Here is a 72,089-nt window from a genome sequence, read left to right on the forward strand (position 1 = left end):
AGTGACGTCAACCATGAGAGGACCAGTTCCAACTAACCACGATCGTGGTCGTAACAACAACACCGCCTCAGGTTCAAACCGCAACCCACCTCGACCACCACCAACTGGAAGAGTTTTTGTGATGAGACAAGATGAAGCAGATGAGGATGATAATGTTATCACCGGTACCTTTTCTATCCATTCTTTACCTGCCCATGTTCTTTTTGATTCTGGAGCTTCACATTCCTTTATTTCGCCGTTGTTTGCTAAATGTTTAAGTTTGAAACCATGTTGTGACTTTCATGCTATGAGTGTTTCCCTTCCTAGTGGAGAAATAGTGAAATGTAGAACCATGTATAGAGATTGTCCCATTGTAATAGAGAAAGTGGAGTTTCTAGCAGACTTAGTAGCTTTTGACCTCTCTGAATTTGATGTAATCTTGGGAATGAATTGGTTGACTAAGTATGAAGCTAACCTTAATTGTTCGAGGCAAAGTGTGACCCTTAAAACACCAAATGGAGAAAGAATTTCATTCCATAAGTTAGTAAGAAAACCAACGATTCAAATTGTCTATGCTTTGAGAGCACGTAAAATGATTAAGAGTGGTTTATCTGGTTATCTTTGTAGTGTTGTTGACCTAAATACCCCTGCATTTTCCATTACTGACATACCTGTTGTTTGTGAATACCCACATGTTTTTCCAGAAGAAATACCTAGTATGCCCCCACCAAGAGAATTAGATTTCAACATTGAATTAATTCCAGGATCCACCCTTATTTCTAAGGCACCATATAGAATGGCACCAGCTGAGTTACAAGAATTAAAGAAACAATTAGATGAGTTACTTGAAAAATGATATATTCGAGCTAGTGTTTCACCTTGGGGAGCCCCTGTTTTATTTGTAAAGAAAAAGGATGGAACTATGAGGTTATGCATAGATTATAGAGAGTTAAACAAGATCACAATTAAGAACAAGTATCCTTTACCCCGTATTGATGATTTGTTTGACCAACTCCGAGGTGCAAAAGTGTTTTCAAAGATTGACTTGAGGTCTGGATACCATCAACTTCGAATTAAACCTGAGGATATTCCGAAGACAGCCTTTAGAACTAGATATGGTCACTATGAGTTCGCTGTAATGCCTTTTGGGTTAACCAATGCACCAGCCGTATTTATGGATTTGATGAACCGCATTTTTAAACCATACCTCGATAAGTTTGTAGTTGTTTTCATTGATGATATTTTGGTATATTCTAAGAGTACTGAGGAACACGAGGAGCATCTTAGAAAAGTGTTAGACATGCTGATTGAAAACCAGTTATATGCTAAGCTGTCGAAATGTGAATTCTGGCTTAAGGAGATATCATTTTTAGGTCATATTATTTATGAGAAAGGTGTATCTGTTGATCCTGAGAAAATAAAAGCAATTGTGGAATGGCCTAGACCAACCAATGTACCTGAAGCACGGAGTTTTATGGGTTTAGCTGGATATTATCGAAGATTCGTTCAAGACTTTTCTAAGGTTGCCTTACCAATAACCCGATTAGTTAGAAAGAATACCAAATTTGTGTAGAATGATGATTGTGAATGTGCATTTCAAGAACTTAAGAAACGTCTCACCACTGCCCCTATTCTTACCCTTCCATCTGGAACTGAGGGATTTGTGATTTATAGTGATGCTTCTAAGAATGGGTTAGGATGTGTCTTAATGCAAAACGGAAAAGTTATAGCTTATGCTTCACGCCAACTCAAAGTCCATGAACGAAACTACCCTACCCATGACCTTGAACTTGCAGCTGTTGTTTTCGCCCTTAAGATTTGGAGACAGTATTTGTATGGAGTTTCGTGTCAAATTTTCACTGACCATAAGAGTCTTAAGTACATTTTCACCCGGAAAGAACTCAACATGAGACAACGTAGGTGGTTAGAACTTCTTAAAGATTATGACCTTGATATTCAATACCATCCCGGAAAGGCTAACGTTGTTGCAGATGCATTAAGTCGGAAGTCTCACCTAAATTCTATCCTAACTTTTTCTCTAGCCAACCAAGATGATCTACAAAAGATGGAAATTAAGTTTATCCTGAAAGGAAATTCTTGTTTGAATGTGTTGGTAATGAAGCCAACTTTGATTGATGAGATTAAGGAAGCACAATGTAAGGACTTGCAATTAGGAAGAATAAGGAGTGAAGTGGAAAATGGAAAGTCACCTGGTTTTGTCATTCAAGAAGATGGCACGTTAAGGTTTCAGGGAAGATTATGTGTGCCTAATGATGAGAAGTTGAAAAAGAGAATTTTAGAAGAAGCTCATAGTTCACCATACTCGATTCACCCTGGAGGAAATAAGATGTATAAGGATTTGAGGCAAGTGTATTGGTGGAGCAACATGAAGCAAGAAGTGACAGAGTATGTGGCTAAATGTTTGACATGTTAGAGAATCAAGATCGAGCATCAAACACCAGCAGGTTTGTTGCAACCTCTGGATGTGCCAGAGTGGAAATGGGACTCAGTTTCAATGGATTTTATCATAGGTTTACCAAGGTCAACCAAGGGAATGAATGCTATTTGGGTTATTGTGGATCGATTAACAAAGTCAGCACATTTCTTAGCAATGAAGAACAATTCAAGTCTAGATCAACTTGCTGAACTATATGTGAATACTATTGTGCGATTGCATGGAGTGCCTAGTTCGATTATTTCTGATCGTGATACAAGATATCAATCCACCTATTGGAAAGAATTGCAGAAAGCTCTTGGAACAAAACTTAACTCCAGTACTGCATTTCATCCAACGACGGATGGACAAACAGAACGCACTAATCAAATTGTTGAGGATATGTTGAGAGCATGTGTTTTAGATTTTCAAGGAACTTGGGAAAAATTTCTACCTATGGTTGAATTTTCGTACAACAATAGTTATCAGGCCACCATTGGTATGGCACTGTACGAAGCTCTTTATGGAAGGAAATGTCGAACACCGTTGTGTTGGAGTGATATTGATGAAGCACGTGTTATAGGCCCAGAATTGATTCAAGAAACTACTGACAAGATTCGTTTAATCCAATCGAGAATGAAGGCAGCACAAAGTAGGCAAAAGAGTTATGCAGACCAACGAAGGAGACCATTAGAATTTAAAGTTGGAGATCACGTGTTCTTGAAAATTTCACCAACGAAAGGAATAATGAGATTTGGTCAAACTGGAAAGTTGAGCCCAAGATACATCGGGCCATATGAGATATTAGAAAGAATAGGTGAAGTAGCGTATCGGCTTGCTTTACCGACCGACTTGGAAAAGGTGCATAATGTGTTCCACGTGTCGATGTTAAGGAAATATGTTCCTGATCCTAGTCATGTGATTACGCACGAACCCTTGTTATTGCGTAACGATCTTACATATGAGGAAAAACCAATTGAAATTCTTGAACGAAGAGAAAAGCGACTTAGAAGCAAAGTAATTCCAATGGTTAAAGTCTTGTGGGCCAATCACTTGACATCTGAAGCTACATGGGAAGTCGAAGCGCAAATGAGATCGAAATATCCCCAGTTATTCGTTTAGAAACGATAAGACGTATGAATCTTTATTATGTTATATGAATAATTATGTTATATTGTTATTCAATCATATTTGCATAACGAATAAAACGATTAAGTATGACATGTATGATTTCTAAAAATGGCAAGTTCAACTGAGCTCCAGTTTCGAGGACGAAACTTTTTCTAAGGGGGTGAGGATGTAATACCCCGGAATTTCAAAGCTCGATTAATTAAGTTTAATTATTTTTATTCGATTAAACTTCGTTTTAAATCGTAATGTCACATTTTACTAACAAAAGTTTTATTTATAACTTTTAATATTATTTCACGATTCATTTTCTAGATTATAAAATTTAATTTTCGAGAATAATTACGTTTTAATATTTCGTAACTTATAAAAGATTTTAAAATAACGTTTTCGTTAACGACTTATTCGGAAACTAAATTTAATTATTTGCACTTTATAAATATTATTTTCAGAAACTAATTTAGTCAAAATTGTTATTTTAATTTTGGTTATTGGTAATTAAATTATGAAAATTAGCCCAAAAATTTCTAAACTACCCTTATTAGCACCTAAATGAAACAAAGTCAGCTTCTCTTTTCTCTTCTTCTTCCTCACGTCACTTTGGCCATGGGAGTCAAAAGCTCCACTTTCTACTTGTCACCACCTCAAGGCAACTTTATCTACTTGTCACCACCATATTGCAATTCAAATCTTACTCATCAAACCTACTTGAATATCTGGAAATCTAGAACTAGAATAGCTCATCTTATTCATCAATTTCCTTGATTCAATCTCTTCCACTTGTCAATACAATCAAGCTGAGTTGTTGCATCTATGGAGCTCCATAACAACTATAAATAGCTGTTCAATCACCCCCAAATGCAACCCAAATCGGATTAACAATTTCAATTTCAATTTTTAAATTTCTAATTTACCTCCTAAAACCACCACCACCACCGTGACTGCCGCCAGTCGCCACCACCACTGACCGCCTCCACCACAACCCCAAAAACTCAGAACCACCACCACCACCCTTCGCCGTCCCTTCCCTCCGCGCCCAGCCTCCTCTGCTTCCCTCACTTCTGCGCCCAGCTTCCCCAGCCACTCTCTCCTCCACAGCAGCTACAGCTACAGCCAACACCGACGCCCACCTCCGACGTTCTCCCACCGCACAGAACCACCTAGCCGCTGCCCTCCATCTCTTTCCCTCCGCTGCTTCATCCTCCTGCTTCTCTCCTTCGTGCCTGCTCTGCCTTTTGCGTGAAACCAAGTTCCAACTTTGGAACTTTGGTTTGCTTAATAACTCAAAGTAAGCCCAAACTCTCTTGACCCAACTTTCTTTACTAAAAGGGCTTTTTTTTTTTTTTTTATGCTAATGTTGTTTTATGCAAATAAATTGGTTATTATTCAAGATTTAAAATTATAAAAATAAAAATAAAATATGTATTCAATTAAAACTTGAATTTAAATATATGTTTTACTTAATTGCTTTATGAAATTATAAAATAATAACATTATTTAGAAAATATTAATTTTACAATATTTATCGTTTTAATATTAATTCCATAATTAATATTTTGAAAGAATTCGAACTCGGAGCTCAGAAAGAACGAACCAACGACAAAGCTTAACGTAACGCGGAATTAAGGTAACGGCTATTGCTAGTACCCGCAATTCCCTTCTAAATGTGTTTATGAAATCATGACATTATGATTGAATTTATGATCTGAATGCTTTGACATGTTTTATTGAATTGCGGGAAATGAATTATGTTTTGATTGAATAATTTATTATAACATGATTTGATGGAATTATTCCTTATTTTATGATTGATTATAAAATGATATTATGATTGATTGAATTTCTTATAAAATGCTGTTTATAAGAAACCATGAAAGAAAGGATGTTTGATCTTATGATCCAAAGGAAATATGTTACTTCAACTGAAGTAAAAAGGCTAAAATGTAAAATTAAACGAAACATGATAAATGAAAGTGAAAGACCTAGTCCGTTTGGCAGTATATGTTCACAGGTTACGATTCTCGGTCGTGCATGTACCCATGGGGCATCCGCCCATTGAGCCAAGGCTCTCATGTTTTCGGGCCAAGGCCCCATGTTTATGGACAGCGGTCCATCGTGGAAGACGTTCCACCATGTCATACTTGCCACGGCTAGCATGTGCACCCTAGAGTTATGAACGAATTAAATAAAGGACTTTATATGTAATACCCCGAAATTTTAAACATGATTTATTAAAATTAAGAATATTTATTAGCTTAATTTCGTTTTAAATAATTACGAGTAATCGAATTTCGTTAATTTAAACGTTTTACGATTTATTTTTTAAACGATTAATTTATAAACGAAAATTAATTTATTTTTCGTTAACGATAATTTTTGTAAGGAATTATTTTAATTAAACATTTCTATTTTTAGTACTTTCCAAAAATAGCAACAAATTTCAGATATTTTGGTCAAATCTTGTGAAATTACTAAAAAGCCCTTAGAAGAGCCAAAGTCTCATCTCTATTTCCTTGCTCTCCACGTACAAATGGAGTGAAGGAATTTTCCTCCTTCTTCTTTTCCCTAAAATCAGTCCCCATTCAATTGCAAAGCCCAAATTGTCTTCCTTTTCTTCAATTACAAAAACCAGTTTCCATTTCTGAAATGCAACATCAAAAATCAAAACCAAAACCAACAATCAATTTCACTCCCCTTTGTTTTATGTGATTCGAACCACCACCGAGGCAGCCACCTCAACCACCGACTACCACCTCCATCCAGCACCACTCGACCTCCACAAACCCACCGTCGATCACCGTACCTCCCTACCCCTCTTCTTTTCCGTCGCGATCCCCTACCCCTTCCCCTGTCTTTCCCCTGCTCGCTGCACCACCAGTTCCACGCCGCCACCACACCGCAACCACCTCACCCCCTCTGGAGTAAACCCCCGCCTCCACCTTCGCCGTGAACCACCAATCCCTTCCTCCTAGATTCAACCGAAAAACCAACCACAAACTCCCCTGCTTCTCTCTTCTATGTTCGCACCCTTCCCTCTCCCTTTTCGGTTATGCCGTCGCACAACCACCATCATCATCGTCGCCTCCAGGCGCGGTTCACGGTGATGCGCCGCGCAGCCTGGCCACCTTCTTCCTCCCTCCTCTCGTTCCTCCTCCTCGTGCCACCCTCTGCTTCACCCCCTTCCCCTATTCGTTTCCCTTCCCAGTAAACCAAAATTTGGTTTCAATTATGAAACATTGAATTCCAATTTCCTCCAACCCAATTTAAGGTTGGGCCATTTCAGTTTGGGCCTTTTGGTGAGTTAAACCTAAGTTGTAAATTTCAGATTTTGAAACTATGAATTTGCATGTTTTAATAATTTTTAAGATATAATTATTTACTAATAAATTGTTATTATTTTTCAGGTTAATTATTGATTTTACGAAAATAAGTTACTAGTTTTATTTATACAAACGGAATTTAGATAATATTCATAAAAAAAAAAACGATTTATGAAATAAATATATACATATATTTTGATTGAAAATTTGATTAATAATATTTTCATTATATTTCGAAATTATATTTTATTAAAATTCGTTATTTACAAATTCGTTACTTATGAAATTTATGATTTTATAAAATATCGATTTTAAATTATTTATCGATCTAGTACTAATTAAATGATTTATTATTTTGAAAGAAATTGGACTCGGAGCTCAGGACGAACGAACCAAGGGAAAATCCTTAGCAAAATCGTGGAAGTGAGGTAACGGCTATTGCTAGTACCCGCAATTCCCTTATAAATGCGTTTATGAAATTACAATGTTATGATTTATTTATGAATTGAATGTTTTGACATGTTTTATGAATTGCGGGAAATGAAATGTGATTTGATTGGATTATTTATTATATTATGATTGAATGAAATTCTTATAAAACGATCTTTATAAGAAACCATGAATGAAATGATGTTTCTATGATGCCAGGAAAGAAATGATATTTTATTGATCCCAGGATCTAAATGATATTTTATCATGATCTCATGATCTAAAGGAATTATGTTACTTCTACTGAAGTAAAAAGGCTAAAATGTAAAATTAAACGAAACATGATAAATGAAAGTGAAATTCCTAGTCCGTTTGGCAGTATATGTTCACAGGTTATGATTCTCGGTCATGCATGTACCCATGGGGCATCCGCCCATTGAGTCAAGGCTCTCATGTTTTCGGGCCAAGGCCCCATGTTTATGGACAGCGGTCCATCGTGGAAGACGTTCCACCATGTCATACTTGCCACGGCTAGCATGTGCACCCTAAAGTTATGAAAGAATTAAATAAAGGACTTTATAAAATGTTTTACATTATTCTATTCTCCCTGTGTTATTAAATAAAATGAATTGAAATGAATTTACGTTGCTAGAATAGTTCGTTACTGAGTTTTCGGCTCACCGTTTTGTTTTCTGTTTTAGGTATTGCGGGGAACGATGGAAACGATTAGTGGCGAGGAATTTCACTTTGATAATTTCCACCTAGTTTATGTTTTGAGTTTTAATAGTTTAATTAAAGATTTTTAGTAAGTTATGTACTTTGATTTAGGTATTATAAAGGATTATATATATTTTTGGAGTAATTAATAGCTCACGATTGATGTTTGCCTTGTAATTTCCAAAGGGAAGTTACGGCAAGTAATGCCCCGACCGCATTAGGTTAATTCCGCTGCTAATTATGCTTTAAAAATTGAATTAGAGGTCGGGGTGTTATAGTTTGGTATCAGAGCCAAGGTTCTGTACCATAAGTGCTAAACCTTACGGGTTTTCGCACGAATAGAATTCATTAGGCTTCAAGTAAAGAGTTTTAAGTAATGAGTTAAAAAGAATTTTCTAAAATCATGTTACTTAAGTTAAAAGGAAAATGAGTATGAGTGTAGGAACGGGATGAACGGGTTTATTTTCTATGATTTATTTGCTTCCATTTGTTGGGACATGTTATGTTGAATATTGTTTATCGAGGCTACGAATGATGTCCCCAAGGGCTCGCAACGAGCACCATGATAACCACATTATGCACGAGGATTATGCCATATCGATGCAATTATGAGTGTTTTCTTTCCTAGTGATTGTGAATTAGAAATTGTCCTATGATGTTAGAGAAAGTTGAGTTTTAGTATCCTTTGATCTATCTAGATCTGATGTAATTTTGGGAATAAGTTGGTTGAATATGAAGCTAACACTAATTGTTTAAGGCATAGTGTGACCAAAACGCCAAAAGAGGATAGGATTGCATTCCATAAGTTAGTAAGAAAACCAACGATGCAAATTGTCACTGCTTTGAAAGCTCCGGTGGTGAATTTTTCTGGTTATCCTTGCAGTGTTGTCGATCACCACTCACTAACACAACTATCGTTTGTGAATATGTTTCCCTGAAAAGAAACCTAGTATGCCTCCACAGAGAGAATTAAACTTTAGCATAAAAGTAATCACAAGATCCACCCCGATTCCTAAAGCACCTATAGAATGACAGCAACTGAGTTGCAAAGAATTGAAGAAGCAATTAGATGATTACTTGGATAAGGGTATATTCAACTGAGTGATTCACTTTTGGGAGCCATGTCATATTTGTGAGGAAAAATGATGAAACTTTGAGGTTATGCATAAACTATAAAGGGTTAAAGGGGATTACTATTAAGAACAAATATCATTTACCCCTTAGTGATGATTTGTTTGACCAACTTCGAAGTATGAAGTATTTTCAAGGATAGATTTGAGGTCGTGATACCATCAACTTTGCATTAAACCCGCGCGAGGATATTTTAAGGAGAACTAATAACACCAACTATGGTTACCATGAGTTTGTTGTATTACCTTTTGGGTTAACTAATGCACCAGCTGTATTTATGGATTTAATGAATCGCATTTTCAAACCATACCTTGATGAGTTTGTAGTTGTTTCCATTTATGATATTTTGGTACATTCTAAGAGTAATGAGGAACACGAGGAGCATCGGAGGAAAGTGTTAGATATGTTGATTGAAAACCAATTATATGCTAAGTTGTCAAAGTGTAAATTCTGGCTTAAGGAAATATCGTTTTTAGGTCATATTATTTCTGAGAAAGGTGTATCTGTTGATCATGAGAAAGTAAAAGCAATCGTGGAATACCCTAGACCAACCAATGTCCCTGAAGTATGAAATTTTATGGGTTTAGCTGAAGGTTATCGAAAATTTATCTAAGATTTCTCTAAGGTTGCCTTACCCACAATCCGATTGGTTAGAAAGAATATCAAATATATGGGGAATGATGATTGTAAATCTGCAATTTCAGAACTTAAGAGACGTATCATAATTTCCTATATCCTTGCCTTCCATCCGGAACTAAGAGATTCGTTATTTATATTAATACTTCTAAACATGGAATATGATGTGTCGAAATGGAACAGGAAGGTCATAGATGATTCTCTCGCCAACTCCAAGTCCCTGAATAGAACTACCTTACCTATGATCTTGATATACAATACCCTACCAGAAAAGCTAATGTTATTATAGATGCTTGAGTCAAAATCCTACCTAAATTCGATCCTACCTTTCTACGAGCCAACCAAGATGATCTGTAAAACCTAGAAGTTAAGTTGTTAAGAATAAAGGAAATTTTTGTTTAAATGCGTTAAGTCAGTACCGAGACCAACTTTGATTGATGAGACTAAAGAAATATTTGCTATGGAAGTCAAGTTCCTTAAGGATAAAGGAAACGTTTGCTTGAATGCGAGGCCAACTTTGAATTATGAGATTAGGAAAGCACGAATTAAGGATTTGCAATAGGAACAAATGATCGTTGTGGAAGTCATGACCATTAGGTTCGAGATTATTCTGGGCTATCACCATCAGCTACACGTACTAAAAGATTGTCTATTAACCACGACCATAAAACCAATGACATTGTTAGCATGCTTCAGAAACCCATGATTGGAGTAGATTCTATGACAAAACCTCATGAAAAAGGCAGAGATGTTATCAATGGTCCTTGCAATTCTCTTTTCTAATTATTATGTATGATACTCGTTGATATTCCTTCATTTATTATTTGTCATACATGTTTAGAGTTCATACCAAATAGGTTGACGTGAGTAGGATAGTGAGTACTAGGTAATCTGAAAGTTCATGCATATTTAGGGGATGTAATGAAAGGATGATAGGTTGGAGATTATGAAGAATATTGACATTTATGCGTATGAAAGAATAGGAGTAAATTACTCCGATGACTAAGAGACAAAAGATTGAAATTGGAATTAGACAAGTAGGGGAGAGACTGAGATAGAGAAAATTTTAGTTGCCTATAGTAAGTGCCCAAATATATTTCGAGAAGGAACCATGATAGACCTTTAACAAGAGAATAAGATTTTAGTTTTCAACGAGATGAGGAGATTTAATTTGAGGAAATCATTCTAAGAATAATAACGTGAAAATGTCACCTTGGGAACCCCAATCTTAAGTATAAAGAAACAATAGCGTATGAGTATAAGTTATAGAGAATCAAGCCAAATTATGTTCATGTGTCCCGTATCAATGAAACTGGTACAAAGTATTTTGAAGGTTCGTTGAGCTATTAAGAATATACTAGAGGTTGTGAACCAAATACCATAAAGTTACCTGAAGTTATTTTGGGATTATCAATTGTATGTTAGATCTTGATGAATCACAATTAAGACCCGTGCTTTGATACATTTAGTAAACCTGCGTATGGATAGTTTAGGATTCATGGAGAACCCTAAGAAACAAAATTGAGGAAAATACAAGAGTTCGTGAAGTTTTGAAATATGTCAAGTTGGCAAGAAGGTAGTTTCGAAGGCTATGAAATGGCAATCTAAAGTGAACAACCTAGACTAATCTATGCTAAAGTATCTACCGTATATTTTGAGTATATATAGAAATCTCAACCAGGATATGTTAAAGGATCGAGTCACGTAATTTGGGCTGAGCCCTCCATCGTTGAAAGAATTTGACTTAGGAGAGAATATGTTGAACACCATTGTTTTAAAGTGAAATCAAAGAAACGCATGTTGAAGGACTAAAAGATGATTGATATGCCTCTATTAAGGAAGCTAAGAAGTTAAGCAGAAATGTTATGAACCCAACATGAGTTATGATAAAAGACCCATATGAGTTGACACATGGATAAGATCTTGAGGATTCTACCAAAATAAGTTATCAAGAATTAATCTGTCAATAAGGTTGATGATATCAATGAATGTTAGAAATTCGAAAAGAATGATTGAGGATTGCAATGGAATTGAGATTAGAAAATCAACATATGACATTTCTATAGGACCAGGTAATCTGAACTAAGTTTTCTGGAAGCTAGATTGTTTCTGATAAAGGCACGCTTGATGGCTTAGCATTCTTCGAAAAATCCGAGGTTTGTTGACTTAAAATATAAAGGATAAGTAGCAACCTCACATGTCTATCGACGTATTTTTAGTCACGTTATTGGACTCAAACCCCTGCAACAAACGTAGTCAACAAAGTTATTTAACTTAGCAGAAAAGATCGAAGATCGAAATCAAACGAATAAAGTAATGAAACCCAACAACAAGATTCCTGAAGCAAAGAAGCCCAATATCAAATGAAAGCAAAACCTCTTCAAATAGTCACCTAAGAATGAGATGATGTACGAATCTCCATGTTTTCTGTGAATGTGTAATGTATCAACCATGCTTATGCGTGAGATCAAATGATTGGTTATGACATGTATGTTTTCGATTAGTGAATGACAAATAGAACGATTAAATATGACTCGTATGATTCTAAGAATGGCTATTTCGACTGAGCTCCAGTTTCGAGGACGAAACTTTTTCTAAGGGGGTAAGAGTGTAATACCCCGAAATTTTAAACATGATTTATTAAAATTAAGAATATTTATTAGCTTAATTTCGTTTTAAATAATTACGAATAATCGAATTTCGTTAATTTAAACGTTTTACGATTTATTTTTAAACGATTAATTTATAAACGAAAATTAATTTATTTTTCGTTAACGATAATTTTTGTAAGGAATTATTTTAATTAAACATTTCTATTTTTAGTACTTTCCAAAAATAGCAACAAATTTCAGATATTTTGGTCAAATCTTGTGAAATTACTAAAAAGCCCTTAGAAGAGCCAAAGTCTCATCTCTCTTTCCTTGCTCTCCACGTACAAATGGAGTGAAGGAATTTTCCTCCTTCTTCTTTTCCCTAAAATCAGTCCCCATTCAATTGCAAAGCCTAAATTGTCTTCCTTTCCTTCAATTACAAAAACCAGTTTCCATTTCTGAAATGCAACATCAAAAATCAAAACCAAAACCAACAATCAATTTCACTCCCCTTTGTTTCATGTGATTCGAACCACCACCGAGGCAGCCACCTCAACCACCGACTACCACCTCCATCCAGCACCACTCGACCTCCACAAACCCACCGTCGATCACCGTACCTCCCTACCCCTCTTCTTTTCCGTCGCGATCCCCTGCCCCTTCCCCTGTCTTTCCCCTGCTCGCTGCACCACCAGTTCCACGCCGCCACCACACCGCAACCACCTCACCCCCTCTGGAGTAAACCCCCGCCTCCACCTTCGCCGTGAACCACCAATCCCTTCCTCCTAGATTCAACCGAAAAACCAACCCCAAACTCCCCTGCTTCTCTCTTCTATGTTCGCACCCTTCCCTCTCCCTTTTCGGTTATGCCGTCGCACAACCACCATCATCATCGTCGCCTCCAGGCGCGGTTCACGGTGATGCGCCGCGCAGCCTGGCCACCTTCTTCCTCCCTCCTCTCGTTCCTCCTCCTCGTGCCACCCTCTGCTTCACCCCCTTCCCCTATTCGTTTCCCTTCCCAGTAAACCAAAATTTGGTTTCAATTATGAAACATTGAATTCCAATTTCCTCCAACCCAATTTAAGGTTGGGCCATTTCAGTTTGGGCCTTTTGGTGAGTTAAACCTAAGTTGTAAATTTCAGATTTTCAAACTATGAATTTGCATGTTTTAATAATTTTTAAGATATAATTATTTACTAATAAATTGTTATTATTTTTCAGGTTAATTATTGATTTTACGAAAATAAGTTACTAGTTTTATTTATACAAACGGAATTTAGATAATATTCATAAAAAAAAAACGATTTATGAAATAAATATATACATATATTTTGATTGAAAATTTGATTAATAATATTTTCATTATATTTCGAAATTATATTTTATTAAAATTCGTTATTTACAAATTCGTTACTTATGAAATTTATGATTTTATAAAATATCGATTTTAAATTATTTATCGATCTAGTACTAATTAAATGATTTATTATTTTGAAAGAAATTGGACTCGGAGCTCAGGACGAACGAACCAAGGGAAAATCCTTAGCAAAATCGTGGAAGTGAGGTAACGGCTATTGCTAGTACCCGCAATTCCCTTATAAATGCGTTTATGAAATTACAATGTTATGATTTATTCATGAATTGAATGTTTTGACATGTTTTATGAATTGCGGGAAATGAAATGTGATTTGATTGGATTATTTATTATATTATGATTGAATGAAATTCTTATAAAACGATCTTTATAAGAAACCATGAATGAAATGATGTTTCTATGATGCCAGGAAAGAAATGATATTTTATTGATCCCAGGATCTAAATGATATTTTATCATGATCTCATGATCTAAAGGAATTATGTTACTTCTACTGAAGTAAAAAGGCTAAAATGTAAAATTAAACGAAACATGATAAATGAAAGTGAAATTCCTAGTCCGTTTGGCAGTATATGTTCACAGGTTACGATTCTCGGTCATGCATGTACCCATGGGGCATCCTGTAATCCCCCGTAAATTTATAAATGTTATTAATATATTTTAACGTATAGTTAATATATTTAAATAAGAATTTACGGATTTTAGAAATAAATATATAATTAACGTATATTTATTTTATTACATTTTGAATATTTTTAACGATTTATGCAATCTAAAATAATTTTAGAATTCTATGTAGAAAAGAATTTGGATTGCGAAAACGCGATTGAATTTCAAAAACAATCCTAATCGGTTTTGGATTCAAACAACATCAATTCCAATCCTAGCCCAAGTTTGCAAAGCCCAATAAATAAACCCAAACAAAATTACCCATAATTCTCTTCCCCTTCCCTTCACGTGAAAATCAAAACAGAAAAACCACCGAACCCTCCATTCACGTACGTGAACCTGCAAAAGAAAAAAAAAACACTCAGGTCTCTTGGTCCCAGCCGCCGCCGTCGACCAACCGCCAACCGACCACCGTCGTTCTTCCTCCTCCTGCGCCCGGTAATTTCACCTCCTTCCTCTTCTCTTTCGTTTTCTCTTTCTTCCATTTTATCCCCCCTTAATCGCAGATTCTGTTTCGCACAGCCACCGCAGCCGCCGCACGCACCACCGCGCTGCCCCCCTAGCCAACCACCGTCCACATTGTTGCGCAAGCCGTCGCTGCTTCCCAGCCAGGCTGCGTCCTTCCTTCACTCGTTCTCCTTTCCTCTTTTGCTCCTCTTTACTTCTTGCGGAAGTCAGTCACCACGGTTGCAGCCTCGCCGCCAGCCACGACCACCTGCCGCCGCGTGCACCAGCCATTGCCGCCGGCCAGCCTTCCCTTGAATCTTTATTTGGTTAATTTCTTGAACCCTAAGTAATTCAATTAAATATTATAAATTTATGTTATTAATTTAAGTTATGTTTTAATTAAATTGAATTTAGAATTTCTATGATTTAATTCGAATTTCATATTTTTATATTATGTTTAAATAGTAAATTTAATTTTCAGTTTATATAATGCATTGAAATAACGATTTGAATTAGTTAAAGCGGGAATTTTAAGTCTTTAATGGTTGGAAATCATGGTGGGATGATTAGGGATTTTGAAATTGATTGTTTCAACGTTCTAAGAACGTTAATTGGTCTAGGTGAAGTTTTTAAACGAGTTATATTGCTGAAAATTTAAGTATGGTATTTGCGAAAAGTTTTCAACGAATTTCAAACATCGAATTCAATAATTATGATGCTAGGAAATCAAATATTCAAGTTTTGATATTGGGGAAGGTTCTAAATATGTTTAGGATGTATTTAGATTGCTTTATTATGGTTGTGAAAGATTAGAAATTGATTGGGAATATTTGTTGATTGTTTTAGGCGGAGAATTCTCCCTAGGTGACTTTTGAAAGTGTTAAAGTGGCCTATTAGTTTGTCTACACAAGGTACGTACATACCTGTGTGCTTGGAATGTGTGTTATTTGTTGAATCCATGCTGAAAGTTGTTGATGAACTTGATTATGTTGGAATTTCATGTTTAATATTGTTGGATGGACATGTTGAACATATATATTTCGTTATGAGGATTATAACATGTTAGTAGATGATTGATGCAAACAAGTTTGATTGGGAACACTAGATTACTTTATATATATTGATTCAGATCGATTGATTGTTGTTCCCTTTTAGCTTTTCACTACTTTATGAGGGCCGAGGACCTTGTTTAGTAAGTTGAAACCTTATACCCATATAGAGGGGTTGATCAGTATTAAAGGAAAGGTTGGATTTAATTGGAATGAGTGTTGATTGACATCTCTGTGATCACTTACCTAATTCCAAGATAAAAACAGTGGAGAATAATTGTTGATTGTATGACTTATGTGATTGTAGAGTCATAACGGAGTTTAATTGGTAAAGCATGTAAAGTGAAACTGAGTAGCAATAGCTTTAGACTGTGCACGTCTAAAGTGACGGACAATCAGGAGTTGGGGTCATGGGTCGCCTATGGCTTTCTCTGGGCCGGATTGATCACCGGTTCTATTTATTCAAAAGTCCCTCGATATCGCAGGTCATTGGGGTTTACGGAGTCGCGCCCGTACCTCGTCTTCCTTAGTGAAGAAGAAGAAGTTTCTAGTAGACAGCTCAGTCCATTGACTATTTCAATTAAAATAATGTTAAAGATACAAAGGTCTAGTTCAGTCAAATATAGTCTTCAAGTCAATATGTTTTGGTTATCCTTGCTTATGTTTTATTTAGTATCATGTTAGTGAAGGAAATAATGCCCTTGGTCCAAGTATGCATTCAATGATAAGTCTAATATATGCGGTTCAGTATTAATTAACAAGTTAATAATTCAGTGAGATCAAGTGAGCTGAATGCCTAGCTAGAGGCCGCTTCAGTTCAAGTGGAATTAATGATATTAATCCACAACTTACTCTTGACTGAACCCGTAGGGTCACACAAATAGTACGTAAACGGATCAAGTATTTAATGGCATTAAATACTCCATCTATGGATATTCGGAATCGACGGATCTCGGTTTCAGTGGGAGCTGAGATCGTCACAGGCAAGAAATGAATACTCCGGAAACGATGATATTGCCGGAAACGGAAATATGGATCGTATCGGAAATATAAATATTATCCAAGTCGTAGATGTTACCGGAAACGGAAACATGGTACATATCGGGAAATATTATTGGAAATAGAAATATTGCCGGAATCGGAAATATTGCCGGAAACGGAAATATTGTCTGAATCGGAAATATTATCGGAATCGAAAAATAATTCCGGAAACGGAAATATTAAATATTTGTTCGAAACGGAAATTAATTCCGGAATCGGAAATGTTAAATATTGTTCGTATCGGAAATGAATTCCGGAATCGGAAAATTAATCGGAAGCGCGTCGTACGAATTAGCATCGGACGAGCTTGCTAGACGAAGGCCCAGCACGAAGCCAGGCCCACGTCCAGCAAGGGAAACGCGCGCCACAAACACGCAAGCCCAAGGCTGCTCCAGGCCCACCGCAAGGCAGGCCCAGCGCGCGCCCAAGGCTGCGGCAGTCGTGGGCTGCGATGCTCGGGCTGTGCGCGCGCGATGGCGCCCCTCGTGGGCTGCTGTGCGTGCGTGGGTGTTTGTGTTCACATACGAAACCTAAAACGTACAGGATTCGTTTAATGATTAAATTCCTAATTCTATTTGATAAATTAATTAAATAAGAGTTTTATTATGATTCTAATTTTAATTAATTTGTATCCTAATAGGATTCCAATTCTCTTTCCATACCCCTATAAATATGTGGCCTGGGTTCACAATTTATAACAAGTTTTCAAGTATTCAAAAGTGAGTTTTTTGAGAGAAACATTCAGTCACATTCCTTGCTCAAAAGTGCCGAAATTTTTTAGTACCTTAAGGGCGATTCTAGTTGGTCAATCTTAAGGCGGATCCGGACGTGCTGTGGACTATCTACGGAGGGACGACACTTGGAGTCCTAAAGACTTGTTCTTGTTCGGTTCGGGCGCAGCTATGGAAGGCACGCAACAAAGAGTATGCATCTAAACTATGCTATATGATTATGTGTAAATAATATGTATTCCTGGCTAAATGGTTTTTCCGCATGATTTATGAATTGTCATATGTATCATAACCTAACAGTGGTATCACGAGCCTCTTATTATTTTCATAATCTAAATTGCATGAACATGGTTAAATATTACAAATTTGCAAGAATTAAAAGGGGTGATTAATTTTCGTAATTGTTAATTAATTGCAAATTGCGTTTATTTAATTATACGTACGCAGTTTTTCGGCAGTTTCTTCGTTACTCATCCAAATCGAGTGATTTTTGTGTCAATTCCGCATGTAAAAGGCATTCTAAAATTTTGACAAAAATAATAATTTTCTGCCGAACCCAGAATTCTCAAATTCGAAGCCTAACTATGACTTTTCGAAGGTTTTAGTTTTTCGAATGCAAAATTTCGTAAATTTAAGATGTTAAATTAAATATTTGCGATTCTTGTTGATAAATCTTGAATTTTTGATTGACCTACTGTATATGTTTAACAATTTTGAATGCCTAGCCTTGTTAATTATGCAATCTAATTTGTAATTATGATTAATTTGTTGAAAATTAGAATAATTTAGAATTAATTTGATTTTCATAATTAATTATAATTTAATTAGATACCTATGATTAAAAACCACCATAAAAATTGTAAATTTATGATAAATTTTGAATTTTTATGACCTAGACTTGAATCCATGTTAATCGGAAATCAATTGAATAATAAATTTTCGATTTTTCGCCCTAAAATTATGAAATTAATATTAATTTATTAATTTGTCATTAATTTTAAATATAAATTTTTTAAATTTTATGCGATTCGTTCATATAACTTGCACGCACAAAGCAATGGACGCTACGTGTTACCCTTAAGGGGTGTTGTATAGTGCGGGCATGCGACGACGAGCAAGGGAGCTCGTCGCCCGTGCGGCACGAATGCAATGAGCAAGGGCATGGTGCACGAGCACAAGGCAGCAGCCCTGCCTTGTGTCGTGGGCTACGAGCAATGGACGAATGGGCTTGGGCGAAGGCAAGGCACGGCAGTCGCGTGTGGGCAGCAAGCGAGCTGCGCCACAACGCGCACTGCCTCGCAAAAGCGCGCGCAGCCTCGCGCGCAGCGAGCGCAAGCTCGCGTGCCACAAGTGCTGCGCCCAGCGTCGATGCCTCGCGCAGCGAGCGCTGGCTCGCACAAGCGAGCGCTGGCGAGCGCGCGCAGCGAGCGCTGGCTCGCATCAAGCGAGCGCTGGCGAGCGCGCACATCGAGCGCTGGCAAGTGCGCACAGCGAGCAATGGCTCGCGTGCATCGAGCGCTGGCGCGCGCGCAGCGAGCACCAACTCGTGCGATGGCTTGCGAAGGGTAGAAGCAGCAGCTATGCGACGCAACGCATGGGCTGCGCGCACATGGCCAGCGATGGCTGTGTGCGTGTGGCCCATGGGCGTGCGATGCGTAGGGTGTTTGCGTTACGATTAGATCGTTTTGAATGTTTAATTTGAAATTTTCAGTTTACGTAATTTTAATTAATTTTAAAATTAATAATTTAAATTATTTTCTTGGATTTTGATTTTGAATATTGTAATTATAATAAATTTTTATTTATTCTAATTATTTTACTAAAATTAAAATCATGAATTAATTTAAATACGACTGAAATTAAATTAAACTTTTTGGATTCAATTATAAATTTACATGAGCTTTAAATTTTAATTAAATTTGTATGTTTCCGGTTGGACTAGAAATACATTTTTATGTTTTAAAATTAGTAAAGCATATGAATTTGTTGGTTTGAGTGGGAGCCCTTTTTAGTCATAAACTCTTGATTAGGTCTACAAAACCTTAAGGTTAAAACAACTTGATTAGAATTAATAAGGACTGAATAATTGGTAGATTATTGGTGCCCTTGATTAATTGTTGCAAATGTTTACGTGATGCATAATGTGTTTTACTAACCAGCTATGTGGGCCATTCATGATAATGAATGGATGAATGGTATATATTGTATATGTACTGTTTTGCAGGTTATGAAGTGACTAGTATGGCCCAAATAGGATAGAAAATATGGTCTGCGTACCATTAATTTGAATGTAATTGGTCTAAAGTACCAAAGTTGTTTTTCAATTCAAATATGGTCTGCGTACCATCAAATAGTTGTAATTAGTTTCAATTATAGCTTATCCTATTTGAAGAAAATGGTGCCTCCCACGGAGATTTTCAAGACGGACTTTGAAGTCAAAGCTTCAAGATGAAGTCGGGCCATACTAGATCACATTTATCTTATGCATGTTTTAAGTTATTTATTGCTTTTAAATATGTCTTAAAATGCATAAGATCAAAAGCTTGATTATGTTGCATGATTAAGGATTTTAGTTCACTTAAAATCTAATCAACATAGTAAGAGCCTTAAGTTCCAAACTTAAAAATTGAGTTAAAAGGTGCCATGCCAAAATATACACTTGCTTGGATATCCTTTACATCAATCTAGTAATAGTTTTCGCTCAGCGAGGTGTTACTTATTGGTCCTAAAGGGGCAAGGTACACAAATAATTGTGAGTACATGTTAGTTTTGGTGAAACTCAACGATATAAGTAAGGAGTCCTTTTATGTCGTGGCAAAATCGATAGGTTTACCTAATAAGTTCTTAGACGTACCTATCAACCAAGAATAGTTTCTAGACTATTAGCAAAAGGTTTTTGCTTACCTATGATGTTTTAGGATTAAGTCGACAAACTGTGCTTAGTTCTTCAATGATTTTAGGATCTTGGAATCATTTTATTCACACCTGTCGGAACACATAACTTGAATAAAATGCTTAATAAACATTGAATTATGCATGTATGCTAGAATTTAAGTTTATTAAGAGAAACTGTGAATGGTTATTTATTTGTTTATTTTTTTCAATTGTAGTTTTTAATATGGCAAACAACAATTCATTCAACATTCGATCAATTCTCGAAAAGGAGAAGTTGAACGGGAAAAACTTCCTTGACTGGCAAAGGAACTTGCAAATAGTTCTTATGCAGGAAGAAAAGGAGTATGTCCTAGAAGAGGCGATGCACGAAGCCGCAGGCGACGGGGTCACTCAGGCAGCCCTCAATCGTTGGATTGATGCCAACAAGGATGTGAAATGTCTAATGCTCGCCACCATGAGTGCGGATCTGCAGAAAACGTTCATCAACTCAGATGCTTTCACAATCATCAGTGAGTTGAAGAACATGTTCCAAGATCTGGCTCGAGTCGAAAGATTCGAGACTCATAGGCAAATTCTTGAGACCAAGCTTAAGAAAAGGCGAGCCCGTAAGTCCACATGTTCTCAAAATGATTGGACTCATTGAGAATATGAGTCGGCTGGATCAGCAATTTTCTCAGGAAATGGCTATAGACACCATCCTCCATTCTCTTCATAACGGGTATGATCAGTTCAAACTGAACTACAGTATGAATAGTCTGGACAAAACGCTCACTGAGCTTCACGGTATGCTGAAGACTGCTGAAAAGACGCTCAAAAGTGATAAGCAGGATGTGCTTATGGTGCGTGGGGGCAAGTTCAAGAAATCTGGAAAGAAGAGGAATGCTAAGAAAGGTGGCAACAAGGCCAGCCCAACTAGGCAAACTGGCGCCAAATCTGTAAAGAGGAAGGTCAGTCAACCCACTTCTGAATCCGAATGCTTCTACTGCAAGAAGAAGGGGCTTTGGAAGAGAGATTGCTTGAAGCTAAAGGAAGATCAGAAGAACGGAACAGTCGTTCCATCTTCAGGTATTTTCGTTATAAACTGTATACTTGCTAATTCAACTTCTTGGGTATTAGATACAGGTTGTGGCTCACACTTATGTTTCAATCCACAGGGACTAAGAAGAAGTAGAAAGTTAAGCAAGGGTGAAGTCGACCTACGAGTGGGAAATGGAGCACGGATTGCTGCATTAGCTGTAGGAACTTACTATTTGTCGTTGCCCTCCGGGCTAGTTTTGGAACTGGAAGAATGTTTCCATGTTCCAAGTCTTACTAAAAACATCATTTCAGTTTCTTGCTTAGATGCTAAGGGATTTTCTTTTTTAATAAAAGACAATAGTTGTTCGTTTTATTTTAAGGAGATGTTTTATGGATCTGCTAGATTAGTCAATGGACTTTATTTATTAGATCACGACAAACAAGTATACAACATAAATACCAAAAGGGCCAAAAAGGATGATTCAGATCTCACCTATCTGTGGCATTGTCGATTAGGCCATATAAACTTGAAACGCTTAGAAAGACTTCAAAAGGAAGGAATTCTAGAACCATTTGACTTAGAGGATTATGGTAAATGCGAATCATGTTTACTTGGCAAAATAACAAAGCAACCTTTCTCTAAAGTTGGAGAAAGAGCAAATGAACTATTGGGTTTAATCCATACAGATGTATGTGGACCAATGAGTACAAATGCTAGAGGTGGTTTCAGCTACTTTATCACTTTCACTGATGACTTCAGTAGATATGGTTATGTCTACCTAATGAAGCATAAGTCTGAATCCTTTGACAAATTCAAGGAATTTCAGAGTGAAGTAGAGAATCAATTAGGCAAGAAGATTAAGGCACTGCGGTCTGATAGAAGCGGTGAATATCTGAGCTATGAATTTGATGACCATCTGAAAGAATGTGGAATTCTATCAGAATTGAATCCTCCTGGAACACCACAATGGAACGGTGTGTCAGAACGGAGGAACAGAACCTTGCTAGACATGGTCAGGTCAATGATGGGTCAGGCCAAACTTCCATTAGAATTTTGGGGACATGCACTAAATACAGCTGCACTCACTATAAATAGAGCTCCGTCTAAAGCTGTCGAAAAGACTCCATACGAATTATGGTTTGGAAAGCCTCCAAATGTGTCTTTTCTTAAGATTTGGGGATGTGAAGTATACGTCAAACGATTAATTTCAGACAAACTTCATCCAAAATCTGACAAATGTATCCTTGTGGGCTATCCAAAGGAAACAAAGGGGTATTATTTCTACAATACATCTGAGAACAAAGTGTTTGTTGCTCGAGATGGTGTCTTTTTGGAGAAAGATCACATTTCCAAAATGACAAGTGGGAGAAAAGTAGACCTCGAAGAAATTCGAGTCGAACAACAAACTCTAGAGAATGCTCAAGATGACATTCAGGATGAAACTCAGAGATCTTTAGAAGAATCTGGTGAGAATCATGGTCAATCTAGAAATGTTACCCCGCGTAGATCGCAAAGATATAGATCTCAACCGGAAAGGTACTTAGGTATTTTGACGAACAAGAGCTATGACGTTCTATTACTTGAAAGTGATGAACCTGCGACTTACAAACAAGCTATGACGAGCCCTAGCTCCAAGCAATGGCAAGAAGCCATGCAATCTGAATTAGACTCCATGTCTGAAAACCAAGTATGGGATTTGGTCGATTTGCCAGATGGCTACCAAGCCATTGGAAGCAAATGGGTTTTCAAACTGAAAAAGGACAAGGATGGGAAACTTGAAGTTTTCAAAGCTAGATTGGTTGCAAAAGGTTACAGGCAAGTCCACGGTGTGGATTACGATGAAACCTTTTTCACCAGTTGCAATGCTAAAGTCTATTCGGATAATGTTAGCAATCGCTGCATATTACGATTACGAAATATGGCAGATGGATGTCAAAACTGCTTTCTTAAACGGCGTTTTAACAGAAACTGTGTTTATGACACAGCCTGAAGGTTTTGAGGATCCAAAGAATGCTAAAAAGGTATGCAAGCTAAAGAAGTCAATCTACGGATTGAAGCAGGCATCCAGGAGCTGGAATATACGTTTTGATGAAGCAGTCAGTGACTTTGGTTTCATCAAGAACGCAGACGAATCTTGTGTATACAAGAAGGTCAGTGGGAGCAAAATTGCTTTCCTAGTATTGTATATCGATGACATATTACTTATCGGAAATGACATTCCTATGTTGAACTCTGTCAAGATTTGGCTTGGGAAATGTTTTTCGATGAAAGATCTAGGAGAAGCACAGTACATATTGGGCATCAAGATTTACAGAGATAGATCTAAAAGGATGATTGGACTTAGTCAAAGCACTTATATCAATAAGGTGCTTGATAGGTTCAAGATGGCGGACTCCAAGCGAGGCTACCTACCCATGTCTCATGGAATGACTCTAAGCAAGACTCAGTGCCCAAAAACACTTGATGAGCGTAGACGAATGAATGGGATTCCATATGCATCATTGATTGGTTCAATAATGTATGCTATGATATGTACACGCCCGGATGTTGCGTACGCACTCAGTGCTACGAGCAGATACCAGTCAGACCCAGGAGAGGCGCATTGGACTGCTGCCAAGAATATTCTGAAGTACCTGAAAAGGCACAAAGATGACTTCCTGGTCTATGGTGGAGATGATGAATTAATTGTTAAAGGCTATACGGACGGAAGTTTCCAAACCGACAAAGATGATTTCAGATCACAGTCTGGGTTTGTCTTCTGCCTCAACGGAGGAGCAGTAAGCTGGAAAAGTGCTAAGCAAAGCACCATTGCGGATTCTACAACTGAAGCGGAGTACATTGCTGCACATGAAGCAGCAAAGGAAGCTATATGGCTAAGGAAGTTCATAGGTGAACTTGGTGTAGTCCCCTCCATTAAAGGACCAATAGCCCTGTATTGTGATAATAACGGAGCTATTGCACAGGCAAAGGAGCCTAGACACCACCAAAGAGTCAAGCATGTACTTCGTAGATTTCACCTTCTACGAGAGTTCGTTGAAAGAAAAGAAGTCGAGATAAGCAAAATTGGAACTGATGACAACATATCAGATCCATTGACTAAACCTCTCCCGCAGGCGAAGCACAACTCGCACACTGCAGCTATGGGAATCAAGCATATTGGAGAATGGCTTTGATGTCTCTGTTTAATGTTTTAAAGTTTTAGAGTTTAAATCTTTGTAAAACATTATTGGTTAATCATTTACAATAAATGAAGAGAATTCATTTTTCCATTTAATTTATGGTTTATTAAATGATGAGTCCCTTCAATTTGACGATATATTCAAGATAGACTGTCAGGACCAGTCCAGTGACTAAGAAATGTCTATCAAGTGAACTTGAATGTCAAAGGTTGAAAATGGTCCCTAGTCGGAGTTTTCTATAAAATTGGACGCATAGAAAACGTTAGACGACTAGAATGCAAGATGACTAGTAGTTCTGTTTCTTGAACTATGTGGACATGGCAATGTCATAATCATTTGCATAGATACTTACTTTGGGAAGACTAGTATCGGACAAGACCTATGAAACTTTACTGTAAGAGATGAAAATCTGTCATAAGTAAATTTCATTAAAATTATTAGACACTAAATCCTCAATACCTGAGTGATTTGAGATTACTTGTTTGAGAACTGGTTGCTTTGACGTTGACCAACCGTCGCACCGTAAAAGGAGGCTATAAAGGCAACGCTCAGGTAATCACCTATCAAACGAAGTCTAATCTCAAGATCGCAAGATTGGGATTGTCCTCCCATAAATCGGGATGAGATGCTTAAAAGTTGTACAAGGCCACTCGGAGAGCTAGAAACTGTGAAATGCATGGCCGTGCTCGGATGAATCATAGGCTATGATTATCTGTTTATTTGATCAGTTGAACTCTGAAACCGAGGAACACCTCTGGACATAATAAGGATGACAACTCTTACCTTATGTTCAAGAGCAAGCATCGAGCGACAAAGGAATTAGGAAATGCACACTTGTCCCTAAGGACAAGTGGGAGACTGAAGGAAATAATGCCCTTGGTCCAAGTATGCATTCAATGATAAGTCTAATATATGCGGTTCAGTATTAATTAACAAGTTAATAATTCAGTGAGATCAAGTGAGCTGAATGCCTAGCTAGAGGCCGCTTCAGTTCAAGTGGAATTAATGATATTAATCCACAACTTACTCTTGACTGAACCCGTAGGGTCACACAAATAGTACGTAAACGGATCAAGTATTTAATGGCATTAAATACTCCATCTATGGATATTCGGAATCGACGGATCTCGGTTTCAGTGGGAGCTGAGATCGTCACAGGCAAGAAATGAATACTCCGGAAACGATGATATTGCCGGAAACGGAAATATGGATCGTATCGGAAATATAAATATTATCCAAGTCGTAGATGTTACCGGAAACGGAAACATGGTACATATCGGGAAATATTATTGGAAATAGAAATATTGCCGGAATCGGAAATATTGCCGGAAACGGAAATATTGTCTGAATCGGAAATATTATCGGAATCGAAAAATAATTCCGGAAACGGAAATATTAAATATTTGTTCGAAACGGAAATTAATTCCGGAATCGGAAATGTTAAATATTGTTCGTATCGGAAATGAATTCCGGAATCGGAAAATTAATCGGAAGCGCGTCGTACGAATTAGCATCGGACGAGCTTGCTAGACGAAGGCCCAGCACGAAGCCAGGCCCACGTCCAGCAAGGGAAACGCGCGCCACAAACACGCAAGCCCAAGGCTGCTCCAGGCCCACCGCAAGGCAGGCCCAGCGCGCGCCCAAGGCTGCGGCAGTCGTGGGCTGCGATGCTCGGGCTGTGCGCGCGCGATGGCGCCCCTCGTGGGCTGCTGTGCGTGCGTGGGTGTTTGTGTTCACATACAAAACCTAAAACGTACAGGATTCGTTTAATGATTAAATTCCTAATTCTATTTGATAAATTAATTAAATAAGAGTTTTATTATGATTCTAATTTTAATTAATTCGTATCCTAATAGGATTCCAATTCTCTTTCCATACCCCTATAAATATGTGGCCTGGGTTCACAATTTATAACAAGTTTTCAAGTATTCAAAAGTGAGTTTTTTGAGAGAAACATTCAGTCACATTCCTTGCTCAAAAGTGCCGAAATTTTTTAGTACCTTAAGGGCGATTCTAGTTGGTCAATCTTAAGGCGGATCCGGACGTGCTGTGGACTATCTACGGAGGGACGACACTTGGAGTCCTAAAGACTTGTTCTTGTTCGGTTCGGGCGCAGCTATGGAAGGCACGCAACAAATAGTATGCATCTAAACTATGCTATATGATTATGTGTAAATAATATGTATTCCTGGCTAAATGGTTTTTCCGCATGATTTATGAATTGTCATATGTATCATAACCTAACAGTTAGGATTGTTCGTTTAATAGAATCATGTTAGGATTATTATTGATTTAGTATGTAGTACTCAGCTTTGCTGATTACGTGCTTTTGCTTGTGCATGTTGATCATGGCTATGCCTTATTGATCCTGTGATGACCCAATCTTTGGTGAGCAGTCTCTAAGGATCAATAAGCATTGTCCATCTGCAGGTTTGAAGATGTTGCATCATTGGGATCGGGAATAGAGAGCTTGTATTTAGTTTTGATTTGCTAAGTTGACTTGGGTTTGTTTAATTGGACTTTAAACTTGTTAGTTGATCTTATTTTCGTTGATTGGTTTTGGGATTAACTATGTAATCGATTATTTATAAACCTAAAGTTAGTTTTATGTTTTCCGCTGCAAAATTCTGAATAAGCCGTTACGTTTTCACACGGGCGATAATGCCTTGATAATTCTCTATGTTTTATATTAAAAGAGTACTTTAGAAAAGGGAGAATTGTCGGGGTGTTACACATCCGCCCATTGAGCCAAGGCTTTCATGTTTTCGGGCCAAGACCCCATGTTTATGGACAGCGGTCCATCGTGGAAGACGTTCCACCATGTCATACTTGCCACGGCTAGCATGTGCACCCTAAATTTATGAATGAATTAAATAAAGGACTTTATAAAATATTTTACATTATTCTATTCTCCCTGTGTTATTAAATAAAATGAATTGAAATGAATTTACGTTGCTAGAATAGTTCGTTACTGAGTCTTCGGCTCACCGTTTTGTTTTCTGTTTTAGGTACTGCAGGGAACGATGGAAACGATTAGTGGCGAGGAATTTCACTTTGATAATTTCCACCTAGTTTATGTTTTGAGTTTTAATAGTTTAATTAAAGATTTTTAGTAAGTTATGTACTTTGATTTAGGTATTATAAAGGATTATATATATTTTTGGAGTAATTAATAGCTTACGATTGATGTTTGCCTTGTAATTTCCAAAGGGAAGTTACGGCAAGTAATGCCCCGGCCGCATTAGGTTAATTCCGCTGCTAATTATGCTTTAAAAATTGAATTAGAGGTCGTGGTGTTACATTATAAAATGTTTTACTATATTCTATTCTCCCTGTGTTATTAAATAAAATGAATTAAAATGAACTTACGTTGCTAGAATAGTTCGTTACTGAGTCTTCGGCTCACCGTTTTTGTTTTCTGTTTTAGGTACTGATGGGGACGATGGACACGAGTAGTGGCGAGAAAATTTCACTTTAATATATATTCACCTAGTTTATGTTTGAAGGTTTAATAGCTTAATTAAAGACTTTTAGTAAGTTATGTACTTTTATTTTGGTAATATAAAATATTATTATATTAACTTTTAGGATTTAATAGCTTATGATTGATGGTTGCCTTGTAATTTCCAAAAGGAAGTTACGGCTGGTAATGTCCCGACCGAATTAGGTTAATTCCGCTGCTAATTATGCTTTAATAATTGAATTAGAGGTCGGGGCGTTACAATATGTATCTAATATCGATTAGTGTTTAATTATAAGTCATTAATTTAAAAAAGAATAAGGTTTAAGATATTTTATGCGTTTGTTAATAATATTTTTAAGTTATACTCCATCCGTCCCTGAATACTCGAACCGATTTCTGGCACATAGTTTAATGCAATATAATTGATTACTTATTTAATTAAATGGTAGGTTGTAGTGAGTTTTTTTTTTTTTAATATAGATAATGAAAAATGTGTCAACTTTTTGAGGATTAGTGGGAAATGACTCACTTTTTAATATTTTTTCAGGAAGTAGAAATATAAATGAGTCCATGGGTAAGTATAATATTAATAAAAAATTTCCGTTTATAGAAACGATGCGATTAATTCGGTACGGCTTTATAAGAAAAGCGGTGCGAGTATTTCGGGACGGAGGGAGTATGATGGAATAGAAGATAGGGAGCTTATGATCGGGACGGCTAAAAGTAAAAGAGATAAAGCGGTGACTAAAATAAATTGGGCAACCATTAAAGAGGTTTGGTAATTGTTGGTCATAGGGCTTGATCACAGTAATTATTTATTTGATCAACAATTTTTTTTGATCATCCATTGATTATACTCTTACCATTCAGAAAAGGTACGAAAAAGACCTTAACCAAATAAAATAAAATTCAAATGAGAGAACAGATATTCCTTCATATTCACCGTTTGCACTTTCTTGCCCAAAATCCGCTGTCACTTTTTCTTCATCAAACACCCAATTCTTCCTAACTCCTAACAGACCTTTTCTTCCTAACTCCTCATCAGTCCTCCACTTTCCAAAATTCCAACCCCTCTGCTTCAAAGTTCAAACTCCCAACTCCTCCCACTTCCTCTCCTAAAATGTCTGACGGAGGCTTACTAGTTCTCGACGGCACTCACCTCAGCGCCGCCGATATCAAACTTCCGGATGAACTAACCGTCGATATCGCCGGCGATCGAGTTCTCCAAATCGCTGACTCCAGAGCTTTCGATTGCCTACACTCTCTCTCATTGCCAGAGTTTTTGAAATCTTCTGCTCTTCAACGGCTTGATTTCGATTTTCGAGGTCAGCTGCTTGATAGAGAGCAAGCTGAGCGTCTTCTTCGTGATTACATTGCTGCGATCGCTGATGAACTGAGAGGTATTGTTTTCAATTGTTCAATTCTTTGAGTATAAGTTTTCAGCTTTTGACTGTGTTATAATTGGTTGTTTGATCTTGCAAACTTGTTAACATTTTTTTTTGTTTAGTTTTTTACTGTAGATTCGTAGAGTAAGTTTTATAATTAAGTACAATATACTTTTTTTTTTGATTGGGAAATATAATTCTCTACATGATCATGATATTTTCGGATATTTGATAACTATGCTCGAGATTGTAGTTCCATTCATCTGTTGGAAATTGGAATACAAAATCTATTAACTTATTTTGAAGTTCTGTTGAATTGGGGATTGTACCAAAGTTGACCAAAATGTGAATTGAATAAATTTTGGACATTAAATAGAGTAGATAACAATTTAATTGAAAATTTCCATGAATTTTTTTCAACTAGAATAGTCTGCATTTTTCTGTTCCTTGAATTGAGGAAAAATGGAAAACACCTTAGTACCTTACACTCAATGTGACCAAGTCCAACTTTGCAAATTTTAGTTTAATTTTGTTTATCCAGATTTAACTTTCCACTGTCCATGCCCGGATTCCTACCTATTAATGATTTAATGATTGTTGAGGTAGAACGATGGGTTACTGTAACGGTTTGTTGTTCCTTCTTTTGGATTTGAATTTTAGCTTCAATGAAGTTTGTATCAGCATTGGACTTGTTTTAGTGTGTTATATTTGTTCGAGGATAAACTTGATCCTGCTTCACCTTGTTATTTGAACAACTAAAGAAACATAGAACGGGATTCAATCATCGGTTTATCCTTTCCGTTGAGTTGGTTCTGTCATGCTTTTAGTCTTGGTTGCAATGTTGGATTATACATGGAAGTTGATGGTTATTAAGAGCCTAAATGATCCAATGCAGTATTGCACATATGATTGTCTCTAAGTTGAACTTGATCCAGACAAAACGTGTATATTAAGGAAATAAACAAACATAAGACACAATTTCTAGATCGTTCAAAAACAAAGCCAAAGTTTGAACGCCTCATTATTTTGCTTAATTATGTTTTTGAACACATCCATTTTGATCATATTCTTATGTTTTCGATGTATATTTTTAATTGGTTAAATTTTAGATTGATAGTCTTTGATTGAATGAGCATTCTTCATATTTTTGTCATACTTATCACTTATCATTTTAGTTGGGAGTCTTGGGACTACCTATCTTTTTAGCAAATTCCAATCTAGCTGTTTTTATTAAAAGTTTGAAACCAGTTAGTATACTAAATAACCAAGTTTGAACATAAAAGTTAACGGAGTCAAAGGTCGATTGAAATTTAAGCAAGCACTTTAACTTTGATACTTGACTTTACTACTCATGTGTATGCCCTACCGGTGATTATCCTTGGCTAACTATTCTTCTTCATCTTTGTTTATTTTTCCATTTTTCTGATCATATTTGAGTTTTTCTTCTATGTGTGCAGATGAACCACTTGTGGTATCAGTTCTGGATGGAAGCATAATTCGTCTGTTTTTAGAAGATGAAGATGATTTTGCTATGTTGGCTGAGAATCTGTTCACTGACTTGGATACAGAAGACGATGGGAAGCTAAGCAAGTGTGAAATACGAAATGCCTTAGTTAATATGGGAGTAGAAATGGGTGTCCCTCCACTTTCAGGTTTGCATTCACAAATCTTGATAATTCAGCTTAATTCTTTAAATTCTTTCACATTTGTACGAGAATATTTTGCAATAGCTGCAGTAGCTGCAATATCTATTTGGCCTAGAGAATGAGCCTTAGTTTTTTGCTTCCATGAATGTGTAAGTACAAAACTACGAATGTCGGTATTCCACTACGGAGTAAGACAGCTTCTTTAGGTATCACTTACCATGTCTTAGTGGATTTTGGATTGCAAACAATACTTAAAATTTGTCAGCTTCCCTGACATCGCAAAGTCTATACAACCAAGTACAGCACACCAGATTTACAATTGTGAAGTACAAACAAGCTTTATCCTGGTTGCTGTCTTTTATCCCTATAATGTTGGACATCCTATTTTTTATAGTATATTGAATATGCTGTACACTTTTGTCATTTCTTCTGAACCTTGCTGCTCCAGAGGGCTTCATTTACTGTCTTCCATATCTGGGGTGGCTGTGGCAGGATTGGCAGTCCACAAGTCCTTTTTTGTAAACCCAGAAAGCCTACTTCTGTCCCCCCAAAGGCCCAAAGCCCCAAAGCCCTAGGTACTGCAGCTCTATTCTTCCAGGGTTTACACCAATTCTTTGACGAACTCTCCTCATACATTCTGTACCATACTTACAGCTAACAACAAGTGTCTATGGCTTTCTTCACCAGTATTGCAAATCAGATATTCAGTGGAGCTACAAATGCCAATTTTGTGGAGCCTATCTCTAGTTTGCAACCTTTGCCTCATGGCCCTGTTGTTTCAGAAAAGTCTGAATTTCTGAAACATTCCAGAATCATATGAAACGGCTGTACCTCTCCTTTACAGGAATGGATACCTGCAAAACTGAGGTGGTTCAAATTGACAGATTTACCCCTAGGGTGGAAGTTAAAGCCATTTTGTCGCCATGATCCTTCATAGGTCATGCATAAAGTAAGAGGGGAAACAGAGGGTCCCCTTGTCTTAATCCCCTATTAGGATTGATCATCCTAGTTGGAACACCTGTATAACTGAGAGTTGTAATGCAAGTCATTACCAACTTTACAAAATCTCATGGGAATACCTATCCTACCATAACTTCCTCCAAAAACCCCTCTCTGCCGTATCATATGCTTTTCTTTGATCAAGTTTGATCATACAACAAGTCTTTCTTGTTTACTATTCCTGTACATTTTCAGAAACAGGAAGATATATGAATGATGGTCCTGCCAGAAGTGAAGGCCTCTTGGTTGAGGGCCTTGAGGCAGACCACCCTAGGTAACAGTAGTGTAACGCCATATTGAGCTTTTGACAAATCAGCAACATGAGATTGGTCTATAATCCTCCACTGTACTAAACTACTAGGTACCTTTATTTTTGGCACCAAAGTTCAAAGTTGATTTTAATCTCCTTTAACAGCTTCCCAGTTTTGAACACATCTAAAATCGTTTTTGATACTTCATCAGACATCACCCACCATGTCCCAAGCTTTTGTGTGTGTGTGTGTGTGTGTGTGGGGGGGGGTCAAGTTTTGGCCCCATGTCAAGGACCTGTTGGAATGCCTTTATTCTACTCTTTTGCTCTCCTAGAAAAGTTGAATAGGAGTATAGGACTATAGAAGCTGATTAAAACAATTTGGACCCCTGCACTATCATATTTACCAAACTCCCCACTTTCAGTGTGAATGGCATGAATTTTATTATACATCTGAACTAAACATGGGTAAATGTTATTATTATAATTTTTATAATTTATACATTAAATTATCGGCTTTAATTATGAATGAATACACGTCTGATTGGCCGAACTTTTAGTAATAGCTTCTCACGCTAACCTCAGCAATATCTCTTGGGCTGGAGAACAGATGAAAGAGATGCTAATTAATTTACCTTATTTATCATCTAAAAATAAAGTTTACATATATGTATTCCCTCCCTTAGCAGATCAAATCCAACTCAAATACACTAAACACATCCTCAGCTAGTCAAATCTGGAAGATGAAAATGTTACTGTATTCTGATTCACGGGCCTAGCTCTCTATAATCTTCATTGACTTAAAATACCCTTTAGGTGATTACATTCGTTCTTATTTACCTAGAACAAAGTGAGAGATTCCTATGTCAAGATTTTAGTTGACATCTAATTTGTCAGCAGTATTTGATGCCTTGAGTAGGAGTTGGTGTAACTGTGTTCAGCATTTCAGACAATCCACTGACATATTTTTGTCATTTGTTGACATTTACTAAATTTTGTTAATAACCTACTGCATATCTTTTCAAATTAGTGAAGAAAACGTATTTTAATGAGCTTTCCACATAACAGAAGCTTGCCGTACTAGCTAGTTTGGAAATTGATTTCAAGACAAAAGTTTGAATAAAATTGGGAAAGAAAAAGCCTATGTTAGTTTGACACTTAGATTGACAAAGGGTGTCGGTGTCGGATCCTCCAAAACTTAGCCACGACATGACACCCAAATATATAGTGGCCTTGTATGAAATTTGTTACATCTAGAGTGTCGGATCCTCCGATCCCTTGTCGGACACGACACCCCAATAAGAGTCTGAGCAACATAGGGAAAAGCACTTCAAAATATGACACCAGTAATTTTTCAACTAAATATCATTAAATCTACCAGCAATAGCTTTAGAAACACTCAAATTTTTCTTAATTCAAACCAAGGCTTTGACTCGTTAATTTGTTATAGGCACTACATTAACGAGGAGGGAGTTGCAATGTTCATAAATAGAATCTCCCTACTATCTGGTTCAAGTGTGATCCAAGATCTTCTGGCCATGGATATTCTGCCAATCCCGAAACTTTCAATTTCTTTTTGTAGCAAGTAGCTTTATTTCCAAATGTCAACTGATATTAAAATTAGTACTTTAATCCATGCTTATTAAAGTATCGTGGCCCTGTCGTGTCCTTTTCTCTTTGCTACTGCTTCTGCACTGTTCTCATGCAAACTCCTTTATTACGATGCTCTTTTGCGCATCCTTCTACTCAAGTATAGGTGATTGTCAAAAGTATTGTTGCTCTATTTTATCCTTTACTCTTCGCTGCTGTTTTCGCACTGTCCTCATGCAAAGTCCTTTTTATGATGCTCTTTTGTGCATCCTACTCAACTATAGTTTGTTGCTGATGATAAGACATCACTTCTAGTAATCTACTAATGATAGTTTCTTCTATTCTCTTGCAATCTATAATCCTTTCTTTTAAGCAATATAATCACTTGTCTACCAAAGATGAGTTGCTATATAATCATTTGAATTTCAGTACAACCTAGTCGACTAGGACATCATAAGTGGTAGAAGGCTGTATAACATCATATCCAGTATCTAAATCGGAGTTTATTTCTTTTCCTATATCCCTTCACATAGTAGATTAGTAGGCTTATCTGCATGTTTTATGACTTCCACTGTCTCATTGCCTTCAAGTATTTCAAACAATCTAGTAATCTTCATCATGTCGCTGAACAGATTTCCCTATGGTGAATGACATATTGAAGAAATATGGAGCTGAAGGAGAAGAAAAATTAGGCCAAGCACAATTTGCACAATTACTTCAGCCTATTTTGCAGGATTTGGCAGATGCTTTGGCTTTAAAGCATATCACTGTCATACAGAATGTCAAGATAACGAATGGTTCTAAGCTAAAAAAGGTAGTTTTCTCTCCCTTTATCAGTTTTATATAAAGTTTGTCATCAGATGATATCATCCCTCTTATGTACTGTCCAAAACATTTATCACTAATCAGCAAGTTCATTAGATCAGTACATAAATAGAAAACTTGCGTGCTTCTGTTTACTCTTCCTTGTTGGCCTTTCCTGGATGCATTGGGCAAGCACCATTGTAGTCTGTCTCCCTTTTCCGTGGCTTTGACCTTCCATTGTAAATGATACTGTTAGACACTTGAGTAGGAAGAAAACAATTGGCCTTCCTGACAACAAGCCTCACTATAAACAAAAAAGGGTAAAGAAAGATGTTAATCTTCGCCCATCTATATTCTGTGCTACATAATTTGAAAGGCCACAATCATAACCAAATTGTGATACCTGCCATGCCTATCCTTTTGGATCTTCAAAGGCACGATTGGAATCAATAAATTGCATTAAAGCAACAAATACAGAAAATATAATGCATGGTTAAAATCTTCAAAGGATGAGTCATACGGAATTTTGTCTTCCTATTCTTCATTGTTATTTTAGTGAATTCAAAATCATAATTTAAGTCTTAGATAGACATTTTAATGGTACGGACGTATGGTGGTTCTCTGTAATGACTCCATCTATATTGACAATGGATGGGGCTTGGGTTGTAGGAAGCTTATCGTATATGATATGAGTCTTATTTGCTTATTGTTTCTGTATCCAAATGCCCCTGCTTGAATTTGATAGTTCTGAGTTAACATTGCAGCTCTTGGCTGACAAGAACCAATTAGATGATGTAACAGAGAAGATCTACCAGAAAACCAGTAATTGTCAGAAAGAGCAAGGATGTGCCGAAATAATTAGGAGTTACGTCGAGAACAATGGGAATGAGTTAGGTCTACCACCTTTAGAAGCCAATGAAACAGTTATTCTTCTGTATGATGCAATGTTTTCAGAAATAGACAACAAGATGGGAGCCAAGGATATGGAGAAAACTGAACTTGGAGGTCTCGTGAAGCAGATTCTCCAGAAATTCGCGGTAGAGTTACAAGCCAATCCTGTTTTCCATGATATTGCCAATTAAGTTGAAGAGGTAGGGAGCTTTGTAACTTTATAATGTGTGCATGTATAATTGACCCCATTGAATATCATGTTTTCTATGGTTAATAAGATTGGATTTCGATGTGATAAAGCATAGCGTAATACAGAATTTGTTACCCCAAATCTGGAAGAATATATTTAGGTTATCTGCATTCTGCAAGACTGCAGCAAATTGAGTGATTGGCCAATATATGGTCTCCCTGCCAGCTGCGATAATGTGTATATGGTATGGTGGTAGTCTGTTTTTCAAGGAAACATTCCGCTTTAATTCATTTATATTAATGGTTAATTAAGGTTCTGCATGAATTTTGTTTGTCAGTGTTGCGCTCAAAATTCAAAATCAACCTATGCACTCGGGTCATCAGAGTTTAGTTCATATATGGTTACAAAAATACACTCTATCTATATCTTATTGGATCTAGGAATGTTGTAGATAGAGAGAGATCTACCAGTATTATGTTAACTTTTTTTTTGACAAGCAAGAGAGATAAATTTTATAGCTCAAACAAACTAGTTTACAACCTACTCCATCCGCATTTATTTAAGAGATACAGTTGGCTAGGCACGGGTATTAAGAAGAAGAATTGAATGAAATAAAGTAATAAAATAAGTGGAGTTGAGTAGATATTTTAATAAGAAAAACAAGTGGGGACCATATCATTTTAGGGAGTGGGGGTGGGGTGTAGATATATTATTTAATTAGATGGTGGGGTTGATAAGTTACCAAAAATGGCAAGTGTATCTCTTAAATAAATACGGCCGAAAAAAGCAAGTGTATCCCTTAAATAAATACAGAGGGAATAGATATGAACAAGCTTAGAGAACAACCTCTAAGGCTAGCCCTGAAGAAACAACATATTGAACACACTGAATCTAAAAAGACTAGACATATTACAAAGCAAGCAACCATTCTCCATCTAAGTCACTAATTTTCCATCCTCCAATGCTTATGCTTGATGTCAGATTTCAGAGCATGTAAAAAAGTTGAAGCCATGGGATCAGTTTGTTCCCACACAACATAATTCCTAGCCTTCCATATTTGTTAAACCCCACCTGCTACAACTGCAAACATAACCTAGCCAGTCCAGCATAGACAACAAGAAATCCTTGATGTAGTGGCACCAAAAAAAAAAAAAAAATTGGGTGCTAGTTTCAACACCACCACCACAAATAGCACACAGTTTGTTTGTGCCAATACCATACTGGAACAACGTGGATTTGGTTTTAAGGCTATCCAGTAAAGTCAACCACAAAGTGAACCAGTGTTTGGAGACGGACAACCTATTCAAAACATATTGGGCTCACTGAGTTTTGTCAGCAAACAATTTAAGATTGTTATACGTCACCGTGATAGAGCACTTAGTTGTTGTAAGCCAAGAGAAGGAATTAAGACCAATGTTGCAAGTTGGCTTGACCTTGCAAATTTATTTCACAGCCAACTAGCAGCAAGAGAAGGGTTGTACTGCTGCCAATTCTTGGTTTTACCGTATAAGGAATGCACCCGTTTCACCCATAGGCATAGCGAAGATAGGGGGTTGGTGCCCCCCACCCCCCCACCCCCCAAAATAAAAATAAACAAATGGTTTATATATTAAAAAAAGTACGAAAATATAGCATTAAATTTCAGTTGCTCCAGTGGTTGGAAGGCTTATGTGTTGACACAATGATGCGAGGTTCAGGTTTTGTTATCGACTCCTACCAGTTGTAAGATGGGCATTTGTTTTTTATTTTCAACATCTTTAAATAGTCAACTTTTTTTAATTTTGTTTTAACCCAATTTTCTAGATCTTATTTTTATGTGATTTTATTTTTAACTCTAAAATAGATCTCATTTTTGTTGTTTTTTTTTGTTTCTTTATTATAACTATTCCTCGAATTGATAATATAATTTATTTGTTTGAAACTTTGTTGCTTTTTCCGACATAACTCATACGACATTAACCGTCCCCCAAATATAAAATCATGGCTCCGCCACTGCCCATATGTTATCCTGTTTTTGCTCTATAGCCCAAGCTAATTTCCCATAGGCCGCATGGTTCCAGTGAGACAAGTTCCTAAAATCCAGCGCCCCTTGATATTTATCCATTCAGAGCTTGTCCCAACCCATACTTCCTGGTCTGTTATCATCATACACCCCATACCAAAGGTAAGATCTACACACAACATTGATTTTCTTGATTATAGAACTAGTATTATGTTAACTTTGTTAAGGAAAAAAGTCATTGTCCCTGCAGACAAGGTGTTAATTGAATGAGAAGCATAAAAAATATCCGCAGACTTGCCACTGAGGCTTTCGGGTGTTTCTGGATATTAGTCGTCCTACACGTGAACACTGGCTAGGGTGCCATAGCCTCATGCTTCCAGAGCTTGATGAAACCTCGAACTACTGTCGTTTTTATTGCCTCTATAATCGCCAAAGTGCGCCATGTGATCGAATCTTCCATTGTCAAATATCCACTACAAATGGTTGTTATTCTCGTATGGATGGTTTACTCAGCCACTGAGAGTTATGGGAACTTTTGGCTTCTCAATCCCTTGTCTGGTGCAATAATAAACTGTCCAAAGGTTGTCAACTGTCATCAGCTATAACATCCTATTAAATTCTCATACCTTTGATAATGGCATGAAATTCGTCTTAATGCATTGGAATCCATCAGTCACGATTTCATAGTCTCGCTGATATTGACCGAGCCTATTCCTTATTTTATTTTTTTTGGTGAAAGAGAGGGGAATACACCCCTAAACAGACAGAAAATACAGGAAAATGAACGCTAACTAGCACAATAAGAAAAATAACAACTAAGAAGAACTAGACTGCTAGCAGCCCAGTTCCTCACGAACTAGTCCACCTCCGCTGGAACCAACCGAGCTCGGGTTACACCACATAAGTCCTCCAATAAAACGGCTTGAAAGCCCACTGTGAAAGAAATAATGCCCTTGGTCCAAGTATGCATTTAATCATAAGTCTAATAAATGCAGTTCAGTATTAATTAACAAGTTAATAATTCAGTGAGATCAAGTGAACTGAATGCCTAGCTAGAGGCCGCTTCAGTTCAAGTGGAATTAATAATATTAATCCACAACTTACTCTTGATTGAACCCGGTCACACAAATAGTACGTGAACGGATCAAGTATTTAAGTGAATATATTATTCATTAAGTACTCTATTTATGAACATTCGGAAACGATGGATCTCGGTTCCAGTGGGAGCTGAAATCGTCAAAAGGCAGAATAAATAATACTCCGGAAATGATGATATTGCCGGAAACGGAAATATGGATCATGACGGAAATACAAATATTATCCAAGTCGTAGATGTTGCCGGAAACGGAAACATGGTTCGTATCGGAAAATATTATCGGAAATAGAAATATTGCCGGAATCGGAAATATTGCCGGAAACGGAAATATTACCGGAATCGAAAATATGTCGGAAAAGGAAATTATTTCCAGAATCGGAAATATTAACGGAAACGTAAATATTTGTTCGAAACGGAAATGAATTCGGGAATCAGAAAACGAATCGGAAGCTCAACGAGCGACAAGCCGGCAAGCGAGCCGGCCCATCGCTCGACAAGCAAAGGCAGCACCATGTGCCGCGCCTGCAAGCAAGGCAGCAGCTATGAGGCCGCGCCATGCGAGCAAGGCCGCAGCCATGAGGCCGCGCCAAGCTACGAGCAAGGCAGCAGTCCCATGGGCCGCGCCAAGCTGCAAGCAAGGCAACAGCTCATGGGCCGCGCCAAGCTTGTGGCAAGGCAGCAGCATATGGGCTGCGCCCAGCTCGCATACAACAGTTGCGAGGCCTACCGAGGCGTGGGCCGTTGCGCCGTGGGCCGAGGCAACTCGGCCAACCCACGTGGGCCCTTGTGGCTACGTGGGGTTGTTCGTCTTGGACTCTAAGTAATATCCGATTAGTTAAATTCCTAGTTTTACTAGAATTCAAATAATTAAGAGTTTAATTATAGTTGCAATTCTAATTGAATAAGAATTTCAATCCTAGTAGGTTTGGTAATTCTATTCCTAGTAAAACTCAAACTCCTTATTTCCTACACTATAAGTATAAGGCTAGGGGCCTCATAATTACATACACATCAATCATACATCAATTGAATTGAAAACAAATTCTTTATTCCCATTGTGTTCAAGGGAGAACATAATACAAGCCTGCCCGAATTCATAAAACCTTAAGTAAAATCCTAGTTTGTTAAACCTAAGGCGGATCCGAACGTGATGTGGACTTTCTACGGAGGATCAACGTTTGGGGCTCTAAAGACTTGTTCTTGTTCGGTTCGGGAGCAGCTAGGGAAGGCACGCATCACATTGTATGTCACCTAAATTATGCTAATTGACTATGTGGCAAATAATTTGGATTCTGGCCGGCTTTATGGTTTTTCCGCATGAATTATATTGTTGTATTATTCATAACCTAACAGTGGTATCACGAACCTCTAATTAATTCCATAATCAATTATAGTTAACATGGATTATATTTTATAAATTTGCAATGAATTAAAGGGGTGATTAATTTCGTGGATGTAATCAATTGCAAATTCATGCTATTATTTGATTATATGTTCGCAAGATTTTTTGGAAGTTTTGTCAATAATGGTTGAAATCTTATGTTTTTATAGTGAATTTCGCATGTAAACGACGTTTTAAAATTTTGACAAAAATTAAAGATTTGATGCCGAATCCAGAATTCCCAAATTCGAAGCCTAACTATGACTTTTCGGAGGTTTTAGTTTTTCGAACGCAAAACTTGTAATTTTTATGATGTTAAATTAAATATTTGCGAATCTTGTATGTAAATCTTGAATCTATGATTGACCTACTGTATATGTTTAACAATTTTAAGGTCTAATCTTGTTAATTCTACAACCTAATTTGTAATTATAATTTCATAATTAATTGATAATTTAATTAGGATCCTATGATTAAAAACGACCATAAAATTTGTTAAAATTGATAAATTTTAAAATTTTATGACCTAGATTTCAATCCCTAAGAATATATGTAATCCGGAATTAATTTGAATAATAAATTTTCAATTTTCCGCCTAAATTTAGTGAAATTAATATGGATTATTAATTTGTCGTTAAATTTAAATATAAAAGTTATTAATTTTTATAAGACGGTCACAAATCTTGCACGCACGAAGCAATGGAAGCTAAGTGTTACCCTTAGGGGGTGTTGCGTAGTGCGGGCATGCGACGACGAGCAAGGGAGCTCGTCGCCCATGCGGTACGAGGCAACGAGCAAGCACGAGCATGCGCGCACGGGCACAGTCTTGTGCGGTGTGTGCTGTGCGGGTGATCGAGCAAGGCGACGATGCATCGTAGCGCAAGGCAAGAGGCAAGGCAGCAGCACAACGAGCAAGGGAGCTCGCGTGCTGCTGCGCCAAGCCCAACGCGCAGCAGCAAGCACAACAAGGCTGGTGCGTTGCCTGCTGTGGTGCGTCACTCGTCCAGCAACAAAGCAGGTCATGGGCGCTGCGGCGTAGCTTACTTGGGCGAGGCGTGGGCTTCGGCCTACGGCCTTGCCTTGGTACTTTGGGCCGTTTGTTTATGTTTCGGTTGAAAACGATTTTAATTAAACTTAATTTCGTAATTTAATTTTTTCTCGGAATTTAATTTTGATTAATTTAATTATTATAAACTATTTTATACTAATTATTTTAATAAAATTAAAAACCTTGAGAAAATTATAGTTAATTAATTTTAATCAACTGAAAAATAAAATTAAGGGATTTAAATGTTAATTTTATATGAGTTTTAAATTTTAATTAAATTTGCAAGTTTCCGGTTGGACTAGGAAATACAATTTTATGTTTAAAATTTGTAAAGCATGTAAATTCTTGGTTTTAGTGTGAGCTTTTAGTCATTAAACTCTTGATTAGATCTACATTCCTTTAAGGTTAAAACAACTCGATTAGAACTAATAAGGTTGAATAATTTGTAGATTGTTGGAACCTTTGATTAGTTGTTGCAAATTTTTATGTGATGCATGATTTTGTCTACTAACTTGCTATGTGGGCCATTCATTGATAAATGAATGGGTGAATGGTATATTGTAAATGTACTGTTTTGCAGGTTATGGAAAGTGACTAGTATGACCCAAATAGGATAGAAAATATGGTATGCGTACCATTAATTTGAATGTAAAATTGGTCTAATGCACCAAAGTTTTTATTTAAATATGGTCTGGGTACCATCAAATAGTTGTAATTATTTTTAATTATAGCATATCCTATTTGAAGAAAATTGCGCCTCCCATGGTGAAATTCAAGACGGAGTTTCCAATCCATTTTCAAAGACGGAGTTTGAAGTTGAAGCTTCAAGATGAAGTCGGGCCATACTAGATCGCATTTAAATCTTATGCATATATGCTTTAAGTTATTTATTGCTTCAAATATGTCTTAGTTATGCATGAGATTATGGCTTGATTATGTTGCATGATTAAGGATTTTAGTTCACTTAAAATCTAACCAACATAGTAAGAGCCTTAAGTTCCAAACTTTAAAAATTGAGTTAAAAGGTGCCATGCCAAAATAACACTTACTTGGATAACCTTTACATCAATCTAAGCAGGGGCGGTCCGGCGGACCTACGTGGTCCTTGAGGGGACCAAAGGGACCCCCATTTTTCTGGGAAAAAAACTGCAAAGTTCTATATAAGTAATTAATGCCTGTGAAGAGTAATAACAAGTCTCTATAGCTCAGTGGTCAGCGGATACGCCAAACTTAAAGCTTAGCAGCGCAAGACATCTAGAGTTCGAACCCCGACAACTGTTCTTTTCAAAAGCTTTATTGTTTCAATTTTTTTAAATTCCTCCTTCATGGTTCTTATACTCTAAAATGTCTTTGTCTTTATATTTTGACATTTTCATCTTGTATACATATTTTTTTTATTTTTTTTTGTATTTGCAAAAATGTTAGTACCGTGCTTTATATTTTATAATTGTTCTATTTTATTAAAAATTTTAGGGGTTTAATTATATAATAACACAATGGCCCATAAACATAAAAAAGATGCAAATTTGTTTTAAAAAAGAATTCCGTAGTGTAGTTTTGTCATTGTTTTTGCAGTGGTCAGCGGATACGCCAAACTTAAAGCTTAGCAGCGCAAGACATCTAGAGTTCGAACCCCGACAACTGTTCTTTTCAAAAGCTTTATTGTTTCAATTTTTTTAAATTCCTCCTTCATGGTTCTTATACTCTAAAATGTCTTTGTCTTTATATTTTGACATTTTCATCTTGTATACATATTTTTTTTTATTTTTTTTTGTATTTGCAAAAATGTTAGTACCGTGCTTTATATTTTATAATTGTTCTATTTTATTAAAAATTTTAGGGGTTTAATAACACAATGGCCCATAAACATAAAAAAGATGCAAATTTGTTTTAAAAAAGAATTCCGTAGTGTAGTTTTGTCATTGTTTTTGCTACTTGTCAAGTGTAATTGTAATGAATCAAATTTCTTTCACCGTATAAAAAGTCGTCGTATATGTACACTCGTAAAAAAATTTCTTTTACATGAATCGTTGTAAACTATGGTTGTAATTTGGACTAATATATTGATTTTTATTGCTATTTTTCCTAATAAAAAAAAGGTAAAATAGAAGGATTGCATAAGCAAAAAAAAAAATTTGGACCCCCATTTCGAAATTTCTGGGTCCGCCACTGAATCTAAGTAATGGTTTTCCGCCATAGCGAGGTGTTACTTGTTGATTCTAAAGGGGTAAAGTACACAAATAATTGTGAGTACATGTTAGTTTTGGTGAAACTCAACGATACAAGTAAGGAGTCCTTTTATGTCGTGGCAAATGAGATAGGTTTACCTAATAAGTTCTTAGACGTACCTATCAACCAAGAGTAGTTTCTAGACTATTAGCAATGGATTTGCTTACCTAAAATATTTTAGAATTGAGTCTAAATACATAATGTGCTTAATTCTTCAATTTAAGGATCTTGGATTCATTTTATTCACACCTGTCGGAACACACAAACTCGAATAAAATGCTTAATAAATATTGAATTATGCATGAATGCTAGAATTTAAGTTTATTAAGAGAAACTATGAATGGTTATTTATTTGTTTATTCTTTTCAATTGTAGTTCTAATTATGGTAAACAACCATTCATTCAACATCCGATCAATTCTCGGAAAGGAGAAGTTGAGCGGGAAAAACTTCCTTGACTGGCAAAGGAACTTGCAAAATAGTTCTTATGCAGGAAGAAAAGGAGTGTGTCCTGGAAGAGGCGATGCTCGAAGCCGCGAGCGAAGGGGTCACTCAGGCAGCCCTCAATCGTTGGATTGCTGTCAACAAGGATGCGAAATGTGTAATGCTTGCAACCATGAGTGCAGATCTACAGAAAACGTTCATCAACTCAGATGCTTTCATAATCATCAGTGAGTTAAAGAACATGTTCCAAGACCTGGCTCGAGTCGAAAGATTCGAGACTCATAGGCAAATTCTTGACACCAAGCTCAAGAAGGGCGAGCCTGTAAGTCCACATGTTCTCAAGATGATTGGATTAATTGAGAATATGATTCGGCTGGATCATCAGTTCTCTCAAGAAATGGATGTAGACACCATCCTGCATTCTTGACACCAAGCTCAAGAAGGACAAGCCCGTTTTAAAGAGTTTTTCGGAATTTCGAAAGCGTTGTTGACCTTAAACTAAGCGTCTGGTTGATTAGTTTCACATAGCACGTAATAATTTACATCAAACTAACAACAAGCATGATTTTAAGTATGATGCGTATTTAGTTTATGCTAGTCTCTAAGGTTCAAAAGGCTTGGCTGTCAAAGTGTACAAAACCTATCGCCAATCCCCTAACAGGCCCTTGTCAAAGTAGCCAGGTTCATGACAAATTTTATCAAGGCCTATCCGGTACGTGCTGGAGTGGCATATACCGTGAATGGACCTAGGAGATAAGCGGTTTGATTTTGGTGGATGTGATACATTACGAATGCATCGAGTGGATAACATCCGAAGCGTGTGCACCTCCAGGCTGATAGGTGTCCTTAGCCTGGACTTCTGAGATGGAACATGCCAAGGAAGCCGAGATTTGGTATGCGGTTCCGTCGCGGTCATTCGTCAAATTGAATACTTCAGGTCGTCCTAACTTAATAAGGAAATAATTGTGGCATAGCGTTCGATTTCTGCTATACGGCTTCCACACTAACGCACTACTTGCACAAATTATTTTAATATTGTCCCCAGTGGAGTCACCACTGTGAGGGGGTCGAACAACACGACGAGGCGCCTCTAAAAGAGTATACGGCCCGCACGACTTTTCTCCTTTAGATGTGGCAAGCATATTAAGTAAATAGGACCTAATTGTGGGCGTTAGCCTATTTTTACTAGTCTTAGGAGTCGTCATTCAATTTAAGAAAACCGACAAAACCCGGTTATCGTGATATGCCTGGAGTGCCAACATATTTGACTCACAATGGCCATAGGTTCCCTTATAATCCTTGATGTGGAGATCCCTCAACGTACATCCAGCGGAGCAGAGATTGAGAATTTGGGGGACGTTTACTAATACGGGGAGTGCCCAGCATTAGCCGACGCGGCGGTCCTTACTAGTTCAATGCGATGGTGACGGGACATGCATTATGCACAGATATTACTAAAAAGATGTCAAAACGCTGATTTAGGTTGATTTAAGGTGCTTAGCAATAACCCAATTTATCCAAGGATTATCTGATTTAGGTGTGAACAATATAACAGATTAAAGTGAACAGATTTATATGGCGACAAAAGCTGTAAATTATAGATTCAAGTTGGGCTATACTGCGGTTCTCAAGAACACCTACCACTTGACTTTGCTAGCTTTCCGTTTGGCTTTAGAAATTTCCGATGACTAACTGATTTCGGGACGGGATTCTCCCGGAGATTTTGTATGTTTTAGGCTTAAGAATTGGGTTAAGACTTCAGCAGCACTTCGACATTATTTAGACTATTCAGGTGATCGTGCGGCAGGGTCTGCTTAACAGAGTGTTAAATGATGCAGACACACGAATATGGGACAGAGAGAAGCTTCGCTCAATACTCAAGCTTAGGGTTTTTAGGTTAAGAATGTCAGTTATTTTCCAGAATTTGGAGGCCCTATTTATAGTAAAACATGTCAGAATAATATAGAATTAAGAAATGGAAGTTTTTCAGCTCAGATGTGTGCAGCGCTAGAAAATTCCAGCGCTTGGATCAAAAGCGCTGTTATTTTCTAGCGCTTGACATACCAGTGCCAAATCTGTTTTGTTTATAGCTGGATTAAAACCTTATCTTGTATGATTGTGTGAGAAACAAATTGAAGCGCCAGAATATAATGGCGCTGATGATTTGTGCGCTGGAAATATGTGGCGCGTACAATGCCATCGCTAGAATTTTGTAGCGCTGGTGTTTTATTTCACATTTCCAGTTTTATCCGGTGTTTACCCGAATCTCACTCATGGTTTTATCTTTTTAGAATATGGGTATGGATGCAACTCTTATCCTTCATTCGACGACAAATCGTAATGCGACTTAAACACTCGGATATTTATCTTATACGGTTACCATTCTGGGCAGCATTCAAGCATATCAGTATCTAAAAACGGAAATATGGTTTACGGGATTATCAGTCAGTCATGGATCGTTCATTGCATATCTAGGAAAGCTTAGTCAAGCGGTGTTTGTTTTAATCATCGAACACACCGTGTCGGGCCTAGGGACAAATGTAGGCATCTACAAAATGTTTCAAGTTTCAATCTTTATGCTTTGTTTTAAAAAAACATGATTAGTAAGTTGAGTCTTTCACTCTAAAAAGTGTTCCTTGCGACAATAATTATTCAAATTTTCAAAAAGCTTTAACTTTATACAAGTTCAAGGATGTTTGGAAAAGTGCAGACCCTTTTTCAAAGAAGAACATATGGACATGCAAAGTTCTATGTTCAACATACAAGAGCTATTTCAATATTCAATGAGTTTTAAGTGAGATCAACTTCTCTTTAAACTAGAATCAATTTCAAATTATGGAGAATATTAAAGGTGAAGCCTTTTAACATGGAAAGGTCTAATATTTAAGAACCAAGCCTCCTAATTTCAATATTCAAGTTCTACATTCAAGTTTAAGTTCTATTTCTAGTTCTATTTCAATATTTATAATCAATGATGCTTTAAGATTAGCAACTCATCTAAAGTTAAGATTTTTAGAGAATTGAATCCGTGTCGGGCACACTTATTAGTAATAAATTTCTTGGCGTCCGGATTTCAAATACAATAGTACAATTTCAATACCGCAATTTCAATATCGTCATTTTAATATGACACTTTCAATATCACAATTTCAATATGGCACTTTCAATACCGCACTTTCAATACCGCACTTTCAATATCGCACTTTCAATATCGCACTTTCAATATCGCACTTTCAATATCGCAATTTCAGTATCGCAATTTCAATATCGCACTTTCAATATCGCACCCTTTGCTCACCTTTTTTTCAAGGTGATGTGGTTTTGCACCTAAAATGTGTTGTACGCATTTCAATAATTCCTTTTGTTATGATGCTTTACGTGTTTATTGCTTTCATCACCCAACATGCTAAATACAACAAAATACAAAAGGTTACATCACCCTTAACAAAGATAATTTTGGACAAACCGGCTTTAGGTTCCCTAAATTAACTTTAAAGCAAAGTGACCACACACAAGTAGCAATTTCAATGTTCTAAAATGCATGATTCAACCAACCTAGTGCCATGATTATCATTTCTCAAAATAATCCTTGTCTTGTGTTTGAATGTGTTTCTAAAGCCTACCAAAATAAGCAATTCGTTTCCGTACCCGAATCTCACCCTTTCGGTTTCAAGATTCAATGCCTTATCCAAAAGAGTCAACTTTGGTCCTTCCAAACGGCACCCTTAATATGTTTGGTGGCGACTCCGTCAAGGTTCAAAATTTAGAAAGCCGTAGGGGAATTTTTTCATACTTTCCTATGTTTTTTGCTTTAATTGTAGGGGTTTACAGTTAAATACATAACATGATAGCGGAATAATCCCAAAGCCTGGAAGCATGTATAAAGTACAGATCAAGCATTACTTACGTTTGTAGCGTGTTTTACCTAGTTCAACGAATCACAAACACGAACAAGAACTCCAAATGTCGTTCCTCTACTTGGTTCACCGACACGTTCAAATCCGTCTTGAGATTGATGGCTTAGCCCTCACTCAAGATTGTTTGCTTTTGGGATGAACACTCTAACGGAGTCACAGAGAGAATTAGGGTTTCTCTTACCTTAGATTAGAATATTAATAGGTTAGGTTGGAAAACAATTGTGTGTTAGGTTATTAGAATAACCTATTAAGTATTTGTGTCAATCGACCAAGCACAAGGCATAGCCTTCAGTAGTTAATCTGACCCTCAGTATTAGACTAATGCACATTGGGTGAAGGACATACTTACTTCAGTCTCCCACTTGTCATTCAGAAAAGTTTGCATTCACATTCCTTTTTTCCTTAGTGTTACTTGGTGAACATAAGGTAAGATCCAAGCCATCCTTATTGGGTCCATAAGTGTTTCTTGGATTACTGAGTTCAACTGTTAAACTTTTACAGAAGGTTAAGCATTAACCATTCTAAGCACGACTATGCATTTTCAATGTATCTAACTCTCCGAGAGGCCTTGTTACACAACAACACCATATCCTATCAAAGATACGAGGAAGATCCAGTCTTGCCATCTATGAATACTCACTATGATTCATAGTACGCCCAATAACTGTTTTATAGTCTCCTTTTACGGTGCGACGTTTAGCGAGCATCAAAGCGAAATAATCTTCAAGCGAGCAATCATAATTACTCATGTTTAGAGGAATGGTTCTAATCACCATTAATTAGAACTACTTATGACATGACTTTAATCTCTTAAAGTGTTCTCATGGTCAATGCGATACAAGAGCCAATAAGTATCTATGCAAAAGATTTCTGACATAACATGTCCATGTACTTCAAGAAACTAACCTAAAAATATACTTGCAATCTAATATTAATTAGTAATTGGTCGTCCATCCTTTCAATGACCTGGATTAGGGATCCTTTGTGACTTCAATATTCAAGTTCACTTATGGGTGTTTCTTTGTCAAAGAATCCATCTTGACATCCCATTTGAATGTTTTGAATCACTTGGACTTTCTCATTTAATACTAAACCACAATTAAATGAATATGAAATAAATAATTTCATAAATATGAAATGGTTAAACCAATCCTTTTAAACACAGATCAAACAGAAGTTCTAAAATAAAACTTAGAAAATCAAAGCCATTCTCCAACATGCTAGATTCCCATGGTTGCTGCATGTGCGTTGTGCTTCACTTGTGGCAACGGTTTAGTCAATGGATTAGAGAAGTTGTTGTCAGTTCCAACCTTGAAAATCTCGATTTCTTTCCGTTCAACGATTTTTCGAAGTATGTGAAATCGTCGCAGTACGTGCTTTGACTTCCGGTGGCTCCTAGGCTCCTTTGCCTGGGCAATGGTTCCACTATTGTAACAATACAAAGCCATTGGTCCTATTATGGAGGGGATAACCCCAAGTTGTTCGATGAACTTTCGAATCCAAACAGCTTCCTTTGCTGCTTCTGAGGCAGCAATGTACTTGGCTTCAGTTGCAGAATCTGCAATAGTGCTTTTCTTAGCACTTTTCCAGCTTACTGCTCCGCCATTAAGGCAAAACACAAAACTAAACTGTGATCTGAAATCATCTATGTCGGTTTGAAAGCTGACGTCCGTATAGCCTTTAACAATCAACTCATCTGTACCACCATAGACTAAAAATTGTGTAAGGTTATGAACAATACAAACAATATAATTCATGCGGAAAAACCATAAAGCCAGGAATCCAAATTAATTGTCACATTGTCAATTAGCATAATTTAGGGTACATACAATTTGACACGTGCCTTCCCTATCTGCTCCCGAACCGAACACGAACAAGTCTTTAGAGCTCCAAGTGTCGCCACTCCGTAGATAGTCGACAACACGTTCGGATCCGCCTTAGGTTTAACCAACTAGGATATTCACTAAGGTTTTATGCACTCGGGTTAGGCTATAAATTATGTTCTCCCTTGAACACAATCTATGTAAAGTACATAATATATATGGGTTATCAAATTGTGAATGCTAGTCACATATTTATAGAGTAGGAAATAGAGAATTAGAATTCTACTAGGAAATCAATTACTAATATTATTAGGATTAATTAATTAGAATTATAGGGTTAATTAAACAACTAGTGTTTGAATCTTATCCTAACTATCTAATTATAGTAGAAGTAGGAAAACTATACTTAAGGTCCAAGTTACTTGGCACTTAAGTAATCGTACAAGGCTTGGTGCACAAGACGCTTAACACCAACGTAGCCACGAAGGCCCACGCTGGCGCGCGCGCCTGGCCAGGCCCAAGCATCGCTCGCAGCTCGCCTTTGGCCCACTGCTTGCTGTTGCTTGTTGCTGGCCTTTGCACGCTTCTTGGGACAATATCCGATTCCGAAAATATTTCTCATTCGAACAATATTTCTGATTCGAACAATATTTACGTTTCCGATAATATTTCCGATTCCGACAATATTTCTGATTCCGGTAATATTTCCGTTTCCGGAAATATTTCTGATTCCGGCAATATTTCTATTTCCGATAATATTTTCCGATACGAACCATGTTTCCGTTTCCGGCAACATCATCGACTTGGATAATATTTATATTTTCATCATGAACCATATTTTCGTTTCCGGCAACATCTTCATTTCAGGAACTAGTATATGCCCGCTCAAGAGCACGGGTACCTATAAAATGCATGTATAAAAAATATTAACTAAAATGCATGTTTATTGTTTGGCAATACAAAAGTGTTTCTAAATATTGTATATCTCTTTTGCAAAATATAAAATCTGAAATAAGAAACTAAAAAAATCTCCAAATTAAGTTATAGATTCATGATAGTATAAAAAAAATTGAACATATTGTCTACCTTCTCTAGCTAGTCCGAATAATTCGAATCCGTAAATCCATATATTCACATTGGTCACGCAACATGGTTGTGCATTCCTAAACAACGCAACATATGGATTTACTCTATCAAGCATGTTCGTAGTCCTTGTAGGATTATAGGGCTTATTGTAGAAGATTGAGAATCATCCATCACATGCATGTGGGTTTTTTTTAGACGGGAATAGCATGTGATTTTGTAGTTCATTATCGGTGTCATAAATATACAATTGCACAAACTTTAATTTGGAATTTTTACTCTAGGAGGAATGTTTTTATGCGGTGCTAACGATTTAATAACTATCTTTGTAGCTCCAGAATGTTTCAGTTTATGCTCGTACCTATTATCTGGATATGCCAAGAAAGATGTACGGTCTAATGAGGCTACTACGAAATATTTACTCATGGGTGGGGCGAGCTCTTCTATTCTGGTTCATGGTTTCTCTTGGCTATATGGTTCATCTGGTGGAGAGACAGAGCTTCAAGAAATAGTGAATGGTCTTATAAATACACAAATGTACAACTCCCCGAGAATTTCAATTGCGCTTATATTCATCACTGTAGGAATTGGGTTCAAGGTTTCCCCAGCCCCTTCTCATCATTGGACTCCTGACGTATACGAAGGAGTGCGGTTCGTTCGAGAAATTTCTACCTCTCTATCTATCTCTAAGATGTTTGGATTTTTCAAAACTCCATGGACATGCAGAAGAGAAATGCTATTCCCACTCGGAGCAAGACATAACTTTTACTTGTTATTACTTCCAAAAGTGGAACAAGTCTTAGAAGTTCGGTCGATTGATTCAATATCCATGAATCTAGAAAAGAGGATTAATAGTTGTAGACACCTAATTTGTGTGTCCCCATTGGGATGATGACGATACCATTGCCCTTGTTAGGCAGTTGGAGCAACTCCGTGCGGAAATTCCAATTGCTAAAAGCATGTTCAAAATCCAAGAGCCAAAATCCAATCCCCGAGGCCGTTCCCATTCCGGAACTCGGTACAAAATACAATTTCCAAAAATAAATTTCAAAATCCAAGTACAATCTCACCCAATGGACTATCCCATTGGTTTTACAAGGCCTTTTCCACTCAAAATCATATAAGGCAATCCAAATTCGGGCGCCGACCCACAAAACCGAGTAAGCCAGGCCCCGTCCCGTAAAACCGAATTCAAAAACCCGAAACGGCTTGTTTTTAAACGAAAACTAAGCCTTAATCCCCAAGCAATCACTACGTGCCAATTTTGTACAAATCGTACCATGGTACATCAATACAATCCAAAAGCAAGGACGGTATCTTTCCGTCCTTTTTGGCAGCTTCTGCGCCACGTCAGCAGCGCCTGGCGCTGGCGTCCGCGCTGGACGCTGGCGTGAGCTGGCGTTTAGAAGAAAATCCTCCTATATAAACCCCTAATTTTGAGCATTTTAGGGAGGGAAAATCGAAACACAACGTCGTAATACAAAAATTGCCCCTCAAAATTCAATACAAAAATCCTCCAAAAACACCATACAATTTTCAAGCATTAAGAAATTGGGAGTTCTAATCAGAAAGCTTGCCTAAACCTAACTAGGTAATTCCGAATCCCAACCCTAATCTATCCAATGTTGTTTTGATTTTCTATTTCAAAATGATTAGTAAGTTGGCATTTTTACTCTTAAAAATGTCACTTACAACAATCATACATTTCTTCAAAATCCAAACTTTTCATAATACAAAAATGCAAACTTTCAAGATTCAAGGATGTTCAAAGTTGTTTGTAATCACTTCTTTGAACTAGAATCATTTTCAAAATATGGAGTAATCAAAGATGATGCCTTTCTAACAATTAAAGGTTTAGTCTTTGAGATTCAAAACTCCATTTTTCAATATACAAATTCAAGTTTTCAAATTTCAAGATCCAATAATGTTTAGGGTTGCTCATAACTACTTCCCTAAATTAGGATCCTTTCAATGTAAGAGCACATCAAAGATCTAACCTTTTCAACATTAAAAGGCTCGATCTTTGAGATTCAAGTCTCTTAACTTCAATATTTCAAGTTCAAGTTCAATATTTCAAGTTCAAGTTCAAATATTTCAAGTTCAATATTTCAAGATTCAAGCTTTCAAGTTCAAGTTCTACATACAAAATCTTGGATACTTTGGGTGAGCAACTTCTCCTAAAGTTGAGATTTTTGGCTTTGAATTCTTGTCGAACGCCCTTGTTTTTAAGTAGTCGTTTGGCGTTCGGATCTCATGTGCCCAAGTTCAAATTTCAATATTGCAATTTCAATACCGCACCTTTCAATTCCGCAATTTCAATTCCGCAATTTCAATTCCGCACCTTTCAATTCCGCATTAAATTCCGGACTTTCAATAACGCATTTCAATTCAATTATGAAACTTGTAGGGGGTTTTTTTGTGTCAAAACTTGTTTCCCATTCTACAAGAGGGGCGGTTCTTTAGAAAACCGTAGAATTTTTGTACCTCGAAGGAGTCGCCACCAAGCATTATTTAAAGTCTCGTTTGGAAAGACCGCAAGTGACTCTATTTTGGATAAGGCCTTAAACCCTTGAAACGGATGGGTGAGATCCGGGCACGGGAACAAAATGCTTATTCCGCGAGCTTTAGAAATATTCAAGTACGTTGGCACAACATTGTTTCCGAAAATAAACCCTAGATTAGACTATGTGGGTTTGAATTTAGAGCAAATTGAATCTCTAATTATATGGTGGTCACTTTTTCTTTAAAGATTGATTTAAGGAACCTAAGGCCGGTTTGTCCAAAAATATCTTTGTTAAGCGTGATGTAACCTTTGCATTTTGTTGTATTTAGCATGTTGGTGATGAAAGCAATAAAGCAAATAAAGCAACATCACAATACTAAATAAAGTGCGGAATTAGTAAATACAAGACCCCCTAGAAAAGGACTAGGGAGTAGGTCCACATTGCCTAGAAAGGGACTAGGCAAGTAAAGATGCGGAATTGAAAGTGCGGTATTGAAATTGAGGTATTGAAATTGCGATATTGAAATTGCGGTATTGAAAGTGCGGTATTGAAAGTGCGATATTGAAATTGCGGTATTGAAAGGTGCGATATTGAAATTGCAATATTGAAAGGTGCATAATTGAAATTTGTACTTGGGCACATGAGATTCGAACGCCAAGCGGCTCCTTAAAAATAAGTGCGCCCGACACGAATTCAAAGCCAAAAATCTCAACTTGGATGTTGCTCAACCCAAATATCCTAGATTGTGCATGTTAAACTTGAACTTGAAAGCTTGAATATTGAAGTTTTGAACTTGAAATAATTGAAGTTTGAACTTGAAATGATTGAAAATTGAACTTGAAATGATCCTAGTTAAGGGAAATAACCATGAACAACCCTAAACATGGTGGGATCTTGAAAATTTAAAACTTGAACTTGTATATTGAAAGTGGAGTTTTGAATCTCAAAAGACTAAACCTTTAAATGTTAAAAGGTGTCATCTTTGATTACCCCATGTTTGAAGATGATTCTAGTCCAAGAGGTGATTGTAAACAACTTGGACATCCTCGAATCTTGAAAAATTTGTATTTTGCATTTTGAAAAATTTGTATTTTTGGAAAACATGTATGATTGTTGCAAGTGGTAATGATTAAAAGCACCAAGTTGCTAATCATTTAGAAATCAAAGAAATATAGTTGATTAGAATGGGATTCGGATTTACCAAGTTAGATTTAGGCAAGAGCTCCCAATTGCTTTTGAATTTAGAAATTTTGTATGTGTTTTTGAGGAGTTTTTGAGTTGTATTTTGAGGCGTAATGTCGAAATTACGACGTTGTATTATTGTTCTCCTCCCCATTATGCTGAAAATGAGGGGTATTTATAGAAGGAATGGGTGCAAGGCACCAGCACACGTCAGCGCAGGGCGCTGGACCAGCGCTGGGCGCTGGTGACGTGGCTTGAATGCCGCCAAAGCAAGGACAGGGAATCCGTCCTTGTTTCATCTTGTAGTGTTGTACCTGTTGTACGAATAGTACTAGGTTTGGCGTTTTGTATTTGCTTGGAGGTTAAGGCATCGTTTAGCGTCTAAAAACAAGCCTTTCTCGGGTTTTGAATTCCGGTTTTACGGGACGGGGCCCGGCATGCTCGGTTTTGTGGGTCGGCGCCCAAATTTGACTTGCCTTATATGATTTTGATTGAAAAAGGCTTAGTAAAACCAATGGGATGGTCTACTAGATGGGATTTTACTTGGATTTTGAAATTGAATTTGGAAAGTTGTATTTTGTACCGAGAACCGAAAGGGGAACGGTCTCGGGGGTTGGATTTTGGATCTTGAATTTGGAAATATTCTTAGCAATTGGGATTTCCGCCTGGAGTTATTCCAATCACCTAACAAGGATAATGGTATCGTCATCATCCCAAAGGGGAGACACAAATTAGGTGTCTACAGAAGCCCCCACTTTGACTGAGCGTTTGGTTAGGAAAGCGCAAGTCAAAGTATTTCGAAAGGGACGGAGAATAATCAAGATGTTCTGCAATCAAGACCACTCTTTGTACGCCGGTACCTGCATAAAACAGGCGTTAGAAAAAAGGATAGAGTCTACCTCGATGCGGTTGGTGATGACTCCGGTTTGTACTTGTACTTTTCCGTCTTCAGTTCAGGACGGAGCTTGGCATCGAAAATTTTGAATCTTGATTTTTTTGAATCTTGAATTTTTGAATACCCGGAGTTAATCCGTTGGGGATGTGCTTTGCTGGGGATAAGAGCTTTTTGCTGGCCCTTAAAATTGGAATTTCGACTGACTTTTCCGGAGCTTGGGTCCGTTGGGAGTTGAACGCTTGAGTCGTTTTATTTTTGTGACTTTGTATTCTTGAAATATGCATCTGTTTGTATTTGGAGATACAGGTGTATACCCGTATTTTCGATGGATGGCATGATGCGATGTTTGATTCTTGGTGCGGAAGACCGTAGCAGCAAAGGACGTGCAATCAGCACAGGAGACCGCGAGCTGAAGATTCGCGCATGCAGGGGGGGCAGCGCTGGGCGCTGGTGCTACGCTTGGCGCGGGGCTGAGCTATAAAAGCTCCCCTTGCCGTGCCATTTTGAGGCACACTCTCTTGAATTCTTTGCTCTTTTCTCTCAAAGGTCGATTAGGCTCTTCCCTTGATCTTGTTCTTGCCTTATCCATGTAAGTATTTCATGTTTTTGCTTATGAAATAACTCTAGGATTGCATGTAGTTTTGATTTTCTCGTACTTTGAAATGATGCTTGTATGCTTAAGCTTTTTGAATCTTGTAGAAGATTGTTTGATAGCCACTTGAACTTGAACTGTTGGAACTTGTAGTTTTGAATTTTTGAAAGTTTTCTTGAATGTATATTTTTTTTATCGTCTTCAGCATGGATAGCCTAGGCGTTGTTGTAGAATTTCTAGACTTGCTTTGGCATGGATAGCCTAGGCGTTGGTGTTTGAACTTGTATACCTGCTTTGGCGTGGGTAGCTGTTTATGCCAAATTTCGTCTAGGGGCGACCTTTGGCTCGGGTCGACACTAACTAAGCAATGAACGGATAAAGAGAAACAAGAGAGACACGACACAGAGAGTGTTGACGTGGAAAACCCGGGAATAAGGTAAAAAACCGCGGATAGCTATGAGGCTATCAATCCACTAAGTATTCTATCTGATTGTTTATGCTTTGCCTAAGGATCAATGCAAAGAATTTAAAGTACAAGAATAAGAATTGTTTGGACGCTTGATAGCTTGAGAGTTTGAGTGCTTGAGTTAACTTGTCATTTGCTGGTCATCGTCCTCTCCCTTTTATACGCGGGTCATCTCGCTTTTTTGGTTGGGAGAATCCCTAAAAGATAGGGATTAGCCGTTGCCCATGATCTTCTCTTCACTTCAACTACTTCCGTGTTCTTTTGGGTAGCTTCTCTGACCTTTTCTTCCCTTATGACGGCGCCGTGCACCTTGGGCTTCGGGCCTGGCTCTTAACCTATTTCTGTTTACTCCATCATCGAACGTCGCTGGTCCTGTGTCGCCAATCTGTTGTCGCTTGTCCTTCGTCGTCCGACGTCGCGTCCGATATGTCTTCATGACACGACCTTTACCTGTGACACGACATGATCAAACGCCAGAGCAGTTAATTCGTTAGTCCAAAAAGTGCGATAACAGTAGCCTAGGCGTTGGTGTTGAACTTGTATACCTGCTTTGGCATGGGTAGCCTAGGCGTTGGTGTTGAAATTGTACCTTGAACTAGAGGTCCACTGGGGATTCGTCTTGAATTTTTGACTTTCTTTAGGCTAGTGTAGGATAGCCCCCAGTTTAGAATTTTGATACCTTGTACTCCACTTGATTTAGTATGCCTCGTCACACTCGGAGGAAGCTCGCCGAATCATCGGTAGTTCGAGCTGCTGAGGAGGACGCTTCGGATGATGAAGCGGCTGCAATAAACGCGCCCAACGGGGGTATGGTTCCCCGGGATGCGCCTTCCTTTAGTGGTACTGGTTGGAGCTCTTCCGACCTGGTGTTTCGGCCGGAGTGGCACTTGTCTCAGCGGCCTCGCGCTGGCATGGTGAATCTTGTATTGTGCTTTGAATTTGTATCTTGTATTTGTATAGGTTTGGAGTTAACTCGTTCACCTGTAGGCCGATGGAAAGCTGTTTTGTACTTTCTGGTCCTTGGTGGGGGTTCAGAGGGATTTTAAAGCTCTTCGTTCCGATGAGGAGGCCATGGCGATTTGGTCACAGACGGGCCTGGCCGACTTCTGGCGTACTATGGGAGGCTCTTCGAGGAGAACGGGGATCAAGCCCCGACTGTGGGCTTTGTTGGAGCGGTGGTGGGATACCACTAACACTTTCCACATGGCATGGGGGGAGATCACCATTACCCCCTTTGAGTTTGCTATGATCACGGGTCTTCCTTTTTCTGAGAGGAACGTGACCTTTGATCCGGAGCTGACATGGCGCTCTGCCGCTGCCAGGGACTTGCTTGGCTCTGTTGTTGACTTGTCAGATGACGATGCCCATGCTTCTGTGACCGTGATCGTGGAATCTATCTGCGGTGTGGGTGTATCCGCGGAGCAGAGGGTTAGGCTTTTCCTCCTAGCCTTGGTGAGCAGGGTGATGGTACCGAGTAGGAAAAGTCGGGTGCACATCCGGTTCCTGACTGTTCTGGGGGACTTGAGAGCTGTTTCGAGCTATAACTGGGGTGGCTTGGCATATAGCCACCTTTTGTATGAGATAAAGCGGGCTTCCCGGACTGCGGTGGGGAGTGACCCGGGCATGGCTGCTTTGTGGAGTGTACTGGAGGTATTTGAGACTCCTTGTACCTTGTACTTTGTACTTGTATGCTTGTATTGGAATTTGACTGATGTTTTGCTTGTTTCTTAAAAGATTTGGATATATGAGCACTTTCCGACTTTGGCGCCTGATCATACTAGAGATGCGGCTTACCCGTATGCTGCCTCTTGGATAGGAGCGTTGCGCAGTAGTGTGCCTCTGGCGGCCTCTCGCAAAGCTTGGAGAGTCCTACCTGCTGACGAGGTAATATTCTTGTACTGTTTGCCCTCTTTGTATTTGTATTTTTGTTGTTGCCTGAGTTGTCTGTTTTGCAGGTGGTATGGCGTCCTTTTGCCAATGCGCTTATAGCCGCCTCGGCTGCACGTGCCCATTTCCTGTGTGGTCGGCGGGTTTTGCTTACAGGGGTGTACCGCCATATGTGGTACCTAGGGGAGAGAGTGTCCCCTCAGCACAATTCGGGGGAGAGACTTATCCCCAAGGACCCACCAGGGTCCATGCTGGCGTTGGATGAAGAGTTGGCCCGGCTCTATGTGGAGGCTAGGGGCGATGCTGTTTGCCGCTGTTGGAGGGATTGTGTACACAGGAAGGGGAGCTATGATGACTTCCTGAGGAGGCTGGCTCCACCAGTACGCTTCGTACTGCCGGTGAGCTTTGAACCTTGTATTCTTGTATTGATTGGATGATTGTATGATTGTATGGTTGTATATAGGAGGAGGAGGTTGATCATGAGGATATTCCCTATGCTGATAGGATCCTCAGCTATGAGAATTCGGACGGGGAAGAGGTGGTGGAGACCATCCCTTTTGCTTCTCCTCCGCACCGGAAGTCATATGATGCTGTACCTGAGCATTATGCCGCTGTAAGTACTGTTGCATTTTTTTGAAATTGTTTGTAATCTTGTACTGGAAAATTGATCCTGGATTTGGTATGCAGGCGCCTCAGGCGAGAGTGCGTCGCTGGATGCTCTTGCTTGATTCTTGGAAGAGGTATTGTGCCAAGCTAACCCGGAAGCTTTCTGGCCGGGATAGAGAGGTGCCTTTCTTGATCTTGAAATTTGTATTCTGAAAATTTGAACTTGGATGTTAATTCTTGAAATTGTATTTTGTATAGGAGCGCCGTCGAGACCGTAGAGGATCTGTTGAAAGAGAACCCCAGGCGGAGACGTCCTTGAGGCAGGAGGGGCCGAGCTTGGATCTGGGACAGGGGTCCGGTGCTGGTGCTCATAAGAGGCATTCTATGCTGAGCGGGGAGCTTCCCCTTTTGTACATGTTGATCCCACCAGGCATTCGTTTGGAGGTGCAGGCGGTTCACGACTCTTTGTTTCTTCTCCTCCTGGTGACTATTTCGGAGGAAGTGGTCCTCAGCCCTGGGGTGCAGATTCCTGGGCTTACTATGCAGAGATGGAGAGGAGGCGCCAGGCTCAGATGTTTGGGTCGTACCAGTATATGCCAATGCCGCCGCCGTATTGGTATTCCTCTCCTCAGCAGGGAGTTCATCCTACCACTGGCACACTTCGTATCTCGGAGCAGGATCCTAGCACCCCTGGGACGGAGCTGGATGAGGAGTTGGAGCGCCTCAGGAGCCGGAACAGGGGCAAAGGCACCTGTGGTTGATATCACTGCTGGTGACGACTCGGACTGACCCTGCATGGTAGCGAGTTCCATCTTGCCTGGGTTGATTTTGTATTGGCTGTATTGTATTGTATTTGTATGGATTGAACCTTTAATTTTTGTATGGTTTGTATGGTTTTGAACTTTGAATCGGTTTGCAAAATTTGAAGATTGGTTGTTTGTATGCTTGAATGTTTGGAATTGTATGCGTTGTGTCTGCCTTGAAATTCGTGGCTAGATGCATGCATGAGAAATATGCTAAAAACTTTTGAAAAAATTTTCCCCATTTTTTCGTGTGTATATACCCACTATAAGCCCCCACTTTGACTGAGGTTTTTTGGTTAGGAAAAGCGCAAGTCAAAGTATATTCAACTCTTGCTATGCATATGCAGACTCGACTTAGGACGCCGATCTAGGACTTGGATGCTTGAATTTTGAAATGACCCGAAATCTTCCCGAAGCGTTGATCCGGACTGCTTGAAGTTGCGCGGTTTGCGGCTTTGGAATCTTGAATAATGGAGGTTGTACTCTGCTGTCCGAAACACTAAAGAGTGTGTACTCGGAGTCATAAGAAAGGACGGTGGCCTTGTCCTTAGATGCAGGCCCCTGCGCCTGGCGCAGGCTTGGTGCCTGGCGCTCTTGGGCTGTCGTGCAAGCCGACTCTTGTATAAATAGGGAGCTTGTTGGATCATTTCTTGCATCAATCCTTCCCTGCTATCATTGCATACTGCTTCCTCTCGAAAATAAAAGAAAATATGGCTGTGTCCTTTGAGAGTGCCTTGAACTCGTGGCTTGGTTCGCTAGGCAAATTGGAGAAAAGGGAGCTTGATGGCATGCATCTTGGGGTGCTCGTCTCTTTCCGGTTTGTAAAATTGGATTTGCACTTCATTCTTGCTGCTCTGGAGGCTTGGGATCCGAATCATCATGTCTTCCGTTTTGGAAATAATAAGGTACGTCCCCTCCCTGAGGAATTTAGTGCTATATTGGGGTTGCCCATCATGCTGGAGCCATGCATGCCCAGTGTTGAAGAACACTTTTTCTTGAGTTTTGAAGGTATTTAGGCTTGAAGCCCCCACTTATGAGTGCTGTTGTATATGGCAGAGGGGTGGATTTGTCCCTCTTTGTCACCTACTTTAATGGGCTTGATGTTCCCAAAGTATTTCGCCTGAGAGCCTTGAGTTTTTGTATATTCGCTCGGTTTCTCTTTTCGAAACAGGGGTTTGGCAATGGTGATGCCTCCCTGATAGAAATTGTAGAGCAGTTTGCTAATGGTCGGGACCCAATGCCACTTGTGATTGGCGAAACATTGACGGGCCTTGATATGCTGAAGTCGGACCCCTCTTCCTTGCCATCGGGAAGTTCGGTGTTACTCCAAGTAAGGATCTGGAGCTTTCTTGTATGTTGAATTAGTATTTGTATTTGTATTTTGAATGTTGAATTTTGAAATGTGCTTCTTGTATACTCCCCAAGGTTTGGCTTATGGAGAGGCTCATGTTGGTGGCGCCACCGGAGAACATGGCGAGCTATAATAGAAAAGGATTCACTGTGCGGCCCATGCTGCATGGCCGGCTTTCTTTGGATGAGTGGCGGTGCACACTCTCTGGGGTTGAATCTTGTATAAGGTGGGTAGTTCCTTGGTGGGGAATTGCTGCCATGAGACATGCCCCTGGTTCTACCGCTTTGAGGGTGCCAAGCCTCACAATGCTAGTCTTCTACTCGCCTGCTCGAGTGATGAGACAATATGGCTTGAAACAGGAGATCCCGGACTGTACTGAAGAGAACTGGAAACCTGCTGTGCTGAATGCGAATCGACTTGAAGTTTGGAGGCGGTATTGGGTTGCCAAACCGTTCTTGAGTATCTAGTTCCCACCTGAGTCAGTTACTCTGTCTGCGGGGTATATTGTATGGATGAGAGGCCTAAGTCAGAGGGACATTTCTTTCTCCGGACCAGCTAGAGTTCGAGGTTCTAGAGCTAGACGTCCTGCATCAACTGACTATGAGGGAGGTGACGGGAGTGTGGCCCATCCGGTGCTTGACCGTTCGGAATCCAGAGGACGTTCGTCGTCCTCCCGTCTTGGAAAGCTTGCAAGTTCCTTTTCCCGCCGCTTGGGCAAAGGGAAGATTGATGATTGATTCCGAGAGGAGTCAAGGGATAGTACTCAAGGTGCCAAGACTCGAGAGCATAGTCTCCCGACCCTAGATCTTTGTAGGCTAAACGTGTTTGGAATGAATTGTGTTTGTAATGTGTTTGGAAGATGTGTTTAGGAAGTGAAAAGGCTTTTGAACTTTGCTTCACTTGATCCAGACTTTGTATTTGAATTAGCTTTGAGGGCCTTAGGGCCAAATAAAGATGTGTTAAATTCCGCTTGAACATGCTTTGCTTTGAATTGGCACATTTGGAATAAAAACAACAACAATTTTGAATTTTGAATTTTGATTTGATTTTTAGGATGCCCTTAATTGAGGAAATTTTGAATTTTTTTGTATTAAAGTGGCCGGGCCTCGAAATGAGGTTGCCTACGTGTCCCGTTAGGGAATCAGGCCGGACGTAGTTCTGACTACCTTACAGGACTTGAATTTGGATTCTTGAATTTGAACATGGAACTTGGACATAGAACTTCTTGAGTTGATCAAGGTTGGTCAGAGATCTGAATTCTGTTCCGTCGATGTCTGTTAGTTCGACTGCTCCCCCGGAGAGGATTTTCTTGACAATGTATGGGCCTGCCTAGTTGGGTTTGAATTTTCCCCTTGGGTCCATGGTGCTTTTGCGAAGGGCTTTCAGGACAAGCTCGCCTTCCTTGATGTTTCGGGTTCTGACCCTTTTGTTGAAATGGCTGGCCACTCGGCGCTGATAGACTTGTACATGGGGAGCGGCTTGAAGCCGTCGCTCATCGAGCATGACTAGTTCATCATATCTGGCTTGTAGCCATGTAGCTTCTGGGATTTTGCTTTCGAGGACTATCCTTAGAGAAGGTATCTCTAGCTCGATAGGTTGTACTGCTTCCATTCCATAGACCAATGAGAACGGAGTTGCACCAGTTGAAGTGCGAATTGAAGTTCGATATCCCCACAATGCAAAATGCAGCTTTAGGGGCCAGTCCTTGTAATTGGTAGTCATTTTCATGAGATAGTCTTGACATTCTTGTTGGCTGCTTCGACTGCTCCATTGGTTTGTGGGCGATAAGGTGAAGAGCGATGATGTTGAATTTCCCGGAGCATGGGTCCGTTGGGATTGTTGTATTGAAGATTGTACGGTATCCCCTTTTGAAGTTTGAACTATTGAAGCTTGTAGATGTTTTTAGAACTTGAACCTTGGAGTTTGTAACTTGAATTTTGTACTTTGGAATTGTAGATGCCTTGCTTGGCACAACCTTGCTCGGTTAGAGATTATAGAACTTGAATTTTGAATTTTGGAATTGTAGATACCTTGCTTGGCACAACCTTGCTCGGTTAGAGATTATAGAACTTGAATTTTGAATCTTTGTACTTGTTGAATGGGTCTTCACATTCTCCTTGGAAATGGGTTCCTTGATCACTGATGGACTTGTAAGGAACACTGTATCTGTATGTGATGTTTTCTTGAATGAACTGGGACACTTGCTTGGAACCCAACATTTTGAATGATCTGGATACTTGGACTTTTGAATGAACTCGGCCTCTAGCCTCTTAGAGACTTCTTCTTGAATTTTGAGGGAAACATCCGGTTTCATGCGACGGAGTTCCTGCTTGATGGGTTTTGAACCTGGAATGAGGGGAATTGTATGTTGACTGATGCTTGGATCAACCCCTGGAATATCATGATAGGACCATGCGAAGACGTCTACATACTCTGAAAGTAGCTTGATAAGATCGTCCCGCTCTGCTTGAGAAAGAATTAAACCAATCTGAACTAATTTTTAGTCACCGTTGTTAGAAAGATTGATTTTTTCTGTTTCCTCAATTATGGGCGTCCCGTTTTCATGATTTTCGATAGCTTTTAGAAATTCAAAGTCAGTTTCTTGTAAAGCAAAGTTGTTTGGATTAGGATTGTGTTTTGAATTAGGACTCGAAGAGTAAGTAGAAATTGAAGTGTTATTGAAATCAGCAATCATTACATCGACTGTTTTGACTTGAAGCTCGGCCTTTAGAGGCTCTTGATTGATGCAAGACTCTAGTTCTAGACACTTAGACTCATTGCTAGACTCAGATCCAGACTCATCCTTAGACTCGGACTCGCTCATCATAGATCCTTCGCCCATAGTAATCTTGAACATTTTGCCATTTGAATTGATTCTTGAAAGGGACTTGAAGCTTGATTTGTAGAAGGTGAGCTGGCTGCTCGTTCGATGCCGGCTATGAGGGAAGCGAGGGCTGATGGATTTCTTTTCAACCTCTCTCCTCTTCGACGAACCCACAGGATCCTTGGACTCCTAGTTAGAACATACCAGACAATTTTAGAACTTGGAATTCCCGACACATGATATGATATGCATGTAATGAATGAGACCTAGACTTGACCCTAAGTGCCACTCCAAAGATTCAGGATTTTGGATTTTGTACTTGTATTCGGGATTTGCAACCCGTTGGAAATGTTTGAGAGGAGCGTTCATTCTTTTTTGAAGATTGACTCTTTGTACTAGAACTTGGAATTTCGAAAAAGAATATTTCGACCTATTGGAAATTGGACTTATTTGAAGGGAATTTCAACCCGCTCGAGAATTTGGAAATTGGACTTATTTGAAGGGAATTTCAACCCGCTCGAGAATTTGGAAATTGGACTTTACTAGAAAATTGAATTTTGTATTATTTCAAGGGAATTTCAAACCGTCAATATTTTAGGGGAATTTCAACCCATTGGACTTGGAGTATTTGAAGGGAGTTTCAACCCGATTGAAAAGGGAATTGACTTTGTATTATTTCAAGGGAATTTCAACCCGTCAATATTTTAGGGGAGTTTCAACCCATTGGATCTGGAATATTTGAAGGGAATTTCAACCCGCTTGAGAATTGGAATTTGTATTATTTTAGGGGAGTTTCAACCCGTGGATAGAATTTGAACTTGTATTATTTCAGGGGATTTTCAACCCGTTGAATGGAATCTCGAACTTGTATTATTTGTGGGGAGTTTCAACCCGTTGAATGGAATCTCGAACTTGTATTATTGCTGGGGAGTTTCAACCCGTTGAATGGAATCTCGAACTTGTATTATTTTTAGGGAGTTTCAACCCGTTGGATGGAATCTCGAACTTGTATTATTTCTGGGGAGTTTCAACCCGATGGAAATGTTTTGAATTTTGTATTGGGGAGCAATGGAAAGCAAGATTTCTTTGTAGCTTGAAGATGAATTTGGAATTTGAATTTGGCTTGAAGCTTGAACTTTGAAATGGAAAGGACGCACTTTGTATGTAGAACATGAGGCTTTGTATTTGGAAAATCCGGCATTATGTCGCCGTGGATTTGAAACATTGAATTTAGGAACTTGAAAGTCCGGCATTATGCTGCCGTGGACTTGGAATCTTGAAGTATAGGACTTTGAGGTTTGAAATATAGAATAGAAAAGTTGGCATTACGACGGCATGAATTTGGAATTTGACCCTTAAAGCTTGAAATTTGGAAGGTCGAGTTGGAAAGTTGGTATTATGCCGGTATGGGCTCGGATATTTGAACTTGAGACTTTGAGATTGGAATTGGCAACTCGAGTTTGAGGTTTGAAGACATGAATGTTTGAAATAGGAAATCCGGCGTGACGCCGTTGGATTTGGGTTTTGAACTTGCAACTTGAAACTGGAAATTTGAAATAGAAAATCCGGCATTATGGCGCCGTTGGATTTGAGGTTTGTGTTTGGAAATGGAAATTTTGACTAGAAAATCCGGCATTATGTGTCGTTGGATTGAGTCTTGACTTGAAGCTCGAAACTCGAAATTTGAATTTAGAAAGTCCGGCATTATGGCGCCGTTGGATTTGGATTTGAAAATTCAGGTTCTAGAAAATTCGGATTTGAACTTGAAACTCGAAATTGGGACTAGAAAATCCGGCATTATGACGCCGTTGGATTTGAATTTTGAAAATATAGGTTTGGATTTGAAAATTGGGATTGAATTTGAAACTCGAAATTTGGACTAGAAAATCCGGCATTATGACGCCGTTGGATTTGAATTTTGAAATTGAGGTTTGGATTTGAAAATTTGGATTGAATTTGAAACTCGAAATTTGCACTAGAAAATCCGGCATTATGATGCCGTTGGATTTGAGCTTTGACTTGAAAATTTGAGGTTTGGACTAGAAAATCCGGCATCATGACGCCGTTCGATTGAATTTTGAACTTGAAACTTGGAATTTGGACTTGAAAATTCCGGCATTATGACGCCGTTGGATTGAATTTTGGATTTGGCATTTGTGCGTGAGGCGTGTTTAAGGGTTTTGAATCAAATGGAGTGACACTCCTAAAGACCCTAAAATCGGCGATTTAGATGCATGAGGTTTGAATGATGCTCCTAGGGGTTTGATTCCTAGTTGGAGCCTAATTGGTTTTGGCAAGCTAGAACTCTAGGTTAGCCATTCACGCGTGCAAAGACTCCCACACAATGCACAAGTAGCACGTTGTCACACTAGTCATGAATATGAATGCGACATACAAAGTTCTCAACCTAAGGTCGGTCTAAGTTTTGTATGATGCAAGTGGTCGGCTTACGGCGTCATAATGCCGGAATTTTCAAGTCCAAATTCCAAGTTTCAAGTTCAAAACTCAAATCCAACGGCGTCATAATGCCGGATTTTCTAGTCAAAACTTCAATTTTCAAGTTCAAAACTCAAATCCAATGGCGTCATGCCGGATTTTCTAAGTTCAAACATTCAAGTCTTCAAACCTCAACATCAAGTTGCCGATTCCAATCTCAAAACCTCAAGTTCAAATGTCCAAACTCATGACCGGTGTAATGCCAATTTTTCAATTCAATCTTTCAAACTTCAAGTCCTATACTCAAAGTTTCAAGTTCCAAATTCATGCCGTCGTAATGCCGACTTTTCCATTCCATATTTCAAACCTCAAATTCCAAGTTCTAAAATTCAACCTTTCAAATCTCAAGTCCTATATTCGAAACTTTCCAATTACAAATCCATGATGGCGTGATGCCGAATTTTCCTCATTCAATCTCATTTTCAAACATTTCAAAACTCCAAGTCCACGACGGCATGATGCCGGACTTTTCAAATTTCCAAATTCAAATGTCCCAATTCCATGGCGGCGTAATGCCGGAATTTTCAAAATTCAAAGCCTCATATTCTATACGAAGTGCGTCCTTTCAAAGTTTAAACTTCGAATCAAATTCAAATTTCAAATCCATCTTCAAGCTACAAAAAATTCTTGCTTTCCATTGCTCCCAAGTACAAAATTCAAAATACTTCCAACGGGTTGAAAATCCCCTAAAATAATACAAGTTCCAATTGACCAACGGGTTAAAACTCCCCTAAAATATTCCAAATCCAATGGGTTGAAACTCCCCTGAAATATTCCAAATCCAATGGGTTGAAATTCCCCTAAAATATTGACGGGTCGAAATTCCCTTGAAATAATACAAAATCAATTCTCTTTCGATCGGGTTGAACTCCCCTAAAATACTTCGAAGTCCAATGGGTTGAAATTCCCCTAAAATATTGGCGGGTTGAAATTCCCTTGAAATAATAACAAATTCAATCTCCTAATACAAGTCAAATTTCCAAATTCTCAAGTGGGTTGAAATTCCTCTAAAATAGTCCAAGTTCCAATAGGTCGAAACATTCTTTTTCGATATTCCAAGTTCTAGTACAAGGAGACAAGTTCTAAAAAAGAATGAAGGCTCTTCTCAAACACTTCCAACGGGTTGCAAACCCCGAATACAAATACAAAATCCAAAATCCCGAATATTCGGAGCGGCACTTAGAGTCAAGTCTAGGTCTCATTCATTGCATGCATATCATATCATGTGTCGGGAAGTCCAAGTTCTAAAGTTCTAAATCATGTGGTAACTAGGTGCTCGGACTCATTCTCTCAAAATCCTATTCAAGATGATCTCACTAGCAGCGGATGTAGCAGAGCTCTATGAACGTGTTGAGGAAGCTGAGGCTCGCATAAGGGCTCTCGAAGAAAATCAAGAAATTCTTTTCCATGCTGTGGGCCCTTTCGAGGTAGAGGAAATCTTTCATAAACAAAGGCCTGTGCCACACCTTGCGCAGCCAAGTGAAAGCTCGGAATCTGGGTTACCTCAAGGAGACATTTGTGGGATATGGGCCAGCGATGATGAAGACACATATCAGGACCCTCCTATTGAAAACATCTCTGACGATGAATGACAAGAAATTGTGAGCGCCGGCTGGTACTTGGACCCTAAAGTAGAAAACAGTGTTCAGGTCGTGACTAGGTCCGGTCGAATTCAAGAGCTAGCCAACAGAACGACACCGGCAACTAACATCCCTCTACCCACCTAGGAGAACCCTTTGATCAAGAAATTGAAGTGCACTTAGGCAGAGGTTAATATTTGGCAACTAATGGCTTCCTCTGTGGAGCATCGCACTGCTCTCATCAATGCTCTTGTCAAGTTGAACGTCACCCCAGAGGTCACTCCTGACGAGTTGGTCGGGTTCTTACAAATCTGGAAGAAGGAATTACCTTTACAAATGAAGACCTCCCACCTGAGGGGGAAAGCCATCACAAGGTTCTCTATCTGACTGTTGAATACAAAGACAAAATCATTCCCATGACTCTAGTGGACAATGGATCAGCCATCAATGTGTGTCCTCTTCGCACTGCTGAGAATTTGGGCTTCACCCCTAGTGACTTTTCTAGTTCCTCCCAAGGTGTTCGTGCCTATGACAACACTCGCTGGGAAGCAATGGGAACTCTCACTCTACTACTCCGCACAGGACCGATCGAGCGTAAAGTGATCTTTCAAGTGCTCAACATCAAAGCAAGTTTCAATCTGCTTTTGGGAAGACCTTGGATCCATGACCTCAAAGCAGTGCCATCCTCACTCCATCAGAAAGTCCGAATGGAGGTCCAAGGAAATGTCATTACCCTACATGCATCCCATCCGAGGACCAAGATAGCTGACAAGGCTCTGATCTTAATAGAACATGATGACAATGACGAAGACCTTTGGGGGTTCAATGCTGAAGTTGGAGCCATTGAGTCCAAAATGAATCCCATGGCAAGGCGCATGATGATCAAGCGCGCGTGGGCGCTTCTTAGGTACTACTCTACCACCGCCTATCGAGTCTCCTTTCAAGGCCCAAGGACAGACTAACTGTTGTGGTCTGGGATACAAGCCAACTAAGTTCGATAACAAGCAGCAAAAGGCTAAGCTAAGAGCCCGTCGAGCTGGCAACGATCAATTCAAAGTACCTCCCCATCAACGTACACTCCATGGGAAATTCATAAAAGCAGGAGAGGATGACTTGTACTTTGACTTTCCAGAGCCTTTCTATGACTCTTCAGATGGGGTCCTTTACCCTGGATTCGAGATCTTTTAAGACTGTCACTTCCTAGAGGATGCTCCTCCGATACAAGACAAGGCCACCCCTGAATGCCTTGATTCATCAGCTTTTGGTCTCTTGTTTGGCCAGGAAATAACCCCAACCATTTCTGAAGATACCGTGGTCCAAATGATCACTCAAATCGAAGATTTCGACCCATCTAAGCTAATTACTCCAAATGAGAAGATGGTCAATGGCTGGAGGAAGTCCCTCAAGATATCTGCTCCAAATGGCAAAATGTTCAAGATTACTGTGGGCGAAGGATCTATGATGAGAGAGTCCGAGTCAGAGGATGAGTCTGGATCCAGTCTAGTAACGAGTCTAAGAGTCTAGGGCTAGAGTCTTGCATCAATCAAGAGCCTCTAAAGGTCGAGCTTCAAGTCAAAACAGTCGATGTAATGATTGCTGATTTCAATAACACTTCAATTTCTTCGTACTCTTCGAGTCCAAATCCAAAACACAATCCTAAACCAAACAACTTTGCTTCACAAGAAACTGACCTTGAAATTCTAAAAGCTATTGAAAATCATGAAAACAGGACGCCCATAATTGAGGAAACAGAAAAAAAAATCAACCTTTCTAACAATAGTGATTCAAAACTAGTTAAGATTGGTTGAACTCTTTCTCAAGCAGAGCGGGATGATCTTATCAAGCTACTTTCAGAGTACATAGACGTCTTCGCGTGGTCCTATCATGATATGCCAGGGGTTGATCCAAGCATCGGTCAGCATACAATTCCCCTCATTCCAGGTTGAAATCCCATCAAGCAGAAACTCCGTCGCATGAAACCGGACGTTTCCCTCAAAATTCAAGAAGAGGTCTCTAAGCAGCTAGAGGCCGGGTTTATTCGAGAAGCCAAGTATCCGGAATGGATCGCAAATTTCGTCCCAGTTCCAAAGAAAGACGGCAAAGTACGAATGTGTGTGGACTACATAGATCTTAACAGGGCCAGCCCTAAAGACGGTTTTCCATTGCCTCACATCGACATCTTGGTCGACAACACCGCAAATCATGCCTTACTCTCTTTTATGGACGGGTATGCAGGCTACAATCAGAATATGGAGAAGACAACCTTCATCACTCAGTGGGGTACATATTGCTACACAGTTATGCCGTTCGGACTAAAGAACGCAGGGGCTACCTATCAAAGAACAGCCATAACCATCATGAGAGATATGATTCACAGGGAAATTGAGGTATATGTCGACGACATGATTGTCAAATCCAAAGAGCGGCACGAGCATATCTCAGTACTTCGAAAGTTTTTCAACAGGCTCAGGCAATACAATATGAGGCTCAATCCTCAAAAGTGTGCCTTCGGGGTAACGTCAGGCAAGTTGCTCGGATATGTCATCAGCTCTCGGGGCATCGAGGCTGATCCTTCGAAAATCAAAGCAATTCTAGAGATGCAATCACCAACGAATGAAAAGGAAATTCGGGGTTTTCTCGGCAGACTACAATACATCAGTAGGTTCATTTCAAGACTCACTATGATCTGTGAACCGGTATTTCGAAAGCTCTGAAAAAGCGAGCCCAAAGTGTGGGATGACGACTGTCAGCATGCGTTCGACACTATCAAGAACTACCTTTCCAACCCACCAGTACTAAAGCCAGCCATGCCAGGGATTCCCCTCAGGCTTTACCTCACAACAACAGATTTAGCAGTAGGAGCCATGCTCGCCCAGGAGATTGAAGGCAAAGAGAACGCCGTATACTACATAAGCAAAAAGCTGATCGAGTACGAGACCAGATACACTCAGCTCGAGAAACTCAGCAGCACCTTGGTTTGGGCCACAAAGAAACTACGGCACTACATGCTCTCCCATACAGTGTATATAATCAGCAAAGCGGATCCTCTCAAGTATCTATTTGAAAAACCAGCTCTCAACGGACGATTGTCCAGATGGTTGGTCATGCTAGCAGAATTCGATCTCAAATACATTCCGCAAAAGTCCATCAAGGGTTCAGTAGTCTCAGACTTCCTAGCCGACTGTCCCATCGAGGCAGAAGAGGAGGATTACGACTTACCCGACGAGTAAATCTTAATGACAAGTGATGACAGTTGGTCGATGCATTTTGACGGTGCTTCAAATCAGAACGGATGTGGTGTTGGAGTAATTCTAGTAGCCCCAGACGGCACCCACATTCCTATATCAGCAAAACTGCAATTCAACGTCACAAAAAATGCGGCAGAATATGAAGCATGTATTATGGGCCTGGAAGCCGCCTTAGCATTGGGTGTCCAGAAATTTCAAGTGTACGGGGATTCCTCCCTAATCATCAATCAAATATCCGGCAAACGGAAAGTAAGGAGCGAAAGCTTAGCTCCATACCAGTCGTATGTTAAGAAGCTGTCTAAGCAAGTAGAAGAGCTTTGCTATACATACCTCCCGAGAGAGGAGAATCAATTCGCCGATGCACTGGCAAAGCTGGCCTCAATGATCAACATTCCAAATGGCATGGCTGAAATGCCACTTACAATTGAAACGCGTCAAGAAGAAGCATATGTCCATGCTATTGACGACGTCGAGCAAGACAGAGATGAGCCTTGGTTTATAGACATTCAAAGGTATCTACAACATTCAGAGTATCCCCCACACTTTTCGAGCAAGAGTGAGAGGGCTTTACGACTACAATCGGCCAATTTCGTCATAGAAGGCGCGCGGCATTCTATACAAGAGGTCCCCTAGCGGCCCTAATCTC

At 38.7% G+C, this 72,089-nt stretch overlaps 1 protein-coding gene and 1 long non-coding RNA gene across 2 annotated transcripts; both read left to right on the forward strand.

Moving 5' to 3' along the window:
• The first annotated feature begins 15,688 nt into the window (after positions 1 to 15,688).
• Positions 15,689 to 27,419, forward strand: LOC130472274 (uncharacterized). The gene is made up of 2 exons (XR_008932305.1): positions 15,689 to 15,767; positions 27,166 to 27,419. It is a non-coding gene; the product is annotated as an uncharacterized lncRNA (long non-coding RNA).
• Positions 27,420 to 29,171: 1,752 nt separating this feature from the next.
• On the forward strand, positions 29,172 to 36,311 carry LOC110783784 (uncharacterized). The gene is made up of 4 exons (XM_021988150.2): positions 29,172 to 29,632; positions 31,075 to 31,269; positions 34,735 to 34,916; positions 35,671 to 36,311. The coding sequence occupies exons 1-4, from the start codon at positions 29,353 to 29,355 to the stop codon at positions 35,986 to 35,988; spliced, it is 975 nt and encodes a 324-aa protein (XP_021843842.1). The 5' UTR covers positions 29,172 to 29,352; the 3' UTR covers positions 35,989 to 36,311.
• Positions 36,312 to 72,089: the final 35,778 nt, after the last annotated feature.

Source organism: Spinacia oleracea, chromosome 4 (genome assembly GCF_020520425.1).
Source record: "Spinacia oleracea cultivar Varoflay chromosome 4, BTI_SOV_V1, whole genome shotgun sequence".
Lineage (NCBI taxonomy): Eukaryota > Viridiplantae > Streptophyta > Magnoliopsida > Caryophyllales > Amaranthaceae > Spinacia > Spinacia oleracea.

Coding starts and splice junctions, on each gene's coding strand:
- LOC110783784 (XM_021988150.2), top strand. CDS start 29,353: ATGTCTGACGGAGGCTTACTAGTTCTCGACGGCACTCACCTCAGCGCC. Junction 31,270..34,734: donor GGGTGTCCCTCCACTTTCAG/GTTTGCATTCAC, acceptor GTCGCTGAACAG/ATTTCCCTATGGTGAATGAC. Junction 34,917..35,670: donor ATGGTTCTAAGCTAAAAAAG/GTAGTTTTCTCT, acceptor TTAACATTGCAG/CTCTTGGCTGACAAGAACCA.